The sequence below is a fragment of the Cantharellus anzutake genome (genome assembly GCF_015039405.1).
Source record: "Cantharellus anzutake strain C23 chromosome Unknown EI90scaffold_123, whole genome shotgun sequence".
Classification (NCBI taxonomy): Eukaryota; Fungi; Basidiomycota; class Agaricomycetes; order Cantharellales; family Hydnaceae; genus Cantharellus; species Cantharellus anzutake.
In genome coordinates, this window is record NW_024067073.1 from 11,552 (window position 1) to 77,121 (window position 65,570).

The 65,570-nt window shown below is 49.9% G+C and overlaps 4 protein-coding genes across 4 annotated transcripts; 2 read left to right on the plus strand and 2 right to left on the minus strand.

The window, feature by feature from the left end:
• Positions 1–28,394: 28,394 nt before the first annotated feature.
• On the plus strand, positions 28,395–30,160 carry EI90DRAFT_3147432 (Alpha/Beta hydrolase protein; the record flags this gene model as incomplete). The annotated part of the gene is made up of 8 exons (XM_039065531.1): positions 28,395–28,866; positions 28,918–29,120; positions 29,184–29,201; positions 29,334–29,463; positions 29,517–29,774; positions 29,834–29,880; positions 29,937–29,978; positions 30,041–30,160. The coding sequence occupies 8 exons, from the start codon at positions 28,395–28,397 to the stop codon at positions 30,158–30,160; spliced, it is 1,290 nt and encodes a 429-aa protein (XP_038909053.1).
• A 358-nt stretch (positions 30,161–30,518) lies between these two features.
• Positions 30,519–37,441, plus strand: EI90DRAFT_3158961 (SNF2 family N-terminal domain-containing protein). The gene is made up of 20 exons (XM_039066208.1): positions 30,519–30,761; positions 30,827–31,023; positions 31,080–31,128; positions 31,188–32,517; positions 32,580–33,154; positions 33,206–33,414; positions 33,466–33,540; positions 33,592–33,922; positions 33,974–34,245; positions 34,293–34,356; positions 34,414–34,519; positions 34,574–34,739; positions 34,795–34,860; positions 34,909–35,103; positions 35,160–35,192; positions 35,251–35,482; positions 35,559–35,836; positions 35,884–36,249; positions 36,298–36,889; positions 36,937–37,441. Exons 1-20 carry the CDS (start codon positions 30,635–30,637, stop codon positions 37,194–37,196), a joined length of 5,523 nt encoding a protein of 1,840 aa, XP_038909054.1. The 5' UTR covers positions 30,519–30,634; the 3' UTR covers positions 37,197–37,441.
• Positions 37,442–43,077: 5,636 nt separating this feature from the next.
• On the minus strand, positions 43,078–44,663 carry EI90DRAFT_3134674 (uncharacterized protein; the record flags this gene model as incomplete). Its single annotated transcript, XM_039064682.1, has 7 exons — positions 43,078–43,138; positions 43,201–43,626; positions 43,692–43,929; positions 43,996–44,154; positions 44,206–44,275; positions 44,342–44,350; positions 44,409–44,663. The coding sequence occupies 7 exons, from the start codon at positions 44,661–44,663 to the stop codon at positions 43,078–43,080; spliced, it is 1,218 nt and encodes a 405-aa protein (XP_038909055.1).
• Positions 44,664–45,297: 634 nt separating this feature from the next.
• EI90DRAFT_2945354 (uncharacterized protein) lies at positions 45,298–45,675 on the minus strand (the record flags this gene model as incomplete). The annotated part of the gene is made up of 1 exon (XM_039055323.1): positions 45,298–45,675. The coding sequence occupies one exon, from the start codon at positions 45,673–45,675 to the stop codon at positions 45,298–45,300; it is 378 nt and encodes a 125-aa protein (XP_038909056.1).
• Between the last annotated feature and the right edge of the window lie 19,895 nt (positions 45,676–65,570).

Genomic DNA, 65,570 nt, shown 5'->3' on the forward strand with positions numbered 1-65,570 from the left:
CGTCCTAGCACCTTAGAGAAATTGGGGGAGGGGAGAACTTCCTTTCCAAAATCCAGTATGTACAGGATATAAGGAACAATTATTTTTAGAAATAATTGATGGTGAATATTGGTACCATATGGCACCTGGGTACCTTATTAGGCGAAGTAATAAAAAAGGGTAACAGTAACAATAAAAGAAAATCAATCAATAACTGAAATGATGGCAAAATATGAAAATATAAGAAAATAAGCGATATCTCAATGGATTTACGGAATTAAGATCCGAAATTGGAAATGTGACTGAATAGAACTATTATGCAGCCAATGGGCATTTTTACCAATTTATTAGACGCTGTGGGAACGAGTGAGGCTGGAATTCTGGGTTGCTGCTTGAGATTCCCACGCCCGCACATACTCGTGACCTGCCATGCCTAACTTGCCCAACATGGAACTCCGTCAAATCTCGACCGATGTAACGGGTCTATCATCTAGACTCGAGACAGAGAGAAGGGGGAGGGTGGTAGTGTGCGCGGGTGTGGTTCGTTGGGCCGGGTTTTGGTCCGTGGGTGCTACTGAGTCTGCAAAAACCTCAAACAAACACTCACCTACGTCTCTCTTGGACGTCAAGGCTGAGTAGTATGATGAGAGGGGTCTTAGACGTTATCAACTAGCTCAATGGGGGCGTTAGGGTCGTGGATGGCGTCTTTGCCACTTGGATGCAACTTCTGCTTGTCCCTTCACGGGTCTATTCAATACTAACTTGTTATGTACAAGCTGTTATCTAGTTTTTATATGTTTGAAATGAAATGAATGGACTGGGGGAATGTAAACGGGCCGTTAGGCAACCGTAAATGATGAATATCCAATTGGGAACAAAGAAACAATAAAAGAAATATGAATGAATGGGGAATATATCATAACGGGTCCGAAATGGGAAATGTAAAAGTTAACTCCACAACGCTTCGCCACAGCGCCCGCCTATCCTCCCGTCAGCAACCTCCTCGTCTCCAGCTTTCCAACGAGCCCCTATTCGTCCCATTTGGTGCAGTACTTCTTGAGATGTGGCCATTGACAGGTGCTGTCAAGACCACGTGAGAGTATACTCCGTGCTGAACCATCCGGATATGGGATTACCATTCTGGGAAATGCTCCGGGGGTGAAGAAGGGTGGTAGAGCATCACTATCGGGTGGAAAGACGGCTGGGTTGTGAGGGTGGGTATGGAGGTCTAGAGAGGGGGTGAAATTGGCGGCGTGGTTGGGCGTGGGAATTTTGCTTGGGGTTGTCGGGAATGATGGGGAAAATAGGGAAAAATAAGGAATGAGTTTGTGGAGTGTTGGATAGTGTTAGAATGAACATCGAGAGCGTCAGAGGGTATGTGGTATATGTTGGTGGCCAAATTCCACAGAATCCGACTTTTTGCGGTACACGGAGTTGTCCCCACAACACCGATTGGGGCGTTCTTGGTATCGTCAGAATCATATGAATGAAAGTGGTTTTCTGAATGTGTGAACGGGTATCCAAGCCGGTTCTGCGCATGGGCTATTATCCCGCCTACACTGTCTCCAGAGTCGGGTGGTCCATCGAGAATGGATGTAGATCGAGAAGAGCCAGCTTTGCGAGACAAGGGGAAGCAGAGGGCAGACCCTCAGGTTGCATCAAACCCGAGAGTGGTTCCCAGCTCGAGTAAGACTAAGAAGTTGCCAGACAATGTTGAAGTGCAGGACCCAAAGCGGGCAAGTTTCAGACAGAAGCCGGGTCCAGCGTATCAATTTGCTTCAGAGTTGCAAGATTGGGTCAAGAACGACGACTTGTTTGAGCGTTTGATGGACCAGAATGTCACCATTCCATTGGGAATGATCTTTGGGACATCTTACAAGCTCAACAAACGATTGACTGCTGCAACGAAGATTCATAGAATTCCTATGAGACAGACTAATGTGGTAGAATACATGACGGACGACGAAGAAGATGAAGGAGAAATGGAAGTGAAAGCGATGAACACAGAGGTTTCATCGATTTCGAATGAGGTAGCCAACCTCGATGCGGAAGTTAAGGATGATGTCGATCGGGCCAAGTATACTTCGGCCCAGAGCGATCCAGTTAGTAAGATGGAACGGACGGACAGCTTCGCTATCTGTGTCAACGTAGATGCAGAGATCGCATCAGCAAATCGAGTAGTGCCGAGAGTGTTGGAACTAGGAAGTGATGAGAGACTTACAAAGACGATTGAGCGTGGTAGTGAAGTGAGGCCCCGAGTGCAAGAGCCCCAGCTTAAAGAGCTCAGGCCTCCAGGCCTTCGTCGTAGTTCATGTGCGATGAGCACCAAGTCGACGATTGACTCAGAGATTAGAGAAGACGTTGCTATTCCAAGTGTGGATTCGAGTTTTGATCACAGACGGACATCAATTGACGACCTAGATGGACACAAGAGTCAAGTTAGTAACGGTGAAAGAGGGCTAGCGGCTCTCTATGCCGACTAAGCTCGTGGGGCCAAACTCTCCTAAAACTTCACTTTCTCTCTAGACTTTACTCGACTCTCAATCCTTAACTCCGCGCTGGGTTCTCCGGGATTTCCACAAGGTCCGGGCTCAGTGTCCACTACTCACTCGTTGTGAGCTAGATCACTGCCCTTATTCCTACTGTTGGAATTCCACTCACTCACACCCACTCTAGCGCGTCCTAGCACCTTAGAGAATTTTGGGGGAGGGGAGAACTTCTTCTCAAAAATCCGGTATGTACAGGATTATAAGAAACAATTATTTTTAGAAATAGTAGATGGCAAATATTGGTGCCATATGGCACCTGGGCACCTTATTAGGCGAAATAATAAAAAAGGGTAACAGTAACAATAAAAGAAAATCAATCAATAACTGAAATGATGGCAAAATATGAAAATATAAGAAAATAAGCGATATCTCAATGGATTTACGGAATTAAGATCCGAAATTGGAAATATGACTGAATAAAACTATTATGCAGCCAATGGGCATTTTTACCAATTTATTGGATGCCGTGGGAACGAGTGAGGCTGGAATTCTGGGTTGCCGCTTGAGATTCCCACGCCCGCACATACTCGTGACCTGCCGTGCCTAACTTGTCCAACACGGAACTCCGTCAAATCTCCACCGATTGGGACGTTCTTGGTATCGTCAGAATCGTACGAATTAGGACTATTTTTAGATACCAATTTCGTACCGAGTCGTCGCATGAATGAAAGTGGTTTTCTGAATGTGTGAACGGGTATCCGAGCCGGTTCTGCACATGGGCGATTATCCTGCCTACAATGGGTCATTGGAACGGATGAGTAGAGACGATAAGATTGATTGCATATGAGAGCGATATGACGTGGAGTCAATGGTCAGCGGACATGGAGTTAGATTTGGAGAGAGCGCGATCGTCCCTGCGCCAGAGACCCCAGTTGATTCAATTGACAATATGACGGATCTAGATGAAGTTCACGGTAGTCAGATCAGACCGCACGAAGGAAGTTACGAAATACCATTTAAGTTTGACGACGACGAGTCAAGTACAATGAGCAGCGGCCACGTTGGCACCCCAGGACGAGTTCAGTTTGACACCACAGAGTTAAGGATCGAGTTGAGTAAAGTCTAGAGAGAAAGTAGAGGTTTAGGGAGAGTTTGGCCCCACGAGCTCAGTTGGCATAGAGAGCTGCTAGCCCTCTTGCAGTGTCTCAAATGATGTGGGCTCAGCCTCCGGGTTGCAGGCCTCCTGGGCCATCCACTGCGAGGGGGTCGTGGTGGCTCTCAGGTCATGGCCCCAGCTTGGGGGAATGATAGCAGCGTAGATCCCATCCCCAGGCTCCAGTACAGGGTCCTGATCATCTCGTATTCGTGGTTGTCTGCAGGGGGACAGGCAGCGGGACATGACGACTTTCTGTCGTACCCAGTCCACTTCTGGGTTGTGGTGCAGCAACCACGAGTGTCCTATGATGAGGGACTGTCGCCCGAGATTTGCAACCGCAAAGCATGCCCACTCTGTGTGTTGCCCGAAGGTCAGGAGGGCTTCTAGCTCCTCTGTTATAGCTCCATTTTCGTTCAGGGTTCCATCGACATTACGGACGGGAATGGGCTGGGGGAGGGGGGTTGTCTCTAGGTTGTGCTTCTGGACGAACTCGGGGCTTACAAAGTTCCCAGTGGCTCCTGAGTCCAGGAGGGCTGATACAGATACTGACGCGAGGGAGGTTAGGGTGGTCAGTTTCACTGTGAGGTTAAGGGATCTGGGGGACTGCTTGGAAAGGACATAAATGGCTGGGGGGGAGACTGCTACCTTGGGCATTACTGCCCTTGGGGTCTTCTCGTTTTCATGGGTGGAGGATGCGTTTCTCCTCTTTTTCTTCGTGATGACTTGGTGAAACTTTGGCATTGGTGTTGGCTTATGCGCGCTGCGGTATTTACATGAGCTATCTTCTACGGGCGGCTGGGATGCATCCCTTACCGGTCGCCTGCCTGAAAATCCCTCTGAGGTTCTACCTCTGGTTCCCCCTCCACCATCTCTGTTATAAAAATGGGGCCTAATTGGCCCATTTCTATAGCGTTCGGGTGCAGGAGAGGGCCGTGACATTGAGAAGATGTTACAATTAATGTAACAGATGTTGTAACAGTGGTGTTTACAATAACATGGACATCGGGTGTTTTGGGTGATAATTGTTGGTTGGATTGTTATCTTTACCTGTCACGTGATATTGTACTGCATAGAGCCCATAAGAGGCTAAAAATGGGAAAATCCCATTTCCATAACAGTCTCTGTCCCTTCGGTCAACTGTCTCTTCAGCCCTTCCATCAGTGTTCTCAGGTCTTCCAGGTGGAGACATCGTACTCGGCTGACCCTGGGGTGTGGGCATTCTTGCACGAGATTGTCAGAGGCCAGATTCGAGACGAAGGACTGTCTCCGTAACGGAGGGCTTTGGCCTCAGCGACTTCTGCCAAGAGCGCTGTGCCTAGTGACACGTCCGTGCCCTAACTTACTGACTGGCAATTAGAACCTAGGGGGGTAACTCTAGTTGATTTTTCTACTGGGGCGTAACCTATGTACAAGTGGGATATATATATAGTTACAGCGGAGACGGTTCCGCAATTGGCGGAGCCGAACGGAGCGGAGCTAACGGGGTTTAAACATTAGCTGACTGAATATTACCGATGAGTCGGTTCACAGGGTTAGCGGAAAGGCAGGCAATAACCCAGAAACGGAAAGGAGGGATAGGCCCGAAGGTGGGCTCTGCAGGGCAGGCGAGTGTATTGCCCAGCGGAGGCGGGGGTGTGCTAGCGGACGTCGGAGCTGTCCGGAAGTCTTCGGGGCTCCATACTTAGGGAGGCGTAGGTAATAAATTGAAATGAGGGGGTGGTGACCATCGAGGGGCGCCAAGAGGATTGCGGAATACCGGGGCTCCGAGGTTAGTGAGGGAGGAGCGGAGTTGGAACGGAGGGATCGGAGGGACCGGAAGTCGATGGCTGGGGATGGATATGACAGAGATGGCCCAGGGTGTTACAATTGTAGCACTGCCTCTGGTCAGTCCTCGACCTGTCAAGATCCATCGGCTGGGGGCCCGTCCCTGGTGTAGGATGGGCTGCTGGAGTGGGGGGCGGAGGTGCAGGAGCAGGTCGTGGGGGGGTCTGTGCAGGTCGCGCCTGGGATGGGGTCGCGGTCAGCAGAGGTCGAGCTGGCGGAAATGGGGGTCTGGGTGGGGGTGCATGTGGTTGGGTGGCTTGGAAACGTCGCCACTGGTTGTCCAGAAGCGTGGCTTCGCGCTTCCACTCAGTCCAAGTGGTGGGCATGGGGTGGAGGCAGTATATACTCTCCCTGAGCCGGGAGTTAATTGCTTGCTCGAACCGGTCGACCAGTCTGACATCGCCTAGCCTCGAGGCGGGTCCCAATATCTTGAACTCCTGGATGACCTTATCCACGGAGTCAGTCCCTTGGCAGATGACTGCCAACTTCTGCTGAGCTGTGGCCTCCCGGTTTGGGTCCTGAAACATGGCGTCAAGTTCTGTGTTGAACTCGTCCATGGTTATGGTGGGGGAGCCAGCTGTCAACAGGGTGATCATCCATTGTGTCACCCATGCCCCTGCAGGTCCTCCCTTCATGTAGGAGAGGATGAAGAGGATCTGGGATAGTTCGGTAGGGAACTCGGCTGCGTGGACATGGAAGTAGATCCCGCACTCGGCTTTGAAACGATTGAGGTCTTCACTGGCTCCCGAGAAGGGAGTGGGGGCAGCGACCTTCGGTGGTTTGGGTCTAGGCGCGAGTGTGGGTACGGGCGCGGGTGCAGGTGCAGGTGGGGGGTGGTTGCGGGTTTGGCTCTCCACAATGGCTTGGAGCTCCTGGAAGCGGGCCAGCAGGTCATCATACTGTTCTTCTGACACCATGGCTGGGGAGATGGGGGAGGCGGGGGAGATAAGGTTAAAACCTTCTTCTGCTGTCAGGGACGCGTCCGGGGTCAAGAGGGCCCGGGGGTAATGCCTGGCACTGAGGCTGTCGTGGGGTGTGGAGCGGGCATGCATACTGGCGGGCCCAATCCGGGACAATGGTCCCTGGCCACTCAGACTGAAGTGGGAACTGTGAGTTGTTATTAAAAGGGGAGGCTATGCTACTTACCTGAAGTGGGAACTGTGAGAAGAAGGTTACTTCTTCGGTTCCCACCCCAGGTACCTTTATGTACATGCGGCTTGGGTCACATGAGGTTTGCCACATCACCCCACATACAGCTGCAGTCATCCGGGTGTCCCCATGGGGGATCCCAAGGGCATGTGCAGCACACGCACGAGCTGGGTTGCACCGTGAGGCCATCTGGGTCGTCCGGGGCTGGGTGTGTCATGCGCATGTTGCGGGTGGGTCAATAATACATAGGTATGGGGAAAGGTCGTCCATGTAGATAAAGATAGGAGAAAGAACAAAGGAATAAAAGAACAAAAGGATAGAAAGAAGAACAGGAGTTGAGGAATCGTGATGAAGGGTGGGGAGTAGAGGTGAGCGGGGTACCGGGTCAGGGCGGGTGGAGCTGGGTCAGGCCGGTGTGCCCTGACACCTGGGGGAATCACGGCTGCGTACAGCCCATCCCCAGGTTCTACTGTGAGGTCAGGCTCCTTCAGAGCTATTGGTGCCACCCTGAGCCTTTGGCAGGCAGGTGGGCAGCAGGACATGATGACCTTTTGTCGGGCCCAGTCCACTTCCAGGTTGTGGTGTGTCAACCACGAGTGACCAATAATGACTGACTGGCACCCCAAGTTGGTCACTGCAAAGCGAGCTCGCTCTGTGTGTTGACCGAACGTGAGGAGTGCCTCCACCTCCTCCGTGATGGATCCATTCTCATTTGGGGTGCCATCCACATTGTGGACTGGGATTGGTTGGGGTAGGGGGGTGGTCTCCAGGCCATGCTTCCAGACAAATTCACGACTGACAAACATCCCTGTGGCCCCTGAGTCTAGGAGGGCGGAGGTGGTCACTGAGGCAAGAGAGGTGGTTGCAGTCAGCTTCACCAGAAGGTTGAGGGACTGGGGAGGGCATTTGGATAGTACGTAGATTGCAGGTGGGGGAACAGCAACCTCAGCTGAGGCGCATTGTGGGCTCTCTCTGTGGGGTTTTGTGGGTGTGGCTCTTTTTTTCTTAGCGATCACTCGGTGTAACTTAGGTTGCGCTGTAGTCCTGGAATTTCCATGGTATCTACATGCTGGTACAGTGATGCTGGGGGATGACCGGGGCACATCCCTCACCGGTCGTCCTCCCAAAAATCCTCAGTGGGTCTCTCCTCTCCCGCTTCCTCCTCTGCACGGTCTGGCTCCTGGGTGAGGGGGCGGTCCTTTAGCAGGTCTGCAGTCACCCAGAAGTCTTCCGGGGCCAGGCAGGTCATCTCCCTAGGGGCCTCCCCTTGTAATGTGGCCCGGGCCTGATAGGGTCTCGGCCTCAGGCAGTCTCGGGCTATGTGCCCTAGCCGATTGCAGTTATAGCAGGGTCCGATGCGCCTCTGCTTGGTCCTGGGGGGGTGGATGCGGTCCAGGTCCATGGGTTGGGGGCCAACTTTTGGGGCTGGGGCTGAGGGTATGGATGCAGCGGGAGGGGGAACGGGCCTGGGAGGAGGTTGGGAGTGGAATGGGGATGGCTTGACAGCCAGGGGGCGGGCTTGAGCTTGGGTGGCTTGGAATCGTCGCCACTGATTGTCGAGGAGGGAGGCTTCACACTTCCATTCTGCCCATGTTGTGGGCATGGGCCAGAGGCGATAGATGCTTTTGCGAAGGCGTGGGTGAAGGGCATGCTCAAATCGGTCCACCAGAGCAACATCTCCCATTTGTGACACTGGGCCATGCAGCTCAAACTGCTGGATCAGTTTGTCTACCGACTCATTCCCTTGTCAGAGTGAGGCAAGCTTTTGGTGGGCTGTGGCTTGTCAGTTTGGGTCTGCAAACATAGAATCGAGTTCCTCTGCAAAGTCATCAAAGGAAATGGTTGGGGCTCCTGGGGCAAGGAGGGTGTTGATGCGTTGGGTGGCCCATGGTCCGGCAGTCCCTCCTTTCATGTATGACAGGACAAACAGGACTTGGCTGTGTTTGTCCAGAAACTCGGTATGGCGCATGCTCATGTAGAGTCCGCACTCTGCCTTGAAGTGGTCTAGGTCATCTTGTGACCCAGAGAAGGGGGTAGGGGTGGCTACTTCGGGTGGCTTACAAGCCGGAGTGGGTGTAGGGACCGGGGCTGGGGCCGTGGGTCTGGTCTGGGTGGCCAGTTGGGCCTGGAGATCTTGGAGCTGGCGGGTCAGCTCCGCTATCTGATCTTCCAGCGACATTGGGGGGGATAGAAGTAGGTTGAACCCTTCTTCTGCTGTCAGGGCTCGGTCCTCGATCAGGGACAGCCTGACCTCAGGCCTAGGTGTGTGCGGTGTTCCGGGTGGCTGGGCGCTAGACCCTGTCCTCAGCTCCTCAAACTCACTGAAGGGACTAAGCGGGGATTGAGTTGTCATGTATTACAGAGGGTAACTACAACTTGCCTAAGCAGGGATTGAGTTGAGAAGGGTAAGTCTCCCTATTCCCCGCTTGGCTACTATAAGGGAAGTGTACTGTACAGTTCGTAACGTGACTCTGGGTAGAAGCCGAGGATGTTCCCATGACTCGGAAAAGGTGTCACATGGGTTAAGGCGAGTTGCTCACCTTGACCCACGTGATTTTTCTGCGGGCTCACATGTGGGCTGAAGTTGTGAGAGATATGTAGGGACGGGGAGGTCAGGGAAGTGGGGGAAGTCTGGGAGGGTGGTTCTGGGGTGTGGTTGGGTGCCCTGACAGCGGGGTCAGGGGCTGATCCCTGACAACTGCCCTCCCACTCAGGAGCTGGACCACACGGAGGAGGAAGTGGGAGAGGGGAGACCTGTTGAGGATTTTCGGGAAGACGACCGGTGAGGGATGTGCCCCAGTTGTCCCCCAGCATCACTGTACCTGCATGTAGATATCATGGAAATTCCAAGACTACAGTGCAACCTAAGCTACACCAAGTGATTGCTAAGAAAAGAGCCACACCCACAAACCCCTGTAGAGAGAACCCACAGTGTGCCTCAGCGAAGGTCACTGTCCCCCACCCGCAATTTACGTACTATCTAAACGCCCTCCTCGGTCCCTCAACCTCTCAGTGAGGCTGACCGCAACCACCTCCCTCACCTCAGTGACCACCTCCACCCTCCTAGACTCAGGGGCCACAGGGATGTTCGTCAGTCGTGAATTTGTCCGGAAGCACAACCTGGAGACTATCCCCCTACCCCAACCGATCCCAGTCCACAATGTGGATGGCACCCCAAATGAGAATGGGTCCATCATGGAAGAAGTAGAAGCGCTCCTCACCTTCGGGCAACACACAGAATGAGCTCGCTTTGCAGTGACCAATTTAGGGCGTCAGTCGGTCATTATCAGCCACTCGTGGTTGCTACACCACAACCCAGAAGTGGACTGGGCCCGACAGAAGGTCACCATGTCCCGTTGCCCACCTGCTTGCTGAAGCCCCAGGACAGCACCAGTAGCTCTGAAGGAGCCTAACCTCGTGATAGAACCCGGAGATGGACTGTATGCGGCCGTGATTCCCCCAGGGTGGGGGCATGACCTGAGGGCGACCACCACCCCATTGCAACGGATGGCCCAAGGGGCACAGGACCCCACCCCAGTGGAAAAGCCCTATGAGGAGATGGTGCCCAAGTGCTACCAAGACTTCAGAGATGTTTTTTCGAAAGAAGCGTTTGATCAGCTACCACTCTGGAAACCATGGGACCATGCCATCGACCTCGTTCCGGAGGCTAAACTACCACAGGGAAAGACCTTCCCACTGTCCCCTGCAGAGCAGGGAGAACTTGACGACTTCCTCAAGGAGAACTTGGCCAACAGGCGGATCCACCCATCCAAGTCCCCCATGGGGGCCCCAGTGTTCTTCGTGAAGAAGAAGGATGGTTCCCTGAGACTGGTCCAGGACTATCGGAAGCTGAATGAGATCACCGTCAAAAACTCCTACCCCCTCCCCTTAGTCTCCAACATCCTCACCCATCTCCAGGATGCCAAGTGGTTCTCGGCCCTCGACCTATGGTGGGGGTTCAACAACGTCTGCATCAAGGAGGGAGACGAGTGGAAAGTGGCCTTCGTGACCAACCGAGGATTGTTCAAACCGATGGTGATGTTCTTTGGACTGTGCAACTCCCCTGCCACCTTCCAGACTATGATGAACGACATCCTCAGGGACTTCATAGACCGAGGAGTCGTCATCTGCTACATGGACGACATCCTGGTGTTCACACCCACCCTGGAGGAGCACCAGAAGGTTGTCCAGGAGGTCCTATCCACACTGAGAAATTACCTGGGCCTCATCATCTCAGAGAACCATGTTGCCATGGACCCTGTGTAGGGAATGGATGTGTGGTGATGCGTGCTGTGCACGCTTTCTTTATTCATTGTTTATTACTCTTTATTTCTCGATGTAAACAATGTATATAAATTGCGGGGAAGGGTGAAACAGGTTTTCACTCTTCTCCTCCCCTCTCGAAATAAAGCTCTATACTGCCTAACTTCTGACAGCTTGAGGATAGCAGGAGTCAACACCAAGGTCGGAACCTCAACCGACCTTACACCCTGTCAGAGACCAGGTTGAGATGAAGGAGTGTCTCTGTGATGGAGGGCTTCAGCCTCAGCGACTTATGCCAGGAGCACTGTGCCAAGTAACATGTCTGTGCCCTAACTTACTAAACTGGCAACCAGAACTGAAGGGGGTAAACTCTAGTCGATTTTATTACTGAGGTGTAACCTATGTACAAGTATATAGTTACAACGAGAGCAGGCCCGCAAATGGCGGAGCCGAGTGGAGCAGAGCTAACAGGGTTAGACATTAGCCGATTGAATATTACTGACGAGTCGGGTTACAGGGTTAACGGAATGGTAGGCGATAACCCAGAAATGGAAAGGAGGGATAGGCCCGAAGGTGGGCTTGCAGGGCAAGCGAGTGTATTGCCCAGCAGAGGTGGGAGTGTGCTAGCGGATGTTGGAGCTGTCCGGAAGCCTTTGGGGCTCCGTACTTAGGGAGGCATAGGTAATAAATTGAAAAGAGGGGGTGGTGACCATCGAGAGGTACCGAGGCAATTGCGGAATACGGGAGCTCCAAGGTTAGTGAAGAAGGAGCAGAGGTAGACTGGAGGGATCGGAGGGAGTGGAAGTTGATGGCCGGTGTAGGAGAAATAACGGTCACACTATGGAAACCCATTATGGAAATATGCCAGATAAATCACAAAACCTCATACGACAAGTAGATATGAGAAAATAGAAGGACCTGAATTTTTACGAATTTTTACGAACTTTTACGAATTATTATGACTATACACGATAAATAGAAAGAAAGAAAAATAGCAAAAATACTTCAAGCTTACCATCAACGAGACGGAATTCTCGGGGGAATTTATAGCAAATATGAAATCAAGAATTAGGACAATCGACCAAGATTTGACTATAAAAACAATCAGAGAACCTCCACGGAAACTACTTTCCCACGTCCACACACGTAGCCAAGGATGGATGTTATGGAAATGGGAATTTCCATTTTAGACTCTTATGGGTTCTGTATCATGTGATTTATATAGTAATATAGTTTAAGAAATCAATAATTAACCAAAAACCCGCTGTGCTAACATCTGTTACACCACATGTCAAACCATCTGTGAAACCACCTGTAAACCATTATGTCCAGCCCCCTTCCCTATTCCTGCGCCAGAATGGACGAAAATGGGCGCTTCCGGCCCCATTTTTGTAACAATGGAAGTACCACGGAACAAGGATTCCTCAGGAACTAATGCAAAATTCAAAGTCGTGTCTATAATAGGAAATGTAGATGTCTCCCAAACGGACCCAATGAGAGTAATTACAGGGGAAACTACCCATAAACGACGGAGATATGACTAAAACTCCTGCAAAAACGAGGACAATGTCTAAAAGGCAAGCGCGAAGATTAACCAGTAACGACCGAGACAAGCTTGATAGCCCATTAGAAAGGAAGGGATCTAATCTTAATCCTCCCAAATTTTCATAATAAAAGGATCATGCGTTAATGAGATATCCAATAACGGGAATAGCGACATCAAAAGTCCGAGCTCAGGAAAAAGACGATGTTTGCGTAGGATCCATAATTAAAACATACAACGAAATTTACACGGAAATTATGAAAAATGGGGAACTATAGTTATGCAAATTTTCAGCCCAAACGGTCCAGCCGTTGTGAAGTTATACCCATGACAGGAATATAGAAATCCGCATCATGTGTAATGACACATGAGGGTGGCAATGCGCAGGGAACCGGCCATCGGAACCGAGATCCGCACTTCAGCAGATCGCGAAGACCAATTTCTGTCCAAATAAGGAAGAGCCTGGTCAAAACAAAGCACAGAAAGTGCAAAACAACCTTAGATCATGAGGGAAAAATCTGAAGTAAATCACAGAAGCCCATATGAAAGAAATAAACACCCGCGCATATCATAAATCCCGAACAATTAAACGGAAACGGCGCCCGCATACGAACGACTATGGGAACGACGCACGTGATTACCGAATGTGCGCACGAACTTTTGCCAACTCAACGAATACCAGGAAATAGGACACAACCTTAGTACCATTGGAAAGGTGGGAATAAATGGAAATTTATGATACCAAGAACGTGAGAAAACATCCAGAAATGAATGAGATACAGGGACATGAAGTTAGAAACCTGAAAATGCGCGGGAAAACAGCTTCAAGAGGTCCAGAGTCCTAAATAAAATACATAAAAATATGATATCTTCAAGGACGACCTACTATAACAACAAACAATACATATGGAGGATTAGGATGTGATAACACAAAGAGGAATCAGGGAATATGAACGAAATTCACGAAAACCACTAAACTACAACGGACCATGGTGGGAATTTTAGGGAACGATATTCTAATGAGGTGGAGAGCTATAACACATTCGTTTGAGTAATTCTTGACTACTAGCAACTTTTTCTTTCAGTTTTAAACCTGAATAATTCACTCATTTACCATTTCAGTCTCATTTTAACTAAATGTCACTAAATAAAAATGGAATAAATCAGCTGAAGGTCTCAGCACAGCCGTACGCATAGTAATGCGAAGTTTGAATTCAGAATCATCGAGTCATAGCAAATTTAATGGTATATATAGGGAATTTGAAATAGGTAACTGCGACAAATACAGCACAGCCAAGTTCTAATTAACCATTAAAATAGCTTAGGCGAGGGAGGACAATAAGGATTCTAGGCGCAGTCTGTCCACAGTAGAACCGCAGTTCAGCGCAGCAAAAGCGCAGTAGAACTATAGCGTGAAAATTTCATTTTTTATTCAGTTTGAGAAAAATACACTGTAAATAAATCCTGTAAATAGAAGGTAGAGTGTGAAAAAGGAAGGCTACCCAAGGAGTATAAAAGGGAGACCCTTTCTGCGACTTTTCGCCCCCCTTAGAGAAGTAAGAAAATAGAGTATTATTTTTCTCAAGCATTTCTGGTTTTCACTCCAGTGCGAAAAAGTGATATACAGTTGAGATTGCCACTGTAGTAAAAGGCAGCAATTAAGGAGAGAAATATTAAGTAGATATTTCAACAGGAGAACTGGTTAACACTCCAGATTTCAAAGTGTAAACACAAAACAGTTATCTTGCTACTGTTAAAACAAGCAATAAAATAAGACAAAAATAAAACAAACTCAAGGGACACTCCAGGCACAATCCAAATCCATTAACTGAATAGAATCTTTGAAACTTCACCAAGTAGAAGATTAAATTCAAGTTTAAATCCACATTAAACAACGCTACACAGAATTGCACCTAGACAAATTAAGAAATTTCAATAAAGAAACAGCTCCGCAGGGCTCGGTTTATCTGTAAGTCAATTCCCAGGAACTTTAAAACTAACCCATAAAAATAGAATTAGCCAAAACACTCGGATTGGTACTATATTTACAATAAATAATACTAGTACACTTCCCCATCCTAACTAAAGAACCAGGGAACAGCTTGGTGGTGGTCTCATTTGAACCTCCCAACTGACCTTCCTTCATTCTCTCCTTCACTGGGGATGGATATGACAGCTGGCAGACCTCCTAGGGATCAAGCTCACCCCTTTGACAGCCTACCACCCACAGACCAATGGCCAGATGGAGTGTGTCAACCAGGAAATAGATACCTACCTCCGGGTGTTTGTCAACCACAGGCAGGACGACTGGGCTGACTGGCTGCCGCTTGCTGAGTTCGCCTACAACAACTGCATCCACTCCTCCACCTGCCACACTCCTTTCGAACTCGACTCCGGGCAACACCCATGCATGGGGACTGAACCGACCCGCACATCTGAAGTTGAAGGGGCCAATGACTTTGCCTCTCAGATGATGAAAATGCAAGAGGAAGCAAAGGCGGCACTGGAGCATGCAGCAGAAGAGATGGCACAGTACTATGACAGGAACCGGAAGGCAGCACCAGTGTACCAAGTCGGAGACAAGGTCTGGCTCAACACTCAAAACTACACAACAGACCGACCAACCAAGAAGCTCGACCATAAATGGATCGGCCCGTTCCAGATCGTCAAAGTGGTATCCCCAGCAGCAGTAAAGCTACAGCTTACAACCCAACAGAGAGGAATCCACCCAGTGGTCTCGGTCTCAAACACCCACCCCTATACCCCAGATAGAATCTCCAAACACTGTACAGACCCACTCCCGGGCACGGACATTGTAAATGGGGAAGAGGAGTATGAGGTGGAGAAAATCTTGGACTCCAGGTACCGGTATGGATGGCTCTGGTACTTTGTCAAATTCTCTGGCTGGCCAAACTCGGAAAATGAATGGCTCCCCAGGGAAAACCTGGAGAACTCCCCAGACCTTGTAAAGGAGTTCCACCAAACTGTCAGGGCACACCCACCTGACCCGGCTCCACCTGGCCCAACCTGACCCAGTACCCCACTGTCCACCCTTCCATACCTCCTCCCCTTTCCCTTCCTCTCTCCTCATTCTTCCTTCCTCACTTTCTTCCTATCTTACTTCTTCTTTATTCTCTCTTTATTCTACACGGACGACCTTCTTTGTATCAATGTACCATTGACCCATCTGCAGCATGCCCACCATGTACCTGGCCTGGGCACCTTGGGCGACTTCCCGCTATGCCCAGCACGCTGCAAGAGGGCTAGCGGCTCTCTATGCCAACTAAGCTCGTGGGGCCAAACTCTCCTAAAACTTCACTTTCTCTCTAGACTTTGCTCGACTCTCGATCCTTAACTCTGCATGGTGAGTTCTCCAGGATTCCGCAAGGTCCAGGCTCAACTAATCCACTACCCACTCATTGTGGGCTAGACAGTTGCCCTTATTCCTACTGTTGGATTCCACACACTCACACCCACTATAGCGCATCCTAGCACCTTAGAGAAATTGGGGGAGGGGAGAACTTCTATTCCAAGATCCGGTATGTACAGGATATAAGGAACAATTATTTTTAGAATAATTGATGGGAAATATTGGTACCATATGGCACCTGCATACCTTATTAGGCGAAATAATAAAAAAGGGTAACAGTAACAATAAAAGAATATCAATCAATAACTGAAATGATGGCAAAATATGAAAATAAAAGAAAATAAGCGATATCTCAACGGATTTACGGAATTATGAACCGAAATTGGAAATGTAGCCGGAGATAACTCTCATGCAGCCGATAAGCATTTTTGCCAATTTATTAGACGCCGTGGGAACGAGTGAGGCTGGAATTCTGGGTTGCCGCTTGAGATTCCCACGCCCGCACATACTCGTGACCTGCCGTGCCTAACTTGCCCAACATAGAACTCCGTCAAATCTCCACCGATTGGGACGTTCTTAATATCTCCAGAATCGTACGAATTAGCCCTATTTTTAGATGTCAAATCCGTATCGAGTTGTCGCATGAATGGAAGGGGTTTTCTGAATGTTGGAAGCGGGTATCTGAGCCGGCTCTGCATGTGGGCGATTATCCCGCCTACAACGCGCACCTGCACCAGATGCCCTCGGGATCTCCCATGGAGACACCCGGGTGGTTATGGCTGTGTGTGAGGGTGACGTGGCACCTGTCATGTGATCTAAGCCACATGTATATAAACGAACCTGGAGTGGGAACTGAAGAAGTAGCCTTCTTCTCAACTTTCCACTTCAGTCTAAGTGGCCAGGACCACTGTCCCGCATCGGGCCTGTCAGTATGCATGCCTGATCCGCCCCCTGCCAGGCTCTCAGCCCTGGATGCTACACCTGGGCCCCCTCGACCCTGGACGAGTCCCTGACACAAACCCACCCAGAAGCCCCAGACCAATGAGGACAAGAGAACCCCTCAACCAAGGACCACAGCCACTTCGAGGCGAAGCGGCATAGAGGGGGGGTGATGTCAGGGCACAGCCCTCAACCCCACACACCCTCAGACACTGTCATATCCATCCCCGGCCATTGACTTCCACTCCCTCCAATCCCTCCGTCTACCTCCACTCCTTCACTAACCTCAGAGCTCCCATATTCCGCAATCACCTCGGTACCTCTCAATGGTCACCACCCCCTCTTTTCAATTTATTACCTATGCCTCCCTAAGTATGGAGCCTGTCACGACCCGACATATCCGTCACTCCCCTCTATGCGCCCTAGTGCCACTTGGTCCGTCCCTCCCGCTATCATCATCATCCGTCCACCCATCCGTCCACCCGTCACCCTCATCCACACTTCCTCCCTCGTGCGCGTACCTACCAACCTAGGTTGCCTGCTTCATTGTTGTCCGCCCCCAGCTGGACGGCTTGCTAGACGGCCAGATGGCCTTTTCTCTTTTGTCCGCTTACGGACTATTGTTCTTTCCTTTTGTTCCTTGCTTGCCTTTTGTTGATCAAGTTTGCCGATATTAACTATTTGTTCCTTTCTTCATTCATTAATATTGCGCTTGATCCGCCACTCCTTCCGGGCCGGTCTCATTTAGTTACTTGTGTTTATAACGCATGTAGGTTACACCGGATGTACCTCAGTTCGTATATCGACTTGGATTCCCCCTCTAAACTCTTATCCTCATCGTAAGGCTTCTGTCTGAAATTGGGACACCAACGTAAGAATGAAGTGCAGCGCTCCACCCGAGTCGCTGAAGCTAAAGTCCCGCCCCTCCGACCTTACAAGCCCGGACGACCTCGCGCACCTCGCGGGTCACCCAGATACGCTCCTGGCACGTTCCTGACAGTATATACGAACTCAAATTGCTCTTACGTTTTTTCCTTGCTCTATCATTGTTTCACTGAACTATGTCTAGAGCTTATCAAACCTGTTCACAGACGCGCACCGAACCTGGTTCCTCTAGGCTTCCAGGTCTCGGGACGCTTGAAGAACTTTTGCACAGACATGACCTGGACCCTTCTGAACGTCCGCCATTCCAAAGCTTTACGGCTGACCGTGACGACCCTACTTCCTCCTCCACTCCTGCACCCTCCCATCGATTCCGTCATTCCATATTCCAAGACCATGACGAGGCGGCTGCTGTTGAGAGAGATGTAGATCCGGACAGCCAAGCTGATGACTATGACCCCGAAGCTTCTCGTAACCCTACTCCACGTCCTGATCCCGCTAATCCTCTGGACCCGCCAGACGCCCCACCCAACCGTGGTAACGGTGGTGGTGACGGTGATGGTGGTGGTGGTGATGACGGTGGTGATGATCCGCCTGAGGATCAGCTGCCAGATGACCCGGGTAGCCATGTGTTGGCCCAGTTGACGGACGCTATTGCCGCCCTGGCCCGCTCAACCACTGCCGCTCGTCAACCTCCAGACCCCAGCCATAGGACGAAGCTTTGTGAGCCTGACCAGTTTGATGGTACTGACCCTCAGAAACTCCGCACTTTCCTTGTTCAGTGCGAACTCAACTTCCAGAACCGCCCCCAAGCATTTGTTAACGAGCGTACGAAAGTCATCTACGCTACATCCTTCCTCAAGGGGATCGCTCTGAGTTGGTTTGAGCCTGAACTTCTACATGGTAACCCGCGTCACCGTCCACGTTGGATGGACGACTACGAACTCTTCGTCCGAGAACTCAAAGAGAACTTCGGCCCGCACGACCCCTTTGGTGATGCTGAGCGTCGTCTGAGTACTCTGACTATGTCGGATAATCACAGGATCGCCAGGTACGTCATCGAGTTTAATCGCAATGCTTCACAGCTACCCGGATACGGTGAGGTTGCCTTGAGGCACCATTTCTATAATGGGTTGCCGGATAGGATCAAGGATGAGATCACTCGTTATGGTAAGCCACGCTCGTTGCATGACTGTCAGGGACAGCTCCGAAAGCGGCGAGGTCCCGGTGCAAGGGACTTGATGGGACAAGTGTCGGCTATGCATAGCGGCGGTCCCATCGCGGGGTGAGCGTCCCCGACCACTTAGGCTGAAGTGGGAAGTTGATTATCATTAAAAAGGGGGAAGCTACAGTACTTACCTGAAGTGGGAAGTTGAGAAGAAGGCTGCTTCTTCTGTTCCCACCCCAGGTGCTATTATATACATGTGGTCAGGGCCCCTGGGTATCTCCGTGGGAGATCCCGGAGGTGTGCCGCTCTGTGAGCAGGAATGCGCGCGGCAGGCATGGCGATCGGGGAGCGGGGTTAGGTGTGTTAGTGATACATAGAGAAAGGGAAGTCGACCATAGAAGGAAATAGAAAGAAAGAAGGAAGGGGGAGAGAGGAGACAAAGGGTGACAGTGGGGAAGCGGAGTAGGGCGGTACGGCGCGGGGTGCGGCGTAGGGTCAGGCGGGTGTGCCCTGACAATGACATGCGCTCTCTTGCCCAAGATATTGATGGACGATATTGGGAGCGCAAGGGCGAGTTGTCGCACCGTCCGAGAGATCGAGCTACCTCACCTGACTCCTCCAAGCAGAACGTGAAATCGGGCAAGAACCCGAAGTACTCTAAGTCCTCCAACCCTCCTGACTCCACGTCCGACCCCTCCACCTCCGCTGATCGCTCTACCAAGGACCCTAAAAAGTCCAAGGGAAAGCAACCCGACTCTGATCTGTCCTCGAAGCTTGACAAGAGTGGCAAGCTCACCAAAGAAGAACACCAGCATCGCTTCGAGAACAACCTCTGCCTCTTCTGTGGGCGCTCTGGGCATGTGGCCAAAGAGTGTCCTAAGTCCTCCTCCCGTGCGGCCAAAGCTAGGGCAGCCCAGGCTGAGGATGTCGCGGACTCTGTGGTGGATTCGGACGAGGAAAAAAACTAGATAGTGACCCTCCGGGCCCCGTACGACCGGTTGGTCACGCTGACCCTCCTCGTACGTCTAGAGTCCTGCGCTTGAACGCGTCTGGGCTATCCGCTCTCCATTCTCTTTCTGTTCCGATCTCTTTTTCTCCTTGTTCTGATGATGGTCGATTTCCAACTTCAAGGGAGTGTGCTCCCGGCTCTGATCTATTTTCCGCTTCAAGGGAGAATGCTCCCGGCTCTGCTCTGTCTTCTTCTTCCGGGGGGTCTGAACCCCGTAAAAATATGTCTTTTCCTTCTTCCCTTCCGTCTGGAAACTTTTCCGCTCTTATTGACTCAGGATCTTCTGACACATTTGTAGATACATCCTTCATCAATAAACATCACATCTCCACGTACCCTGTCACGCCTCTGCAACTCCGACTATTTGATGGCTCCATGAACTCCATGATCACCCAAGCCGTCAATCTGCCCATCCAATTCACCACTGGTGAGGTTACTCCGACGACATGCTATGTCACATCGTTGGATGGCTCTTGCGCTATCGTCCTAGGACATGACTGGCTCACCCGACACAATCCGTTGATTGACTGGGTCTCGAGCAGTATAACTTTCCGGACATCTGTGCAATCCAGTCCAACCACCCTGAGCTCTCCTCCCATAGTTGTGGACCCAGTCCCAACGCAAGGGAATCTGACCTCCGACCCACAGTGTGCATCCGTCCATCAGGCAATCACCATCGAGATCGTCAGTCCGGCTGTGTTTGCCCGGACTGCCCGACTCGATGGGTCCATCACTTTCTGCCTGGAAAATCTGTCCACTTTAGCAGAGTTGCGCTCGACATCCACCTCTTCTGACCCCGTCGACCTCTCAACTGTTCCTAAGGGGTATCACGAGTTTGCGGATGTTTTCAGTAAGAGTAAAGCCAATACTCTCGCGCCGCACCGTGAATATGACCTGAAGATCGAGTTGGAGGAAGGCTCCCATCCCCCCTTGGCACCCTATATTCCCTGTCCCAGTCTGAGCTTGAGGCTCTCCGTACATTCCTTGACGAGCATTTGGCGTCCGGTTTCATCCGTCCTTCGTCTTCAACCCACGCCGCGCCAGTGCTCTTCGTCCGCAAGAAAGACGGTTCTCTACGTCTTTGTGTGGACTTCAGGGGCCTCAACAAGATCACAAAGAAAGATAGGTATCCGCTGCCGCGTATCTCTGATCTCCTAGATGTTCCTAGCCATGCAAAGATCTACACCAAGCTCGACCTCCACCATGCGTACCATTTGGTGCGGATAGCAGCGGGCGATGAGTGGAAGACTTCCTTCCGCACGCGCTACGGATCCTACGAGTGGCTCGTCATGCCATTCGGTCTGACCAACGCACCCGCAGCCTTTCAGCGCTTCGTCAATACCATCTTTGCTGATCTTCTCGACACTCGTGTTGTAGTCTACTTGGACGACATCCTGGTCTATTCGGAAGATGAGACTCAGCATGAGGATCACGTCCGGGAAGTCCTGAGTAGGCTATGCAAGCATGGGTTATTTGCCAATCCGCAGAAGTGCGAATTCTCAACTGACACTACGGAGTATTTGGGCTACATCCTTTCGCCGACTGGTTTGTCCATGTTGCCCGAAAAGATTCAATCCATTCAGGATTGGCCCGAGCCCTGTAAGGTCAAGGACATCCAGTCCTTCTTGGGATTTGCAAACTTCTATCGCCGTTTCATCCATGATTATTCCAGTATAGTTCTTCCGCTGACCAGACTCACCCGTAAAAATGTGGCTTGGTCCTTCTCTGATGAGTGTCGTTCCGCCTTCCTTCGTCTCAAAGAAGCTTTCACATCCGCCCCCATCCTTACACACTGGGTACCCGATCGTCCGCTAATAGTTGAAACTGACGCGTCCGACTATGCAATCTCAGGTATTCTCTCCATCCGTTGTGAGGATGATGAGATTCGCCTGGTTGCTTTTCGCTCGAGAACGCTGACAGTGCCCGAACTCAACTACGATACCGATGATAAGGAGCTCCTGGCTATCTTTGAAGCTTTCCGCTCTTGGAGACACTATCTTGAAGGCTCTGGCACTCCTATTGACGTTGTCACGGATCATAAGAACTTGGAATATTTCACCACTACCAAACTCTTGACCCGCAGGCAGGCGCGCTGGTCAGAGTTTCTCTCGCAGTTTAACATGGTTGTCCGTTTTCGTCCGGGAAGACTTGGTGCGAAGCCTGATGCGTTGACTAGACGCTGGGACGTCTACCCCAAAGAAGGGGATAGGGACTACGCCCACGTCAATCCGCAGAATTTTCGCCCTGTCTTTACCACAGAACAGCTCTCGGCCTCCCTACGAGCCACTTGTCTAGCCACTCCAGTCCTCCGGGCCAGCTCTATGGTTGACGTCGAAGCTATCCACAAGGACATTCTCACCGCCCTGCCATCCGACCCCTCCATTGCCGAATATCTCTCTGATCCTATCCCTGCAGACTCTCGTTGGTCCCTAGACACGGACAGCCTGTTAAGGCTCGATAAGCGTATCTACGTACCGGATGCAAACGATCTTCGTCTCAGGATCTTGAGATACAAGCACGACCATCCACTCTCCGGACACTTTGGTCAGAACCGCACATTGGATCTGGTCCGTCGAGAGTACACTTGGCCGGGTATCCGTTCATTTGTTAAGGACTACGTCTCGTCCTGTACTGCCTGCGCCCGCGCCAAGGTCCCTTGTCACAAGCCCTATGGCTTGCTGAAACAACTCCCTGTCCCCGGTCGCCCATGGAACTCGATATCCATGGACTTCATTGAACAGCTTCCCCCGTCCTCTGGCTTCACGGCCATCCTGGTAGTCGTTGACCGCCTTTCTAACCAGTGTGTCTTTATTCCTACGCATGATACCATTGATGCGCCCGGTCTCGCCAAGCTGTTCCTCCTCCATGTATTCTCGAAACACGGCGTACCCTCTCACATCACTTCGGATCGAGGATCCGAGTTCGTATCCCATTTCTTCCACTCTCTAGGTAAGGCTCTTGACATCCGCCTTCACTTCACTTCGGGTTATCACCCAGAAGGGGATGGTCAGACCAAGCGGATGAACCAGACGTTAGAACAGTATCTTCGGGTGTATTGCAACTACCAGCAGGATAATTGGGCTGAGCTATTGCCCCTGGCTGAGTTTGCGTACAACAATGCCCCTAATGCTACTACTGGCGTCTCTCCGTTCTTTGCCAACAAGGGATACCATCCGACCCTCTCTGTCCATCCGGAACGAGATTTGACTTCAGTACGTGCCCAAGAGTACTCGGTTGATCTCGATTCCCTACATCAGTTCCTACGTGAGGAAATGTCCTCAGCGCAACGGCGTTATCAGGGCCCTGCAGACGCTAGACGTTCACCCGCACCCAACTTTGAGGTTGGTACTATGGTCTTTGTTAAGGCTAAGTATTTTAGATCCACCCGACCCTCGAAGAAACTCTCAGAAAAGAACCTCGGGCCCTTTGAGATCATCGCCGCGCCAGGAACCCACTCCCGCACCATCCGCCTTCCTGAGACTATGAGAGCCGTGCACCCGGTCTTTCATGTGTCCCAACTCGAACCGGCCGTCCCCAACACCATCCCCAACCGCGTACAACCTCCGCCTCCGCCCGTTGAGATTGACGGTGAACCTGAGTATGAGATTGCTGAAATACTAGATTCAAAGCTGGATCATAGGCGTCGTAACTGTAAGTTACTGTACCTGGTACGTTGGCTCGGGTATGATGGGACGGACGAGGAGACTTCTTGGTTGCCGGCCACGGAGCTTGGCCATGCCTCTGACTTGGTTTCTGACTTCCACGCGCTTTATCCTGACAAACTGGGCCCTCACTTTTCTTAGAGTGCTCACGCGTCAACTGGCCATGTTTTGACTAGGGTATGGCATGGTGGAGGTATATACAAAAATGAAAAAAAAGAGAACTTCAGGGCGACGCGCCCACACCATGGGAAGTATACGTGGGTGGGTGACCTGCTCCCCCACCCTCCGACTTCTCCTTCTTCTTCCTTGACCTCTCCTCCCGCGTAATCTTGGCAACCTCGCTGGGCAACTGCCTCACAGCATCAGTCAGCTCCTTGAGGGCGTCCACGATTGCCTCACCCCACTTCTCCACGTCACCCCCATCCTCGTCCTCCGTATCATCACCCCCATCCTCAGACGTGTGTACTGGCGCCTTGGGTGAGATCACCCGCAGTTTCTTTTGCTGTGAGGGCGTCGCGGTCCCCACTCGAATCGTGACCAGGTCGCATTTGGCCCTGGCGCGCGTGCAGTTTGTGCACACCTGGTACCTGCCCCACTCGCAGACCAGCTGGGACTTGATGCAACGACCACAAGGGGGCCTTTCCCTTGCAGCCTGTGGTGGGTCGACTGAGGCCTTGCGCTAAAAAACAAAACAAAAAAAAATACTTGTGTTAGACTCAGGGATCTCGTGGCAGTAAGTGATTAAAGAAGCTGGCTACTCACCTTGCCTTTGGACGACCCAGCCACCCGCGCCTGTTGGCGCTTTGCCTCTGCCTCCTGCTCCCTGGCTTCCTCTTCCTCACGCTTTTTCTTTTCTTCGGCCGCCCGCCTAGCTGCCTCGGCCGCTTTCTTGGCCGCCTTGCGCCTCACCCGTTCGTTGAGCTTAGCCTGCATCATGGCAGGCTCGTCATCCGTCACCTCTTGGATATCCTCTTCCTCCCAGGACGCGATGTTGAGGAGGTCAAGATGTTTGGACATGGAAGGTGGGGTATTGAGTAGAACTGTTGAGTAATGACTGGACTTAGTCAAATTGATGGAGCGAATGTTTGATTTCACACGCGGATTCAAATTTGGAATTGGCCGAACGATTCCCATGTGCACCAATTGGGCCTCCAGGGGCGTCGGCCCTAAGAAGGGGATACTGTCACGACCTGACATATCCGTCACTCCCCTCTATGCGCCCTAGTGCCACTTGGTCCGTCCCTCCCGCTATCATCATCATCCGTCCACCCATCCGTCCACCCATCACCCTCATCCGCACTTCCTCCCTCACGCACGTACCTACCAACCTAGGTTGCCTGCTTCATTGTTGTCCACCCCCAGCTGGATGGCCTTTTCTCTTTTGTCCGCTTACGGACTATTGTTCTTTCCTTTTGTTCCTTGCTTGCCTTTTGTTGATCAAGTTTGCCGATATTAACTATTTGTTCCTTTCTTCATTCATTAATATCGCGCTTGATCCGCCACTCCTTCCGGGCCGGTCTCATTTAGTTACTTGTGTTTATAACGCATGTAGGTTACACCGGATGTACCTCAGTTTGTATATCGACTTGGATTCCCCCTCTAAACTCTTATCCTCATCGTAAGGCTTCTGTCTGAAATTGGGACACCAACGTAAGAACGAAGCGCAGCGCTCCACCCGAGTCGCTGAAGCTAAAGTCCCGCCCCTCTGACCTTACGAGCCCGGACGACCTCGCGCGCCTCGCGGGTCACCTGGATACGCTCCTGGCACGTTCCTGACAGAGCCCCAAAGGCTTCCAGACAGCTCCGACATCCACTAGCACACTCCCACCTCCACTGGGCAATACACTCGCTTGCCCTGCAAGCCCACCTTCAGGCCTATCCCTCCTTTCCATTTCTGGGTTATTGCCTACCATTCCGTTAACCCTGTAACCCGACTTGTTGGTAATATTCAATCGGCTAATGTCTAACCCCATTAGCTCCGCTCCGCTTGGCTCCGCCATTTGCAGGCCTGCTCTCGTTGTAACTATATATATACTCAACTTGTACATAGGTTACACCTCAGTAATAAAATCGACTAGAGTTTACCCCCTTCAGTTCTGGTTGCCAGTTTAGTAAGTTAGGGCATGGACGTGTTACTTGGCACAGCGCTCCTGGCATAAGTCGCTGAGGCCGAAGCCCTCCACCACGGAGACACTCCTTCATCTCAACCTGGTCTCTGACAGACACCCCTTCCCCCCTCCTAACCACCCTCCCCCCATTTTTCCCCATTTTTCCTCCACTGTTCCGCAATAGTACAGGTATGTGAACCCATGGGAACGTTCTGGGTGAGCAGCTTGCCCAGAATCTTCCCATGGTACCTAATATGGAAACTTGGGAAAGACCCGACAACTGCACAGTTCTCAGGCTCCTTTTGTAGCGGCCTCACAGGGGGTTGATGTCATATCCATACAATCCCGACCTCCGCTCCGGGCTCCTGGAACTCCGAACTCCGACTTCCGGAGCCCTACTTCCCTTCCGTCACTTTCTCCTTGCCGACTCCCAAGAGGTTATCCCACCTCCGGCTCAGACACCACCTTCAGTCCGACTCCGGAACATTCCGGGTCCGACCCCAACCTCGACACCTTCCAGACGAGTACGCAAAACCTATGCTCCCGACTCCGGACCTCCGCTCTGGAATCCCGTTTGCGTCCCCGTCTCCGGAACCTCCGGTCTTAGCTCCGACCTCGGACTTTGACCCCACCTCTGCTTATACCCATTGTATTGGTTAGCTCATTCCATTCAATTACCTTTGCCAATATTCCGGAGTTTAACCTCCGAGTTCGGACTTTCCGGACTTACTCCGGACCTTGCAACTATTGCATTGTCCATTTCAATTCCGCTATTCTCCCTCATTCCTATTTGGGCTGCTGCTTCCTTTCTATTCAGTCAGCTAGCCATTCCCCACTCCCAACCTCCTTCCTTCCTCCTTGGGCCTTGGCCCTTCATTCCTCCTTTGGGAAACACCATTGAGTCAAACACTTGACCCTCGGTGTTGTTCCTCTTTCCATCTCCCTTTGTCTCCTTTCATCCTACCCTTGTTCCTTTTGATTCCGGACCCCTCCTTATATACAATGTACCTAGTAACTTGTAACCTCAGTCCGAAATCGACATGAATTCCCCCAAGAGACTTTCCCTCTGCTAGATCCGAAATTAGGGACCCCTAGGACAACCAGCAATGGCACAGCGCTCCGCCTGAGTCGCTGAGGCCAAGGTCCTTCCATGCTAAGTCTCTGATTCCATTCCGGAGTCGTCCGAATCCGCACAGTTCTAACAGTTGAGAAGGTTACCCTTCTTCTCAACTCATTCCCTGTGAAGCCCAGGGCAAGTCCCCTCAGCGACTTTGAGGAATTAGTGGCTGGAGAAGACTCTCCAGTGCCACTCCTGGGCCTCATCGCTACATCCCCTCTGGACGAGGGACAGACCCTGACAATATGTGTCTCATAATAAACATGTATAAACAATGTATATACAATAATGTGGGAATTTGGGAAAAGGAACAGAACTCCTTATCCTCCCCATCATTGATAATTAAAGCTCCATACAGCTCAACTTTATTGATGACCTGAGGATTGAGGAGAACTGGGGTTGGAACCTACACCAACCCCTTACACTGTGGGGCTGCAGATGCATTTTTGGTGGAACCTTTAAATCACTTCGGCAACTTCTGCAAGCATTCGATGCTCCCAAATTTTGAGCCCAAAATTCTCCTCCATTTCATAGTATTTTGCCCCTAGAACTGAATTATAATTTCCCTATCTAGGTATTAGTTGGTGTCGATTTTTAAGTTACAGCAGATTCCGAAATAATGGAGAAAAGTTGAATGAGAGAAGACCCTGTTCAACCCAAAGTAGTTAGTGCAGTAAATTATGTACCAATGATATCAAGTCTCTAAAGGGGAGGTGCTTGTGCTTCCCGTCAATATAGCTTTCGTGATGGGAGCGGAATAGTCCGAAATGAATGTAATAGGTGGCCGGGTATATTGACAGGCATATTGACAAGTATATTGATGGAGAACATCAACAGGAAACACAGCGCTCCCCTTTTGGTGACTCAACATCATTACTTCTTGCCAATTCGGGTTGAACAGGGTCTTCGCTTGTTCAACTTTTATTATTTCGGAATCCGCTGTAATGCTATCTTCAATGTTTTTTGCTATGACCTTGACCAATATCTCAACAATAAAGCAAATTTACGGAAAAGTAAACCAAAGGTGCACTAATATGGGCTTCCAAAAACAATACCCCATGTCTATTTGCATGCCATCTTTATTGTGCACAGAGGGAAACGTCCTGCCATAGCTGGCTTCATTTTGAACAGAAAGCTCAGCCACATAGAGGCGTGGTCGCAACCTTCGGTTGCCCCAGTACTTACATGCTCCGGGTAGAAATCTACCCGTGACTACCTTACACGGAACCCCTCCCATTTTTGGCACCAGCAACACAATATATATCCGAACATTTGTAAGTGATGGGGCTTATCTGTTATTTTTTTACTTTATTTGCACGTATTTTTCTCGAGACCCCTGCCCTCGGTGCTCGTGTGAGCAGCCTGAGGCTTTGCAGGTTAACTATCCAGAATAAAACAACAAACAAAACTCTGAACAAAGGGTAACTCAGAAAACAACGTGTATTCCGCATCCCTATCAGATAGTGCCATCAGTAGACTCGGACCTTCTGGGTGATCCTAATAACTCAAAAACGCCGGACCTACTGCGAGCCATGGGGCGCCATCGAAGATATTCCTTTTCGAGCAGGATGCACACTCAGCCTTTTAGATCACCACTGACCACCCCTTCTTCACCAACGCGTGGCACGCGGGGTTACGAGCTGGTAGAGGTGGACTCTCATGGCAACACAATTTCTCAACCTGATCGTCAGGTTCGGACCCTTCGCGAACGAACCGCCGCTGCATTGCAGGATGCAATGGAGGATGAAATGTTCGACTATACAAAAGATCGTTGTCCCAAAGATTCGCAGTCTTCGTTGCATAAGTGTTGGGTCTTTGGCACGGGACCGACTCTTCTGAAAGATTTATCACCACTGCGTCCTCCACTCCCGAGCCTTGCTCGGGAGACGGTCCTTCCGAGTCCCTCATTTACACCCTACAAGTTCAGTCTGCTTCCACCGCCGTCTGACCCTGCTTCCAACTTGGACTACAAGCCCAAGACGCCTGTACGGCCCACATCACTCCGTAAAGCATATCCCACAGTATCATCATTAGATGTTCTCCGGGAGATCCAAAGGAAGGGGTTCAGTACATCGGCGTCCAGCAATCAGAGGCCAAGTGGTTCCTCTGGTTGGTGGTTTCAACATCTAGAAGATGTAGAGCCATCATTGAAGGAGCAAGATCAAGGAGATAGCCAAGGAAGGTCTGAAGCCAAAATCCGGAAGCGATGTAAGCTTTTCATATGGCGTGCCAGACATATGACCTCAACACGAATTACAGATCGTGCTCCGAAGGAGCCTTTAGTGCTGGTGCACGGCCTTTTAGGATTCGACTTAATAAATGTGGCGACAGTAGCGATATCTTATTGGCGCGGAATCAAGGAAGCTTTGGAAGCTGCGGGGTGCGAAGTCCTGATTACTCGGGTGCCGGCAACAAGCAGCATTCAAGAAAGGGCGAGAGTCCTTGAGAGGACCGTATCCGAGGTATGATGATTGCTGGCTTGCTCTCCGGCCAAGGGCCATGAAACCTGGTCACATCCTTTCCAGAATTTCCCTGGAAGAAGGGTGCATTTGATAGGTATGGGCCTGTCACCATTCAAGATGATACGCATTTAGTTTCCTTTCCTGATATTCATAGGCCACTCGATGGTCAGTCCAGATCGTAATGTGATATTATTAGGCTAATGCTTTTCCCAGGGGGGATTGGATTGTCGATATCTAGTGACACACCTTCGCAGTGACAGATTCACTCCTATATCAGTAACCACCATTGCAACACCACACAGAGGATCCTCGTTTGCAGACTACTTCCTTCAGGTTCTTGGGAGTGAGCATGTTTCAGACTGCGTGATTTGGGAGCTGAGGGACTCTGGTCATTAGGAGAGCGGATGCCATCACTTCTCGCGCTTTTAGATAAATTACCCATTGGAGGGGGAGACGGTACCGCTTTTGAGACCTTGACTTTGGGAGCCATGATGGACTTTAACGATTCAACGCCGGATGCTGACGATGTCAAATACTTCTCTTATGGCGCCGCATTTACCCCAAGATTGTTGGATGCCTTCAAGTTCCCTCATTCTGTCATTCTAGAGAAGGAAGGGCCAAATGATGGTCTTGTCTCTGTGACCTCCTCTCAGTGTAAGTTCGTTGTGAGTACACTTCTTTCACTTATTTCTGACTCGGACCATCAATTCCAGGGGGAAAGTATATGGGGACATTGGAAGACGTCAACCATATTGACCTAGTGAGCTATAAATTACGGCTTCCAATTCACCAGTCAGCCATATTTGCCCTACATAGATCGGTTGGATCAGCGCCGCACGATATGCTTGGGCGGGCTTGGTGCGTGGTTCCTAGTAAGGAAGTAAGGAAGTGTTCAGGTCTCTGAAAGCGCATCCGAATAGACCGGGAAATCTATCAAGTTCAAGCCTTCCACGTTCTATCTTAGCATTGCAGACATGCTCGCAGACGAAGTGGAGGGCAAAAAAGCCCCAGGTGCTGGTTCAAATATGATAGACTCTTGAAGCACAGAGACTCACGCAGTAATTCCCAGCGTGTTAGTGTAATGATGATAAGTATTAGTCATGTCTGTAGATGTTCAAATAGAACACCTGCCGCCGCCGCCCCCCCCCTTTGCCACATGTTGCCTACCTAGCCACATAGCTTGTTCTCCACCGTTAGACAATGCTCCCGTAAGGCCCATTTCTATGTCGGAAGGGGAACTGGGGTGGTTAAAGGAACTTAGTCTGGGCGATTTTCCAAAAAAATTCATACACAATCCTCGATTCTTCAGGATTGCTTCATGCATCCCATTGTTAATATCCAAAAAGGCTCATCTTGAATGATATTGTCAATCTAAAAATGTGACCGGATAATTCCGTAGTAGATCCCAACTTGCCTTGCGCGGTTCGTTCGAGACCTGTTTTACGCTCTGCCAACGCGCACCTCTTCGCAATCGTGCCCGCGTCTTTCCGCACATCCTACTGGTGCACGCGAAAATGGACGCGTCTATTGAGGGAGGCGAACCGCCTTCTCAAATGATCAGCAGCCGTGACCTCCGTTTAACCCCTGGGAGGACATTCTGGGTTGAAATCCCGTACACAAATATCGATGACGGCTCGGAAGGTCAGTACTGTGGGTTACAATGGGTTTTTTTGAAAACTTTCTGATGAATGGCAATGATGAACCAGTGATTGACTTGACCGGAATTAGTCCAGCACCTTCCCAAGCACCATCGGATGTCGGGGCGGGAAGAATGGAAAACAATCCATCCGAATCGTCTTTTGGTGACAAGATCGACCTCGAACTGCAGGAAGTGGTAGGCGAGTATAAATTTGGCGGTGTTACATGGTACTATGCTCGTTTAAGAAGTGAAGTCATTCAGAAGGTTGGGACTTGCGACGATCAATTGTCTCGGCTTCTCTGACGCACACATAAAATCAGTTTACCCGTGAACAGTTAGAAGAATACCCTGGTCTCTTGGAAGAGTACTGTAAGCATGGGTTTAATTTGCAGTCCATCGCGCCTCTTACATTGCATCAATCGACGAAGTCGAGCTTAAGTCCGAAAATCGTTTGGAACCCTTTGATCCTTGGGATAGCTTCGTCCGACCAAGAGATCGCCCATCATCACAAGCTCCCTCCGCGAGCAGGGTTCAACCGAGGCGACGAGCGCGGAAGGACCCAGAAACGTTTCAGTCCGAGACGTTTACCCAACCTAGTGACAGTGACAGCTTGTTATCTTACGAGGGAAGCACTTCAGAAGATGGCAAACCTCAGCGACGCTCAACTCGAACCAATGCCCAGAAGCTCAACTTCAGCCCAAGAAAGCTTCGTGGCTCCACCACAAACTATTCCGCTACATCACCTTCCATTTCTGTCATTCCCAGCGATCCAAAGGAGGAAATTGGTGGGAAAATTCCTCCGTTGGTTATCCGTATTCCTGGGGCACCTAAATTCGAAACGATCAATCCTGAGGTTGGGGTGGTTAGAGATACCCCATCCGTGATGATGAGCATGGGATTTGCACCTCTTTGTCAACATAGGAATGTCTGTCTTAAGTGCTTAGGTGAACCGACCCACATCGAACGCAGGCGTCTCGAAAAGAGGAGGGGAAGGAAAAGGGAAGACGTGCTAGATGAAGAACAACTACTTGAGAAACAGGCCGGATGGGTTGCCTGCACATCCTGCACCATGACATATCATTTCGGATGCCTTCCCGACGTCCAGCGGGCCGAAATAGTTCACGGGGTGCGTAATCGTGAAGCAAAAAACTACACAGCGGCAATCGAGGCCATGAGTGACGATGAAGAGCTGCCCCTTTCCCCGCCGAAGCGCCATCGGATTGGGGAGAGGGAGATGACATACTTCGTCTGTGCGGATTGTAACATCTCGAAGCTATGTTTTGTTTGTTGCAAGGATGATCTACCGACAGCCGCACCAGCCAAGCCTGAACCCGATCATCTCACAACGCTTCGATCGTCTTCCCCTGCCCCAGCCTCTGAAGGTACATTGGAACATGCTACTAGTCCACCGGCCAGTCTTACGTCTGACTCGCCACAACGTTCCAACGCTAAGATTCCAATCCGCTCATTATTGTTCCGTTGCGCCTCGTGTCGTCGTGCAGCACATTATCAACATCTCCCCCCTTTACAAGCCGATGAAAGCGTAATGTTATCTGCTAGGGATATCGCGCGAGAGTATCACAAATTTGGATGGAAATGCAAGGATTGCCACTCTTGGGGAGTTGTTGATAAGATATTGGCTTGGAGGCCTTATCCACCAAACGTGGTTGCGCCAAATCTCGCCAAAGGCCAAGTGCCTCCAATTAAGAGTGCCTTACCGCGAGAATACCTGGTCAAGTGGGTAGGTAAAAGTTACAGGTTAGCTCTTACTCCACCCAATATTTCAAGCGCATGATGCGAAGCGTTTGCATCATTTCTAGGCATGTGGAATGGGTGCCTCACCTCTTCCTGCTTTCCCGTGCACATCACAAACTGTCGGGTTTCCTCAGGAAAGGTGCCAGGATCAAACTGCTAGATGATAACCGTGACCATACCAAAGTCGCTCTGGAGATCCATACCAAGCCTGACGACCTTTCATCACCGCAACGTGCCCGAAATCGCCAAGTGATTGAGCCTGAGGGTGAAAGTGATGAGGAGCGCATTGTGGATGGTCCACCAGGACCGGTACCTAATGCCGTTGCTCTCATTCCTCCTGCGTGGCTCTTGGTGGATCGAATTCTGGATGTGAGATTCTGGAAACCACCCCAGCCAAGTAAAGCGAAGAGACGACCCGCTCGTTCCATCGTCACCTCAGATAGTGAGGTATACGACGACGGGACAATGCTTGATGCGAATATTATCGCTCGAAATACATTAGTCGATGGCGAAGAGCCCAATCTTTCGTTGACAGAGACTTATACACAGAGGAAACGCCGTACGGGGAAGATTGCCCAAGACGACTCCAAGGATGTTGTCTGGGCGTACATCAAATGGCAAGATTTGGCGTACTCTGATGGTAAGCCTTGCATGTCAATGACATTTGCCCAACTCAGTACTCTCATTAAAGCCACCTGGGATTCGCCACCAAGAGAGGCAGATGGTTGTGGGCTTTTCGAGAAGGCTTTCGCGAGATATATTACTGCCAAAGAAACTGTCGTTCCAATCCTGACACCGGCAGAGGCGGAGAAAAGAGACGCAAGAGCTCCCAAGCAATTCAAAATCCTCTCGCAACCCGACTGGGTTGAAGTCCCTCACCTCAAACTCAAGCCATTTCAGGTATCAGACTCTGTTCAAAATGATGATTTGCATTCTTAACGTCGGGTGTAGCTTGAAGGCTTTACTTGGTTATGGCAAAACTGGTGGAACAAACAGCCTTGCATTCTTGCGGATGAAATGGGGTTGGTGAGTGCTTGACATAGTGAACTTCCTGTTCGTTTCAAACATTCGTTTAAGGGGAAAACGATACAAATTATATCTTTGATCGGAAAATTAGTCAAGGATCGACAGATATTTCCGAATCTTATTGTTGTCCCCAACTCGACTATTGCCAACTGGGTTCGCGAGTTTGAAACATGGGCACCTCATGTGAGGGTCGTCATGTTTTCGGGCTCCGCAGAGTCACGCGATATCATCCAAAACTACGAGCTCTATCATGAAAATGGAAGTCTTGCGTATCACGTCCTCATCGGCACCTACGAAGCCATCACGAATCCTCGTGACTTCAATTCGGTTTTCAAATCTGTTCCGCGTTGGGAGGTTGTGGTAATCGACGAAGGACAACGTGGTGCGTGCGGTCGGTTCTAGGAATTTATACATTGACTTACATGTAGCGTAGTCAAGTCGGATTCAAGTTTGCTTTTCAGGCGGCTGAAGGAACTTAACTCAATCCAGCGCATACTTATGACTGGGACTCCCATCAATAACAACGTCCGAGAGGTTTTCAACCTTATGAATCTCCTGGACCCTTCCAAGTGGAATAACTTGAACGCTCTCGAGAGAAGATTTGAGGTTCTAACTGAACAACTCGTTAGCGAGCTGCACGAATTACTTCGCCCTTACTTCCTTCGACGAATCAAGGCTGAAGTCATGAAGGATTTGCCGCGGAAGGTCAGTCAATCAACCTCCAGTATGCACTTGTCCTAACGCACCTCAAGCATGAAGTCATTGTGCCAATTACCATGACAAAACTACAAAAAGAAGTGTACAAATCTATAATGTGTATGTGTGGAACACTGCTTAGTTCCTCTTACCTAAAACCAATAACCCCTTGTGTAGCACAGAACCCCCAGGTTCTTGCCATCCTGGCACAATCAGTCTCTAAAGCTAATTCTACAGTCAAGACTAACACGAACATGAACAACGCATTGATGAACATTAGAAAGTGCGTCGTTTCTTTGCATGACTCTGCCCATTTCTGAGCTTGGTGGCCCCTAAGATGCATGCAACATCCTTACTTGGTTAATAGCGATATTGAACCTCCTAATCTATCAAACAAGGAAGCCCATCGTCAGCTAGTAGAAGCCAGCGCAAAACTACGGTTTCTGCAAATGATGTTACCCAAACTCAAAGCAAAGGGCCATCGAGTCCTTCTCTTTAGCCAGGTACGAGTGTCTGAACATTGAGATCAACTACGACACTCAGAACCTATGTTTTAAGTTTGTAATCCACCTCAACATCGTAGAGGATTTTCTCGGTGGGGAAGGAATCAAGTACCTTAGACTAGTAAGCGCGAATGCACTAACAACGCTTCAAGTCCTCACGCTTTCTCAGGATGGGAACACACCACAGGCGCAGAGGCAGAAAGACATGGACGCCTTCAATGCACCTGATTCCGACTACTTTATTTATCTACTGACGACACGAGCAGGAGGTGCGTTTCGTGATTTCCTCGGGTTCTTATCTCTTAGCGTGTCCATCGCAGGAGTGGGCATCAACTTATGGTCAGCTGATGTTGTCATCATTAATGTATGGAGACTAAAAGACGTCACTTTATTGTCGCATACTCACTATTCGCTTGTTAGGATGTCGATTTCAACCCTCAGCAAGATTTGCAAGTGCGTTTCCCCACTGCTGGAATTCGAGCACCACTTACGCACTCTGCCGTTCTTAAAGGCTATCGCTCGAGCGCATCGGATGGGCCAGAAGAAGCCAGTTCTTGTCTTTACTTTAGTGATCCAGAACTCCGCGGAGGAAAAGATCATCAATAACGGAAAGAAAAAATTAGTGCTCGATCACGTCATTGTACGGAAGATGGAGGACAAGGATAACATCGAGGATGTTAAATCTATTCTTAGTCATGGCGCGAAAGCCCTGTTCGACGAAACGAGTAGCACGGAGTTGAATTGTAAGTGTATAAATCATAGTCATCTCAAGTCAAATGGCTGGTGCTGGGTTTGAGCAGCTTCTTCGCTTCCTCACAGATACCAGCAAAGACATTGATGCGCTGATTGAACGAGCGGAACTGGAGGCTCATCGGCCTGTGGCCGAAGAAGCCAAAGCAGCAGGATCCTTTGGATTCGCCAAAGTTTGGGAGCGGGATGACGCCATGCCGTTGGAAAGTGGAGATGCAGCTGCATTACGGGATCAGGCTGGAGACGCAGATTTTTGGGCAAGCGTTCTCGAGAGGTCCCGACTAGAGGAGGATGCACGACTAGCTGCTGTGAAAACAGGGCGAGGTGTTCGTCGAAAGGCAACAAAAGTAAGATGACAGCCAAATATGTGACCATATAGCTCAATGCTCCGCAGACCCACTACTTTGGCAAACAAGGCAAAAAAGGCGATGAAAGCGACGTTTCAGAATTTGCCGTTTCAGCTAGCGGTTCCATTCCAGACAGCGATGACAATTCCGGATCGAAATTGATGGATCTTGACGATATGCAACTGCTCCTTGGGTCGCAAGAAACCTTAGAACCGCGCCACAGTGTTCAGACTGACCCATCATCAACCATTTTACATCAGCCTCAAATGGTCCAGAGACCCGGAGGGGGCGAACCATGTCGTCTATGTCGGGGCTCGCACCCATCTCGTCAGTGTAGCATATTAAGAGATCCTAGAGTTCTTGTGGACCTTCGTGACATGATACCCGATTCAACCGAATCGGCGGAAGCAAAGGTGGGTCTGCCACACCAACGCACTCTATCCTGCATTGACGACTTCTAGGCCGCTGCTGTTAGAGCTTTGGATGAGCACCTGGCTCTACTGGGTCGCAAAAGAGAGAAAGGTCAACCACCACCGACAGCGGAAGGCCATTCTTCCAACCCGCACAGCAATGCTCCAGCGATGAAATTCTCGCAAACCGTTGCAGTCCCTAGACATGCGGTGGCCGCTAGTCGTAGTGCCCCGGTTCGTGTTAGTAAAGTCTCAGTCCCGTCAATTATTTGGACGGATCCAGTTCCAAGCGCGAGCAGCATCTCGAAGAAACAAACTGCCTCCCGACCATCTGCCGGGAATCCCGTGCTCACTAGCACAACGCAGCTGCTTGAGGAAGACCCAATGGCGATATTTCTTGGCAACTCAAAGTCCAGCACTTCAACTCTTCCAAGCTCAAGGAGTGATTCAGCCTCAAGTTCCAACATTAAACGTGCGCCGAGCCCCGGGACGCCTCCCAATCCTAAACGTCAAAAACAACTTGGTGCTCCATCATACTTCCATTCGAACGCCACCTCAGGGACGTCATCGGCGAATGGGAGCAGCGACAAGTCCCGTCCAATCGCTGGAAGTGCAGGGAGCGTTCCTGCTGGCCCCGCCTTATGTAAGCTACCTGTTTTGTAGCGCGATCCCAATTTCATTTATTTTCAGCGGGAACATGTCAAATCTGCCAACGCACGCCCTTCCACGAGTTCAAGCGATGCCCAGTGCTGATAGACCCCTTTCAGATTTGGGAAGCCATCATGCGTTTACAGACGACATCAGGAGGAAGCATGTTGACCGTGCACAACCTTAAGAACCATTTGATTGAGCATTATCCTAATCACGCAAAAACGTTCGGACTCGCAATTCCTGACCCTGCAACGAGGGCTGCCCAACTGACTTTAGACATCAGCGATGAAGATGATTGAGGCTCAACCTTGGTCGGCTGGTTCCATTTCAGGCAGATAATGTAGTGATAGTATCCCTGGACTTATTGTCCACACAACGATCCGCACGACTAACGGATAACAACGATGCCATCAACCCTGCTTATTTGTGGCCCCGCCCCGGGCTTGTTTGCCATTTATATGCAGTCCCACTCTTGGTAGATAACTATCGATTTACTGCTTAACACTATCTATCAATGACGTATCACCATCCTCAACCAACTCGCAAAACCCGAGCTCGTCGCTGTCTGATTTTCTAACACCGATGTCGTGATGGAGGCACCTAAAACAGGGCCCATCTTGAGAGCACTCCCCAGCGTATTGTTTCTTTGTCTCGTCCCATATTTTGGAAGCCTTTTTTCCAGGCAGTGGTTCGCAAAATCGCTCAAATAGATAGGGCTTTTCTGATGCACAATCATCCTGAGATTGTTTGGGGGATTCCTGGTCTGGTTTACCCCGTGGAATGACTATGGGATGAGAAAGTCAGCTTTGGGAAAAATGATGAATCAAAACTTGCACATATACGATCTCTCCAGCGTCACATATACCCTTATCATTTTCCTGCGATTTGAGGGCTGTAATGAGCAAGGGGTCATCAAGATGGAAATTCTATACCCGATGTGCCTGTTGGAGGAACCGTGGGCTATGGGAGGCCGGACGAGTTTCCGTACAGCCACATTCCTACATCCGAGCGAGGAACTCGCCCAGACAGCCACATTCCCGCGGTAGCGTGACTACTTGGTCACAACACCTTTTCTTCTTACTTATTTTGGTTACTTCGGACTTATCCGCGAAGTCCACAAACTATATTCAATCTTTTGAATTAGTTTCCCTTTTCCTCAGTTCTCGCGCATATAGTGAGACTGAGCTTTACTACTAGAGCAAGCGGTTATTCCGTTAGTGCCTTTTCAGGATTTAGTGACTATGTAATTACTAAGTAATAAGAACGGGGGATTAGATAGGCTATGTCACAAACATTCTTGTCCCTTACTTTTATGCTGAGAAGCAATGTCTATCACTTGATCTGCTGCAGGAGTGCATCTGGCAGCTGGATGTTTGGTCTGTTCACACCTCGAGTTCCAAACCTGGATGTTCGATAACTACCTGTTAAACATATGCAAGGTGTATTAGACCTGACCCTGGAATGAGGATGGAGGGAGAGGATGAGTGGAGGGGCCTTGGCCTCAACAACTCAGAGCAGAGTTCTGTGCCTATGTTCCATACACTGAGAAGGAGGGGTGAAAACTCTGAGGGGGATTATCAGTCATTGATTTTGTGCTAAGGTGCCATCAACTATGGTAGCCATAAACCGGGCCATTGAGGACATGTCCTTATTAGGGGTGTGTGGAGTGGGTACATGAAGGGGGTATTAATGACAGGAAATAATGGGATGGAAAACCCTTTGCGGGACAGTGGAGGTCCTCAAAGGTCCATAGTAATTGAGGGGTGATAGGAATATTATTATTGGTCTAAGCTGGGTGGAGGGGGTACTGGAGATGGTACTGGAGATAGGAGGTGGAGGTGGACCAGAAGGGTAAGGTGGAGATGAGGAGTCAAACCAGAGAGAGACCAGAATGGTGGTGGAGTAGGTCAGAGGTCAGGCAGAGTTGATATGGATACATACATATGACAGTACCAATGGATTATCCTAGATTAAATACCTGGAGGTTGCACTGGTCTCTGGCAAGTATGTGATGTTGGTATTCAATGCATGCTCAAGCTTGCAATCAAGCACTCACAGCAAACAATGATTGTAAGCAAGGTTTATTCTTAATTGCAGCAAGGTGCAAGCCTGTCCAATATTACACTTGACATGACAGTTGGAACACCCAGAGATCATGTTCCAGCTACTCTAGTCAATGCCTACCACACAATTAATAACTCTCAGCAAATTCAGAAGGTGTTACAGTTTCCAATAATACCTAATGCAAGCCATGACCATGGCTAATATCTTGTAGGCATTTGAGTTGTGCCATTCTGGCAATTTGTCAGGGGATGACTCCCAGGTCCCCATGATGCTCTCCTATGGCCCACAGCCTCTCTATGCAAACAGCCCTGTCCAGGGCACAACCAAAGTCCATTGCATTGGTGACATCATTTCATGTACAGCTGATTCCAAAAAAAATTGCTGTTTGGATCTCATCAAGAGAGATCAAGGGAACCCCTTCTTTGCCAAATCTGGCAGCATTTTGAGCTTTTTTAAGGAAGTCAGCAGACCCAATGGTACCGTGAAACTCCTGAAAATAGAATAAAATAAAATAAATAAATGTGGCACTTGTCATATCCATGTATACCCGACTTCCGGACCTCCACCCTCTTCACCTCCGGAGTCATAACCTACCACTGCTGTTCTGATACTCACCTTCGGTCCTGGCAACACACCTCCTCCTTACCTCTCGCCACCCTCCTACTACTCCGCTCCCCCTTCACAACACCTCCACCCTCCCGTCATCCCCCTACGCTTCCCCCGTCCGCTCCGATACTCACCTTCGGACCTGACTACTCTCCTTTCCGCCACTCCTTCTCCCCTTACCTGTCCCCTCTCTCCTCCCTCCGTTATTCCTCCGCCACCCTTCCGCCAAGTTACGACCTTCCACCGCTGTTCCGTACTTTGCACTCGGACACCGCTCGTACCTTACACCGAGCCTCCGTCATAGTCCCTACCTCGGACTTTGACTCCACCTCGGTCTTAGTCCATTGCATTGGTGACCTTATACTACGTAAACACCATTGCCAATATTCCTCGGACTTCCAACCCCGCCTCCGTAACCTCCGTAAGCTCCGCAACCCCCGAGCTTCGCGGACCGCCTTCGGCACTCTCGCCGCCTGTAATGTATTTCTCACGTTTTCCCTTCATCCCTATTTGGACTACTGCTTCTTTCTATTCTAGCCAGTTGGTCATCATCCCCACTTCCCCTCATCCTCCTGCCCCTCTGGGCCTCGCCCTCCCTACCTCCTTTCGGACGTATCACAGGTCTTGCCCTATGACCTTCGGTACCGCTCCGCTCCCTCTACCCTTTGTTCCCGTTCGGACGTCTTCGTTCCGATTCGGTCACCCTTTGTTCTCTTTGTGCTTTTGCCCCTTCCATTATATATATATCGGCGCTTGTACATACTCGTCTTGGTTTCAGTCCGAAATCGACCTGAAATGCCCCCTAGAGACTTCCTGCTCACCTACTGTGAAATTAAGGACCAAATGGACAAACAGCAATGGCACAGCGCTCCGCTTGAGTCGCTGAGGCCAAGGTCCCTCCATGCTAAGTCTCCGATTCCACTCCGGAGTCGTCCATTTCCGCCCCGTTCTAACAGCACTCCCAGTTGAGCCACCTTCACATAGACCTGCAGATAATACAGATAGATTGCCCCAAGCACAGACGCGAACTGAACACATGGATTAAATATACATCAATCTGTGTCTTCATTGCCATACATGACAGCTGAAGAATTGGGGGACACAGGGGACATTAGCAACAGGAGCAAGGCAAATTTGGTGTCTGAACCATCATGGATTGAGAGGAAATGCATGTCAGTGAATGACAGAATTGGAGACCTTGTACTCCTCTCATGTAATAAGTACTCACAGTGAATACCAGCCAGCGAGCCAAATTGAAGCTGCCCCACATGTAAAGCAATTCAGAGGTTCAAATTAGCTCAATTGTGATAACTGGTTGACAGTTAGCATCAGAAGGCAGGAATAGGGTACAGACCGACAGGCAGATGTGGATATGAGGCTTACCACTTTCCTCATGTTCTATGAACGATACAAATCCAGCATTCCTGTTGACGTTCTAAACCAACATCAGCAGTTGTTTGTCAACAACTTTTATATGAACTGTCTTTACTCACTTCTAATTCACATGAACATGAACTCATGTCCTCAGCCTCAGTCCATGCTTGCCACAATATAACCTGCATTCACACCATGCTGCCAAAATATGCCCTGCCATTGCCCCATGTGTCCTACATGCTGTGTCAGATGTTGGTCAGATGTGTTCCATGAGTTGGTGTGAATATTTGCACTGGTGCAGGTTGTCAGTGGGGGAAGCAGTGGCCTATGTCATGTGAACAGAGACCCTGGTGCTAAGCAGATTTAATGTCATGGCCGTGCATTCCAGCCCATTCCTGGCCCGTCCTGATGCCACCCGAGCCCATCCCACTGTGCGAGCATGAGCGTGAGCCCTGACCCTCACCTCTATTCTCCTTGAGGCCTCCCCACTCACTCCCTGCTTGCCCATGGTTCCCCAATGCTAGACTGACTCCCCCACTGCCACACCAACCTCCCCGCCCTGAGTCCGGCCCAACTCCGAGTCCAGCGCCGATACCATTGCCATCACCGCTATTGCGGCCCTACGCTCCTTCCTTTATTTATCTGTTATTGTTTGTTTTGACCCTTGGTCATTGCCAGCCGCTATGTGGCCAACCCCACTCCTTATTCATGTTTGCTTCCGGACCCTCCGGCCTTCGGCCCGGGTCCGCTCCCATTCATTCTTCCTCCCTATATATATCCTGTGTGATACTTTATTGTACCTTAGCTCTAATATCGATTTGACCATGACCTCCTAAGTCCTGACCCCAGCAAGGCAACCTCAGTAAGTCTGAAATGAGGGCCAAGAGACAGCTAGGGGGCACAGCGCTCCTTTAGAGTCGCTGAGGCCGAATGCCCTACCTGTCATATCCATACAATCCCAACCTCCACTCCGGGCTCCCGGAACTCTGAAACTGACTCTGGAGCCCTACTCCCCTTCCATCACCTTCTCCTTGCTGACTTCCAAGAGGCTATCCCACCTCCGGCTCTGACACCACCTTCGGTCCGACTCCGGAACATTCCGGGTCCGACCTCAACCTTGACACCTAGACAAGCACGCAACACCTATGCTCCCGACTCCGGACCTCCACTCTGGAATCCTGTTCACGTCTCTGTCTCCGGAACCTCCGGTCTTAGCTCCGACCTCGGACTTTGACCCCACCTCCGCTTATACCCAATGTATAACTGGTGGGGGCTGCCTGACGCGGCAGAACCTGCCACTCTCTCCTCGCTGATAACCTACAATCGGAGTGGCCAATGTATATAACCGATATGTTATTCGCGTGGAGCACTATACCAGGCACAGTTTGACATAGTAAGGAGCCACAAAACCCTATTTTTCCCCTTCAACTGGAAACCTTAATGGTCAGCAGACATCTAGTCATTGCAGTCAGAGTTACAGTACAGCCAAAGAAGAACAACCCCTATCACCTGCGAGGGGAACACCAAGACATGATAGTGAGTAGATCTGCGACCTTGACTCTCCTCAAAAAAGAGCTCTCCCCAATTAATCGAAAATGTTTCACTAACAATCATCAGCGACAGCTACAGTCGAGCTCGTAAAATGAGTCTGAGGTCTGACTCACCTGGGCACAGGAGACAGGGGAGAAAACCGGATATATAGTTGATACCCGAAGTTGTTATATCTGCAGCATGGAATAATGGCCCCCATGTTGAAACCGTGATAATGAGAATGTCCGTGTCGTTGAGTCTCCTCAAGCATGTGGAACATCTTTGGTAAAAGTGGGACCTCTGGTAAAGGAGGGTGAAGCACTGACCTCTGAAGGCGGTCTTAAATAGCTAAGATCCACAAACTTGTGAATCCATAACTTGCGTGGGCAGAGACACCAAGGTTATAGGCCCTCTGCCATCAGGGCTGTACCTTGCGGAACCCCCCCCCCCCCCCCTTACGTTTTCGAGGTAACTCAGATGCCAATGTATTCAGACGATTGAAATATCAAGTGAGCTGTGCCGTTGCATGAACACGAATCATAATGTACAATCAGCCCATTGCAGTAAAGCTTTGAAATGCAGACTACGAAATGAAACATATAACGATCACACATCACCCCAATCCTCAACATCATTCTTGGTCACGGAGGCAGTCGTGAACGAGTCCCTGTATGAGATCATGGTATGGCAGTCAGAGATGAAATGAGATGAACACTGATGGGAACTCACATCATTTCATCCTCGATACCCAATGGTTTTTTGACAATGTGGAGCGAAGAAATCCCCTTCCCCCCAAACTCATTCTGTGTTCCGCACTCAATGCTTGATCCATTGTTACGCTCCCGACCTTTCCCTTTTTCGAGGTTCTTGGTCATGACCGGGCTTTCGACTGGAGGCAAAAGAGAAAGCCCATCCGTGTTGCACTCAAGCACCAAGTTTTCCTTCTCTGGTTTTTTGTCATCCACACCCCGAGTGAAAAAGGGTCCTCGCTTTGGCGGACCTGGTAACATTTCTTCAGCCACGCGTTTTTTGCTGCTGGAGGCTGCGACTGTGGCCTCATCCTGCAACATCTTAGTCTGTCCAACAATTTGGATTCCAGTCCAATGTAACTGGAACGATCGGATTTCGCCTCTGGTCGTGTTTCGAGCCCGGGTGCTAGCAGGATAACAACTTAGTTATGCAAGAAATCCGCAGCGTGAAAAATTCGAGTGGACACTTACAAATGGAGAGAAACCGTGCCAATGACCGCCATCCCATCCTTAAATATCATTTCGAGACCATCACATGGCACATCTGCTCCCTCATCATCGAATGCATGAAGGTCGATATGGAATCTGAAGTCCCTTTGTACACTGGGAGCAGGGAGTGCATGGCGAAAGTGTCCTTCAGGATCCCATTGTGGCTCTGAAAATACAGAATGAGTAGCCTCGTTGGATGTGCTGGCGGCTGCATTGACATCTGCAATTGCAGAATCAGCCACATATTCAAGATTGCAATTTCTGCTACAGCAACCATAGTACGAACCAGATTTGAAAGCCAAGGACACATTCACTTTCTTACCCTCCTTCAGCACGGAGGTGCAGTTTTCTAGAAACATTGGGTGAAGGATACGGATGTATGGAGAATTTTGTTCATCCAAGTAAGCCCATCCAAACTCATTGTCCCGAATTTCAATCACATCCTCTGCATCACGTCAATTGAAGTTGATCAGTGTACAGGCAATCCATCACTCACCCTCACAGTGTACTCCCAAACCAGAAGCATTCTTAATTCGGTTCAATGCCCGGATTTGGTCAGCAAACAACTTTTTCACAGTTCAGGGTGCTGACGAAGGCATCCCTAAATGTATTTGGTATTTGGTTGCATTCACCTTCGATCGCTGACAAAAACTGTGAGTCAAAAGTGGGGAGAAGTTTGAAGCAGTGGAAAACACAGACCCCTTGTTCACACCACGTGTTAAAGGGTGCCGAACATTGATTTCCATAAGGACCGAGCTCAGCGGTGCTGATGACACCGAAAACCGCAAATTCTCCCAAGACATTGCACTTCTCTTGCAACACCCACGAGCCACGAATACTTTGACCATTTGAAGCTGCCCCACTTCGATAAGTTAAGGACGATGTATCCACAGAACCTAGGAAGCTTTCGGCTCGAGTGTGAGCAAGGAGTCGAGAAATAATCGCAGATTCCATCGTGAGACCACACACAGAAGGGAGTAGAGATGATGGGACGTGGAACAGGGCATGGAGCGTAGCTTTTATCCATTCCCCCATTGAGCGCGTGAAAGAAGTGGGAAAACTCAAGGGCAGAATGAAGGACACTGAGGTTCTGCAAGGGGGAGCTTTAGAGAACCTCCAACCTCCAACTCTGGTTTTCTGGTGGGCCTTGTGTCACCCCACTCAGGAACCACATCCGACAGGAACCGCATCTGGAAGGATTTCATTCATTCAATCCTCCACCTCTTGAGCCGCTCTGTGCCTTGTGTGTGGTTGGCCCGACTGGTGCCTACTTGACTGGTGCCTGTTTTATGGGCAGTGCAGAATCAGTGGGCACTGCTTTGAACTTGTACAGTCAGCTCGTACCTGGCACAGCGGAATTGGAAGAGGCCATCAAATTGGCTCTCAATGCAGCAGTCTCTGGATGACAGAAACTCTGACTTTCAGTGTGCAAAATAGTCTCACATTCTACACACTGGAGGCGAATCAACTCCTTCTGCAGGTCTCCATTGAGGTGTGACATGATGCGTCTCGGATTGAATGGGTGCAAGATCAACAAATTCTGGGGCCCAGTTGCTCGTGAAAGCATTATGTATGCAGATTGAACCGATCAAGCACTTTCCAGATCAACAATCACTTTTGGCAGCGTTCGGCCTTGCGACTTGTAATCAGTTATGCAGAAAGCTGGCAACAGTGGGAGTTGTGTGCATTTCACAGAGATTGTTTGCCCTGTAAAGCGGTGTTTGATTTTGATTGGAATGGATTTGGGAAGGATGACACTTTGATGTGGAGGTAAATTTGTGAAAGGAACATCGCTGGAGTCTGGAATAGTAACTACACAGCTGGTTGCAGAGCGTCTTCCCATATCATCAGTAATGTAACGGAGGGATTCCACCACACCATCACTTCCATTTACAATGCCATTTGAGACATCAAAGTTTTTGCATACCATCACTGGCATATTCGGGAGCAAGGGCAAACAGCCCATCGTATAGCCAGTTGAAGACTCTGATGTGAGATTTAATAGTTGTTTGTTCAGAGTTTCATCATTAATCTGTTGATTTTTATAGTAGTGGGCAGCATCATATGTAAACAGGGAGAGACCCTCCCAAGCAGCCAAAGTCTTCACAGCAGCCCAATTTGATGCATCTTTGACTGCATTTGATGCTGTGATAATTGGAGCAGTGTCAGGGACGCGTCCGGAGTAGAGGGGGTCCGGATGTATCGCCTGGCAGAAGGGCCCTCGCAGGGTGCAAACCGGGTGTGCGTGCTGGCAGGTCCGGGAAGGGATGGCAGTCCCTGGCCACTTAGACTGAAGTGGAGAATGTGTTATTGTTATTAAAAGGGAAAACTATACTACTTACCTGAAGTGGAGAATGTGAGAAGAAGGTTACTTCTTCGGTTCCCACTTCAGGTACATTTATGTACATGCGGCTTGAGTCACATGACGAGTGCCACGTCACCCTCGGAGGCAGCCGCAGGCATCCGGGTATCCCCGTGGGGGATCCCGAGAGCGTCCACTGCATGCGCGCGTGCTGGGCACAGCGGGGAGCCGTCCGGGGTGTGTGGGCCGGACGGGTCAATAGTACATTGATACAAAGGAGGGTGGTCCATGTAGATAGAAGGAAATAAACAAGAAAAGGAAGATGAGAGGAATGAGATAAAGAAAGGGGAAGAAAGAGAGAAAGGAAAGAGGAGGAGAGACAGAGGAAGGAAGAGGGAGAGGGTTGGACAGCGGGGAGCGGGTGTGGTGTGGCCGGGTGGGTCCGGGTGGACCCGGGTCAGGCGGGTGTGCCCTGACAAGCAGACCCCCAGCCATCTGAGCTGCAGAGTGTCTCTGTGTTGGACTCCAGTAGCTGAGTATCCAGTAAAGCTTTGTCCCCAGCAGTACAGTTGCCAAACCTCAATCTTCCTAGGAGGTCACGAAAAGCAGAGTTGGCACTGCCCTCCTGACGCATCTGCTGTTTCAAAAAGACCACTGTGTCAACCAATGACCATAGCTGAGCTCCTTTCAATTTTTTTCTGGCCGTGCTCTGATAAGGAGTCCACCACATTATTTGTCATCTTGATAGCAGGAGTGTACAATCGCGTGTAACCCACAGGTGGCAGTTGGCAGAAATCACCAGCAAAAATAATGCTCACACCCCCGAAAGCATCAGAGTTATCTTTTGCAAGGGATAAAGCGGAGCTGATGTCTGCCAATAGTTCACATCCTATCATTGAAACTTCATCAATGAACAAGTATTCAACTCCGCACCAAAATTGAACCAGCTGGGCACAACTTTGAGAACCATTAGATTTTATCATCTGTGTTAGCTGACCCAAATTGAGAGCTGAATGCAGAGTACATCCTGTGATGTTTCGTGCAGCAGCTCCTGTAAAGGCACACAAACGCAATTGACATGACTGAGTCAGGGAGTGAAAAAAAACAGTTAAAGCTTTGATTACTTGAGATTTGCCAGTTCCTCCTGCTCCACCCATATACATGAGTAAAGGTTGGCGTTCAGCACAAGGCAGAGCTGCATGTTCAGCAACTAAATTGAATGCGTGTTGCTGCTCCAAATTCAAAGAGAAATGAGAAGCCACTGTCACCATGATGTCATGAGTGGCTAAAGTTGCAGTTGGTGAAGGTCCTGAATCGATGTAAGCTGCCACACCAAAAACCTCATGTTGCTGATAAGCCTCATTGTCCATAATCATTGCTTGCCTGTTCACAGTACACAGAGATCGCAGGGACTCAGGATTGGCCCCATCGTTCAAAGACAGTTTCAGAGCTTCTCTTGCAGCATTTTTGCGATCTTTGTAGTCTGCTGTCCATTGCAACTCCAAAGCACCATCATCAAGGATGTGATGGGCAAAGGAAGGTTGTGCAGCCAAAGAATCCAATTGCCCTGTAGAAGTGATGGCATCAGAGAGCACTTCTTCAGCTGTGGTGTCAATGAAGAGACCTGCATTCATAGCATGCTGAAGTGCATTATGGATGTGGACATCTTCCCCCTCAGGTTTTTGAGAGCAACGTTCCTCCACATCAAGCAAATGAAGCAGCATAGAGTGCTCATCTTCTGGGCCTAAGTCAGGTACGTTGTCCATGTTTGAATCTGCCACTGAGTTGGCTTGAAATTGTGTCCCACGAACCTGTGTCCGGCGCTTTGCAAAGTCTTCATCACGGCTATCCTTGCATTCATGTAACACCTGGATATTGTTGATCACTTGGGCAATGTGGGGGGGAGCACTAAGCAGAAAATGGTCGAAGGCATCTGACCAGGTTGGCCAGTGGTCTCGAACATCATGTGGTGATTGCCAAGGCTTGAAAAGAGTGAGCATCACACAGCAATAAAACTCAAACCTAGGTACATTGTCTCTCCATGGTAAAGCAGGGCCAATAGGGACAGGTATTGAGCGACGTCGAAGCTTTCTGAGAATATGAGTGGAATGTTGTGGGTGGCTGTCATTCAGAGCTGATGAAAGTGAATGAAAGGTGTGTCCTTGGGCACCCCTGTCACCATCAACATCGCAATCAACAGAGGAAGAAATTGAGTGAATGCGCACTTTATCTACCCATGACACAAAGTCCCAAACACACAATTGGTCGAAAAAAGAGGAGTGGTCCCGAGCCATGTAATCTGTTAGCTGTGATGGTGGGCGCTCAACTTGGCCAGAAACTGGGTCTGCATTCAAAATGCATGAGTCCTCCATTTCCACCTCTGCTGGCTCAAAGGCCTGTGTAGCAACATCAGTAGAAATGGGATCCTCAGCTTGAACAAAAGAAACAAACATGTGCCAAAACAAAGATCGGAAGTGGTGACTTGTGAAAAAATCATCAAATCCAAGTAAGTAAGATGCCACTTGTGGTGCTGCCAGCTCCTGTTTTTCAATCAAGGAATTTGCACACTTCACTAGAGTGCTTTGGGCTCGATCTATCACACCTAGACCTGAGTTGGTGTTTTGACATAATTTGGATACAGCTGCTTGCAGTGCAGCAAATGCAACATGAGTTTTGAGTGGTGTTTTGGTGATGTAGTCTGTAATGTAGTACAAAATAGCCTTTGCTGACACTCCAGAGCCAATAAACTTGATGTCCATATTACATCTGACAGCTCTGATTATTGTTTCGCAGTAGTTGTTCACCATTCCATCTGATACCCATAAATTAAGTTCACCAGATTCCATGTCCATAGAACTTGAATTGCTGACATTTTCTGGGGATAGCCCAAAGCGACAGGTTGAATCACCATGTTTGTAGCAAGTGGCAGTGTGCTTATGCACTTGGCATTTTTTCACGATGTTATACAAGTCTTTTTGACAAACCTCATCTGGATTCATATCAGGGTGACAACGAACACTGCAAGGATGGTGATGGTCAGACATGCAATCTGCAGTGGGGCCAGGATCTGGAATTGAGTTTCTGATTGTGTCATCCAGAAAATCAAGGAGCCTATCATGCCATGCATAATCATGGTCATTCAGGACATGGTCTTTAATTTGCTGTAGATTCAAGGCCCCTTCAATCCAAATCACCATATGACAATGTAAGGTACCTCGACCTTGTGTTTCTACAGTGCCATAGTAGGCTGAGCAAGGCCCCAAAATACCATCAGCACATATGCCATCTGTAACTGAGTGACCCAAAATTGCAGATATGAATGCATCAATGACATGTTTGAAGAAATGGGCAGCCACAAAGGGGTTTTGAGATACACAGGTAGCTTGGTCCCAATAAGATGGCACCTGTTCTGGCAACATGTTGTCAAGGTCAAAGTCAGGGCCAGAGAGAAATTTCACAATTGGATTATAAACATCAGCAGGGTTGATAGTGACAAAAAAACTGGGAGGACCTTGATCAAATATCAAGCCACAAATCTCATTTCGCATTTGTGTACGTGCAGCATGAGAACCAGGGACCTTGGATGTAATGAGAGAGACATCCTTCATCAGTTTAAACATAGCCTGTTCATCAGGATCATGGGGGGAAGAGTAATCACCAGAGGAAAGTCGAGACAGTGTGGTCTCAAAGGCTTGAGGGGAAATGCAGGCAATAGTATTTGCTACATGATTAAAATTGGAATTGGATGTTTTAAGTTTGGAGTGAAATGAAGTGGTTTGCTGTTGAATGATATTGAAGATGAGGAAAAAAAAAGAGTAGTGTTCTTGAAATCTCAGGTCTGATAGTGAGAACAGATGTTTGGCCATTCTGGGCAAACTCAGGGGGGATGCACAACTGGGGTGATATCCTCCAATGCCATAGGGGTATAAAGTGGGATATAAAAGAGGCAGTAAATGGGGATCAGAGTAATGATTGACAGGTTCAGCAGCATGACCCACTTGAATGTGACCACCTATTTCACCACTGGCATGCTTAAGGTGATGAAGTGCTGCTGCAGTCATTTCAGCAGATGTGGCATCACGCATGTCTAAGTCAGTGACCAGCACACTGGGCAAAAGGTTGCTGAAGTGAGAGGGAATGGAATCATCGGAAGCCACATTAACCAAAGGATCATCATAACAGGAGCCAGGGGCATCGCTTGCAACTGTGGCATGGTGCACCTCAATTGGCACTGGGGCTATGTCATGGTGTGGAATGTGTGCCAGATTTCCTTCATGTAAAACAACATCACTATACAGTGGATTATTGGCAATGAGCCATTGTAATGCAGCTTGCACTTTCTCTTGTCAAACTAACCAAGGTCGAGCATTGGACAAAAGCCACTCTTTAGAAGGGGTGTGGGAACCAACAAACACGACACACATTGGGGTCACCACATCTTCCAATGGTGGTGGCAAAAAGGGTGCAAGTGCTTCAGGTGTAGCAGGAAATACAATGATGTGTCCTTTCAGCGCACGTTGAGAGACTGGGCTCACAGATGAGAAGGCAGCTCCAGTGGTATGGGAAGAAGAAGAGTCATCATGCAAGTGAATTATCCAGCTTTTTGCACGACACCTGGCTATCAGAGCTTCCTCGATCAAAGTGAGATTGGCAAGTTGGGATGGAATTGGCCCGAAAAATAAATCATTGGCTATCGCAGTGTTAGGCAGTCACTTTCGCTGTAAACTTTGATGACAATCTTTGCAAATGTGAATCATTACCGAAGAGTCCGATATGAGGACTACACCTTCTGGGGATAGCATAATGTCATGCAGAAATGGAATGTTGGGAAAAGGGTGAGGTGCAGTGGGTGGATATTCACGTCAAAGGGGAGAGATATCATATGAGTGCAAATCCACAGGGTGTTAGAACTGGGCGGATTCGGACAACTCCGGAGTGGAATCGGAGACTTAGCGTGGAAGGACCTTGGCCTCAGCGACTCAAGCAGAGCGCTGTGCCATTGCTGGTTGTCCTAGGGGTCCCTAATTTCGGATCTAGCAGAGGGAAAGTCTCTTGGGGGAATTCAGGTCGATTTCGGACTGAGGTTACAAGTTACTATGTACATTGTATATAAGGAGGGGTCCGGAATCAAAAGGAGCGAGGGTACTCCAAAGGGAGCTGAAAGGAGGGACAACACCGAGGGTCAAGGGTTTGACTCAATGGTGTTTCCCAAAGGAGGAATGAAGGGCCAAGGCCCAAGGAGGAAGGAAGGAGGATGGGAGTGGGGAATGGCCAGCTGACTGAATAGAAAGGAAGCAGCAGCCCAAATAGGAATGAGGGAGAATAGCGGAATTGAATAGGACAATGCAATAGTTGCAAGGTCCTGTTAGACACTGGTCCGGGGTCGGCACCGAGGGTCGCCGTTGCGGGCCACTATAGGCCGCGAACAAGGCCCGGGGGTAGGGCATTTGGCCTCAGCAACTCTAAAGGGAGTGCTGTGCCCCCTAGCTGTCTCTTGGCCCTCATTTCGGACTCACTGGGGTTGCCTTGTTGGGGTCAGGACTTAGGGGTCGTGGTCACATTGATATTAGAGCTAAAGTACTATAATGTAGTATACAGGATATATATATGAAGGCAGAATGAATTGAAGCGGACCCGGGCCGAAGGCCGGAGGGTCCGGAAGCAAAAGGGAACAAGGAGTGGGGTTGGCTGCACAGCGGCCAGCAATGACCGAGGGTCAAAACAAACAATAACAGATAAATAAAGGAAAGAGTGTAGGGCCATGATAGCGGCGATGGTATCGTAGCAGCACTGGACTCGGAGTTGGGCCGGAGTCGGGCGCGGGAATGGTAGCGGCCCTGTAGGGGCCAAGTGGGCGGGGTAGAGGAGTCGCGCTGGGCATGGTGCCGGAGGTGGACTTGGGGTAGGAAGGTTGGTGTGGCAGCAGGGGAGTTGGCCAGGGGCAGGGGAGCCTAGGGGCAAGCAGGGGAGTGAGCAGGGAGTCCTCATGGAGGATAGAGCTGGGGTCGGGGCTCGCGCTCACGCTCGCATAGCGGGAATGGGCTTGGGCGGCATCGGGACGGGTGGGGAACGGGCCGGAATGCACGGCCGTGACAGGTCCGACATAAGTCCGGAAAGTCCGAACTCAGAAGTTAAACTCCGGAATATTGGCAAATGTAATTAAATGGAATGAGCTAACCAATACAATGGGTATAAGCGGAGGTGGGGTCAAAGTCCGAGGTCGGAGCTAAGACCGGAGGTTCCGGAGACGGAGATGCAAACGGGATTCCAGAGCAGAGGTCCGGAGTCGGGAGCATAGGTGTTGCATGCTCGTCTGGAAGGTGTCGAGGTTGGGGTCAGACCCGGAATGTTCCGGAGTCGGACCAAAGGTGGTGTCGGAGCTGGAGGTGGGATAACCTCTTGGGAGTCGGCAAGGAGGAGGTGACAGAAGGGGTGATGTTCGGTCCGAGATGAGTATCGGAGCGGATGGAGATAGGGTAGGAGAAGGATGGGAGGGTGGCATGAGGGGTGAGGGGTGGTGTGGTGTCAGGTCCGAAGGTGAATATCGGAACGGACAGCGGTAGGGTAGGACTCTGGAAGTCAGGTTCGGAGTTCCGGGAGCCCGGAGCGGGGGTCGGGATTGTATGGATATGACACAGGGTCCATAAGCATAGCCACTTTAAGCTTTGCTGCACTACATATGGCACACACCAAGGAGGAAAGGTGGTTGGGGCCCAGTGTAGAATAAAAATCCATCAACAAGTGCTTCTTTGCAATGGGTGACAGCTTTTCAGGCCATTGTGTAGCACATGAATGTTTCCACTCAGCATACCGAGCCTCAGCTGTCATAGTTGAAGGGGCCACACAGTTGGCTGCATGTTGGAGTAACAATCTGCGCATGGAGGACATGTTTGCAGATGAATTGAAAGGCAACTTCCAATGGTTCAGGAGTCGGCGGAGAATACGATCCCGGACATCAACACTCGTGATCCAGCGAATTAGGGCTGCACGATTAACCAGTTGTTCATCAGTGCTGGCAGGTTCTGAATAGCAAAGGTAGCGAAATTCAGCTGTAGAAGCATTGATTACTCCAAAGTTGCAAGTAATGTCACAGACTAAATGAGCAAACAAACCGGTTTGCAACTGTTCTCGAGTCAATGATTGATCATACGTTACATGATGGAAGCGACACAGGGCAAGTAGATCAACACGGGACAATCGTTCAAATGAGTGCAGTACACTCAATCAATCAGGGAATTGAGACTGTATGGAAATGAAATGTTGTATAATTTGTAGGCAGTCCACTTGAGCCACACGATATCGATTGCCAGGTAGAATGCCCAAAGCGCTACATACAAGCTTCAAAACATCGTATGACACAGAGTTGGAATGCAAAAAATCAAACACGCGCCCTAAATAAACATCGCAGTCAGCCCATTGGGATGACACATTGACGCAAGTGGAGACGGGACTGTGGTAGCATTCCCCATTGACAATGTGATGTAGAAGTTGTAAAATAGCGTCGTTGATCAGTAAAGAGTCATCATATATCCCATGTTCGATAGCATCGATCACAACAGTGGACTCAGAAAATGGAGGATCAGTAGATAAGAAGGAAAAGGGCCAACAAACAGAAGACGCAGTCATTGGGGATTTGGGGATTTGAAGATTTGGGGGCGAAAGTCAGAGGCAATGGAATTGAGGGGGATATGAACCAAGAAAGGAAAAGTTGAACGTGATAGTACTCTAGGTTTGGGAGGCAGGACACGAGAGTGGAGGCTGCGAATGAGGACCCTGGTAACCTAGGGAAAATGAATTGGAAACCTGAGGTATTGGCAATGATAAAGGACCTCTTGCACAGCTATAGGCTTTTCGCATCGCAAAGATTCATAGGACCCGCTACAGAGTAGTGGGAATTGGTTAGCTCATTTCATTTAATTACCTTTGCCAATATTCCGGAGTTTAACTTCCGAGTTTGGACTTTCCGGACTTACTTTGGCCCTTGCAACTATTGCATTGTCCCATTCAATTCTGCTATACTCCCTCATTCCTATTTGGGCTGCTGCTTCCTTTCTATTCAGTCAGCTGGCCATTCCCCACTCCCATCCTCCTTCCTTCCTCCTTGGGCCTTGGTCCTTCACTCCTCCTTTGGGAAACACCATTGAGTCAAACCCTTGACCCTCGGTGTTGTTCCTCCTTCCAGTTTCCTTTGTCTGCTTTCGGAGTACCCTTGCTCCTTTTGATTCCAGACCCCTCCTTATATACAATGTACATAGTAACTTGTAACCTCAGTCCGAAATCGACTTGATTTCCCCCCAAGAGACTTCCCCTCTGCTAGATCCGAAATTAGGGACCCCTAGGACAACCAGCAATGGCACAGCACTCCACCTGAGTCGCTGAGGCCAAGGTCCTTCATGCTAAGTCTCCGATTCCACTCCAGAGTCATCCGAATCCGCCCGATCTAACACTACCCTCAGGCCTTGTTCATGGCATCACGGCCATCGTGGCCTATAGCGGCCTGCAATGGCGACCCTCAGTGGCGACCCCGGACCAGTGTCTAACATTTAACCAAATAAGGAAAGACTTTTGTGAGGCATGACTCTGACCAACCTTTTTAGGAAGAGAGATTCCCCCTGATCTCTTTCGATGAGATCCAAATGGCTATTTTTTTTGGAATCAGCTGTAAATGCCATTGCCAATATTCCTCAGACTTTCAACTCTGCCTCCATAAGCTCCACTACCTCCAAGCTTCACAGACCTACCTTGTCCCTTTCACTGTTTTACTGTATGATTTGCACTTCTCCCTCACCCTTATTTGGACAACTGCTTCTTCCCATTTAGCCAGTTAGTCACCTGTCATATCCATCCCTGGCCATCGACTTCCGATCCCTCTGATCCCTCCGGTCTACTTCCACTCCTTCTTCACTAACCTCGGAGCTCCCATATTCTGCAATCCCCTCGGTACCCCTTGATGGTCACCACCTCCTCCTTTCAATTTATTACCTATGCCTCCCTAAGTACGGAGCCCCGAAGGCTTCCAGACAGCTCTGACGTCCGCTAGTGCACTCCCGCCTCTGCTGGACAATACACTTGCTTGCCCTGCAAAGCCCACCTTTGGGCCTATCCCTCCTTTCCATTTCTGGGTTATTGCCTGCCTTTCTGTTAACCCCGTAACCCGACTCGTCAGTAATATTCAATCAGCTAATGTCTAACCCCGTTAGATCCGCTCTGCCCGGCTCTGCCATTTGCGGACCCGCCCTCGCTGTAACTATATATACTCAACTTGTACATAGGTTACACTTCAGTAATAAAATCAACTAGAGTTTACCCCCTTCAGTTCTGGTTGCCAGTTTAGTAAGTTAGGGCACGGACATGTTACTTGGCACAGTGCTCCTGGCACAAGTCGCTGAGGCCGAAGCCCTCCGCCACAGAGACACTCCTTCGTCTCAACCAGGTCTCTGACATCACCCACCCCACTTCCTCCCATCCTCCTGCCCCTCTGGGCCCTTGCCCTCTCTAAGCTTGGAGGTAGCAGAGCTTATGGAGGTGGGGTTGGAAGTCTGAGGAATATTGGCAATGGTGTTTACATGAAATGAGGTCACCAATGCAATGGACTTAAGCTGGGGTGGAGTCAAAGTCTGAGGTTGGGACCATGATGGGATCTTGGAGCAGAGGTATGAACAGTGTCCAAGTTTGGGGTATGGGATGGGAGTGGGAGGTTGTACCTTGGTGGCGATTGGTCAGGAGAAGGTTGGGAGAGGGTCAGAGGAGAGGAAGGTGGGGTCAGGTCCAAAGGTAGAGATCGGAGTGGACAGGAATAGGGTATGACTCTGGAGGTGGTGGAGAGGAGTCTGGGAGTTGAATTGGGATTGGGTATTATGGATATGACACTTAGGTGAGGTAGAACAATAAGAATTCTAGGCACAGTTGAACTGCAGCAGGACTGCAGCTGAGTGCAGTAGGACTACAGTGTGAAAAATTCACTTTTATTCAGTTTGAGGAAAATCTACTGTATATAAATCTTGTAAATACAAAGTGTCATGGCCATGCATTCCAGCCTGTTCCCACTGCATGAGCATGAGCCCCGACTCTCATTTGAGAACCCCTTGCTCACCCCCCCCCCCGCTTTCCCCTAGGCTCCCCTGCTCTTGGCTGACTTCCCCACAGCCACACCAGCCTTCCCACCCTGAGTCCGCTTCCAGCACTGTGCCCAGCGCAACTCCCCCTACTCCACCTGTTGGCCCTCACCAGGCTGCTATCATTCCCATACCTGACTCCGGCCCAACTCCGAGTCCAGTGCTGCCACAATACTGTCACTGCTATTGCAGCCCTATGCTCCTTCCTTTATTTATCTATTATTGTTTGTTTTGACCCCCAGCCATTGCCAGTCAATATGCAGCCAACCCCACTCTTTGATTCCATTTGCTTCTGGACCCTTCAGCCTTCAGCTCAGGTCCACTTCCATTCATTCATTCTCTCTATATATATCCTGTATTGTACTTCAGCTCTAATATTGACTTGATCATGACTCCCTAAGTTCTGACCCCAAGTGCCGCTTTTTGGATTCACGACAGAGCACAAGCATGAGAGGGAATGGATGCTGCTGGTGTGCTGCTGGTGAGGGTGCCCAGGATCCCTGCTATGGCCACTTAGGCATGCAGCATAGAGGGAGGGTTGTGTATCCCAGCCACATCACGGACCCGCTATGGCTCATGGCCCCGACTCCCTGAGGTGCCGGGCACCCAGGAGAGAGTTTGACATTAAGATTTTGATGGAGGATGGACATGAGAGGGGAAGGATAGGAGCTGACAAAGGAGCCCGAGGTCCCCTGCTGTGACTGCTTGGGAATGCGGCACAGAGGGAGGGTGGTGCTCAGCCCACATCAAGTAACCCCACCATCCATGCACCTGGACTCCCCAGTGTGCAAGATGCACTCGGAGGAGAGTTGTTTCTCACCTGTGAACCCCACACCACCCGGTCTCGGGCCTGACTAACTCTACTGCATACCCACCACCCACCCCGGAAAATTTTTTCCCCTCCATATTCTCCCCATCCACCCCTGAAGAGGAGCCCAGCGTCCTAGGCAATGGACCACCATGTGCAGAGGAGGGGGAGGGGGGTTTTTGAGGTTTACGGGGTGAAGTGGCATTAGAGGGAGGGTGGGGAGCAGGGTGTGGCACCCTGGCAGATCCCCTGGGACTCTTCCACTATCGCCACTACCTGGCACTACCACACCCCCCAACCCCGCATACCTGGAGGAGTGCAGCCCAGAGGTCAGAGTGCAGACACACAGACGATGGCCCAGAGGTCAAATGCTGCATGACCACCCTCCATACCTGAAGCGGGTGCAGCCCTGAGGCCGGATGTGATCATGGAGACAACATGACTGCAGCCAGGGGGCATCGTGGGATGACAAGGGATGCAGGCCTGGAGGTCGCCGAGTCATGAGCAAACAATGGAGGGTGCTGAGGGACCCAATTTTTTCGGGCAAGTCTTAGAGGGAGCGCTGCATGGATGGCAATGGACAACTACTTTAATTTTTTTAACTTAACTCTTATTTTTTCACCGCTTTTTTAACTTAGAATAGTTTTACATTTCCACCATCACATTATTCCCCGCTCCCACTCCTGCCTCTGCTTTATTTTTTGTTTTTGTTCTTGTTCTAACCACCTGAGGGATGGGTTACCTGGGGACTAGGGCCACTTTGGGGTGAAGTGGCTTAGAGGGAGTGATGTCAGGGCACACACCCTGACTAGCCCGGACCCGGACCCGGATGTGTGCTCCGCCCCACATGCTCCATGCACCACATGCTCTGGGCCCGGTTCCCATTCCTCATGTGACTTCCAGGTATCCCTGGAAGTTTTCGCCATATTGGGGCCACTGTGGGAAAGTAAGAAGTTAACCTTCTTCTCACTTTCTTACCCATGTAGCATTGTGCCCTGAGATGCCTCGAGGGTGTGCACTATTGCAAGCATCTCCTTATCATACACCTCATAGTTATGCTCTACGTCCATGAAACTCTTGGACATGAAGGCTATGGGGTGGAACTCTCCATCCATCTGGAGCTGGGATAGTACCACACCGGTTGCAAAGTTAGAGGCATTGCAAGTGGGAATCTGCTACTCTCTCCAGAAAATGGAAGGTAGCACTCCAACTCACTCCCCAAAGGCTAGGGAAGAAAGAGAAAGGGGGCTGAAAGGGGTGTTGCAGTTTGAACAGGTCTGTATATCAATGGAGGGAGGGGGGGGAATTGTCAGGGTTCAGCACCCTGCCCTAGGGTGCCCCAGACTCCCCAACCAATCCCTTCCTTCCATTCCTTCATTGTTGCCTTGTTGTTGCCATGTATCTGCATGCACAGGATAGCATGGGAACTTTCTGAGCGAGCAGCTTGCCCAGAATGTTCCCATGGGTCACAGCCACAGTTCTGGGTGAGCAACTTGCCCAGAACATTCCCACGCTTACTGGGCACTGCCACCTGGATGCTCCCTCCGGGTCACACTACACAACTCTAGGAGCTGTATGGTTGTGGGCATGTGACCCATTCCTTTATATAGCAACCATGCGGGGAGATGAGACCTTTACCCTTCTTCTGTCAGGGGACAGACCCTGGGACCCCATGACCCCTCTCTCTATAGCCCACAGCCCTGTGTGTAAACAGCCTATCCTAAGGCATAACCTACTGTGGGTAAGAAAGTGAGAAGAAGGTTAACTTCTCACTTTCCCACAGTGGCCCCAATATGGCGAAAACTTCCGGGGATACCCGGAAGTCACATGAGGTGGGATCCGGGGTCAGATCATGCAGCACACGGAGCGTGCGGCGTGGGAAGTGCGCGGGAAGTGGAGCGGGTCCGGATGCGGGTCCGGGTCCGGGCTAAGTCAGGGTATGTGCCCTGACATCTTCTCATCTCATGCCCTGCATAGGCAAGTGTATATATTTCACTCTCTTTTACTATACATCTCATGCCCCACATAGTGTGAGGACAGGATAGATGGGGGTTGAGGTCAGGGAGCTCCGAGTCCGAGGCCGGGCCCTGACAGGAATTTTGGGAATAATATAACTCTGGTAACTCCTGTTTATCTTCTTTCCGTGTTGGATTTCCCTAAAGGTCACAATAGCCCTTTACCAATCGTGTGGCCACTCACAGCACTCAAGTACATGGACTTCAAAAGTAGCGGGAGGGGGGGGAATCTCTGGTCCGTTTTAATCGCTATGTACATATACCCATACAGCAAACATACAATCTGTGAAAAGAGTCTGAAATATATGGGTTTGGCTGAGCTAAGCCTCCACCAATCAACAGCGGTAAGGTTTGGCTGCTGTTGGCTTAGAATAAAATTCCAAACAACAAAGGAAATTGAAAAGAAAAACACAAACTTCCTCATACCACTCCAAACACTGCGTCAAACCTCCGTCCCTTTATCCCACTCGACTCTCCTCATCCATAGCTTTCTAACGATACCGATTTTGTGAAATTCAGTGGGGATTTGACTGAGAATGGGAATTCTCAGAAGCGGAATATATATCTTGATTATCTGTGCACAGGGAAACTTGGGCCAAATAATATGCTGTAATTCCAAGACTCCTCCAATGTCTTCTTTTGCATTTTGTATCATTTAACTAGCCCATATTCTTCTGGAATTTCACTGAGACTAGCTTGCATGTGAGCATCCACATAGTCCATATTGTCCCGTGACTCCCATCATGCCTGATAATCAGAATATCTCCACAACCACTGAACCGATTAGGGTGAAATTTAACGCTGAGTATTTGGGCATTTTTCTCGATTTAATGACCCTAAGATCGTCCTCTTCCGTCAGCTTTTGACCTTGTTCTCATGGTCACAGTCAAGTGCACGGACTTTGTTCATGAGGACATCTCAGGTTGAATTTCTCCACCAAATCTCAACCAATTCCTTCGCGGAAAGGCTCTTTCGGTTCGTACGAAAACCCTCTTTCTTCTTTCTTATTACTCCCTTCTATCATTCTTTCTTATTCCTAATAATGTACAAGGGCGGGAGCCCAATTTTGACATATTTGCTGTGTAAGGTTCCATGAATTTGAGCACACCCATTATGCACTCCTACAGCATTGCACTCGAGTTTGAAGCGACCTGCATCGGTGGGGAAGGTGAGGACCAGGGTGGAGGTGATGGCATCTTTGAGGGTGTGGAAAGCACAGTCTTCGTCTGGTCCCCAGGCCCATGCCTTGGCGAGTCAGTGCATGGAGGGGGCAGGCGGTCTTGGAAAAGTCCTTGATAAACTGGCGGTAGAAGTTGACAAACCCCAAGAAGGACTGTACTTCTTTGACCTTGGTTGGGGTTGGCCAGTCAAGAACTCTGCAGACTTTCATGGGATCCATCGCAACGCTTCCCTTGGAGATGATGAGGCCGAGGTACTCAATCTGCTTCTGCTCAAACTTGCATTTCTCCGGCTTCAGGAAGAGTCTCCGTTTTCACAGCGTCTCCAGGACCTCTCGGACAACCCTCCGGTGCTCCTCCAGGGTGGCAGTGAAGATCAAAATGTCGTCCATGTAGCAGATGACAACCTCCCGGTCAATGAAGTCTCAGAGGATGTCGTTCATCATTGTTTGGAAAGTCGCTGGGGAGTTACACAGGCCAAAAAACATAACAGTGGGCTCGAATAGCCTGCGGTTGGTTGAAAACGCCGCCTTCCACTCATCGCCATCTTTGATGTGGACGTTGTTAAATCCCCAGCGCAGGTCTAGCACCGAGAAGCACTTGGCATTTCGGAGGCGTGTGAGGACGTCCGAAATGAGTGGGAGGGGTACGAGTTTTTAACTGTGATCTCCTTCCGGTAATCTTGGACTAGGTGCAATGATCCATCCTTCTTCTTGATGAAGAAGACCGGGGCTCCCATCGGGGACTTGGACACCTGTATGCATCCGTTCCACAGGTTCTCGTGCAGGAACTTGTCTAGTTCCTTCTGCTCTGGTTGAGACAGAGGAAAGGTCCTCCCTCTCAGGAGTTTGGCATCTGGCACCAGGTCTATTGCATGGTCCCAGGGCTTCCATGGGGGCAGCTGGTTGAAGGCCTCCTTCAAGAATATGTCTCAGAAGTCCTGGTAGTGTTCTGGGACTACCACCTCAAACGGTGCAGGCTCTGCTTCTAGTTTGCGGGCTTCCTGGGCCATCCGCTGAGATGGCATCGTGGTCGCTCTCAGTTTGTGTCCCCACCCCAGAGGGATGATGGCAGCATAAATCCTGTCCCCTGGTTCCACTACAGGGTCTTGGTCAGTGTGTCCTCGCGTTGACTGACAGGAGGATGGGCAGCGAGACATGTTGACCTTTTGCTGCATCCAGTCTACCTCTGGGTTGTGGTGCAGCAACCACGAGTGTCCTATGATGAGGGACTGCCATCCAAGGTTCGTGACAGCGAAGCGGGCCTGCTCCATGTGCCATCTGAATGTCAGGAGGGCCTCTAGTTCCTCAGTTATGGCCCCATTCTCGTTTGGGGTCCCATTGACGTTGCAGACAGGAATGGGTTGGGGGAGTGGGGTTGTCTCAAACCTGTGCTTTCTGATAAACTTGGGGCTTACAAAGTTCCCAGTGGCTCCTGAGTCTAGGAGGGCTGATACAGAGACAGTAGCAAGGGAGGTCAAGGTAGTCAGCTTTACAGCTAGGTTGAGGGATCTGGGGGGTTGCTTCAACAGCACATAGATGGCAGGTGGCGGGACCGCTACCTCCGGCACCGCACTTGGTATTTCTCTGCTCAAGGATGTGGTTTTCCTCTTTTTCTTGGTGATGACTCGGTGGAATTTAGACATCGGCACTGACTTAGGTGCCTCACAGTATCTACACAAGTTGGTACTATCACCTGCAGGCAGCCAGGACGTGTCCCTCACCGGTCACCTTCCTGAAAATCCTCTTGGGCTTCTACCTCTTGCCCTTCCCCTCTATCCATCTCTGGCTCATCCACTAGTTGCCTTCTCAGCCCCTCCATGAGTGCCCTGAGGTCCTCTGGGTGCATCCATCTAGCTTGGCGGATTTTCGGTTGCAGGCAGTCTCATGCGATGTGCCCTGGTGCATTGCAATTGTAGCAAAGCCCGTTTCATCTTTGGTCTGTCCTTGAGTGATCGAGGTCCATGGGTTGCGGCCCTCCCACTGCCGTAGGGTGGGCTGCAGGGGGCGGCGGTGCAGCAGCAGGTGGGGGGCGTTGTAGGCGGGATAATCGCCCACGCACAGACTCGGCTCGGATACCCACTTCCACGATCAGAAAACAACTTTCATTCACGCGACGACTCGGTACAAATCTGGTATCCAAAAATAGTCCTAATTCGTACGATTCTGACGATACCAAGAACGTCCCAATTGGTGGAGATTTGACGGAGTTCCGTGTTGGAGAAGTTAGGCACAGCAGGTCACGGGCATGTGCGGGCGTGGGAATCTCAGGCGGCAACCCAGAATTCCAGCCTCACTCGTTCCCACGGCGTCTAATAAATTGGTAAAAATGCTCATTGGCTGCGTGAGAGTTATCTCCGGCTACATTTCCAATTTAGGCTCATAATTCCGTAAATCCATTGAGATATCGCTTATTTTCTTATATTTTCATATTTTGCCATCATTTCAGATATTGATTGATATTCTTTTATTGTTACTGTTACCCTTTTTTATTATTTCGCCTAATAAGGTATCCAGGTGCCATATGGTACCAATATTCCCCATCTATTATTTCTAAAAATAATTATTTCTTATAATCCTGTACATACCGGATTTTGGAAAAGAAGTTCTCCCCTCCCCCAAAATTCTCTAAGGTGCTAGGACACGCTAGAGTTGGAGTGAGTGAGTGGAATTCCAACAGTAGGAATAAGGGCAGTGATCTAGCTCACAACGAGTGAGTAGTGGACACTGAGCCCGGACCTTGCGGAATCCCGGAGAACCCACACAGAGTTAAGGATCGAGAACGTAGCGAGTTTAGTGGAGAAAGTAGAGTTTAGGGAGAGTTGTCCCCCACGAGCTGTGTCGGCATAGAGAGCCACGAGCCCTCTTTCAGCGTGGCAGTGCAGGGGCTGGGTGAGCTTGCGGGAAGGTGGTAGGGAGTGGGGGTCTCGCAGGTGGGGGTTGGGGCCTGGCTGGGGGCAAGCGGGGCTGCATTGCTTGGAAGCGTTGCCACTGGTTGTCCAGGAGGGTGGCCTCGTGCTTCCACTCGGCCCAGGTCGTCAGCATGGGGCAGAGGCGGTAGATGCTTTCCCAGAGCCAGGAGTTGATCGCCTGTTCGAAGTGGTCTACTAGTCCTTGTCAGGGACAGCTCCGAAAGCGGCGAGGTCCCAGCACAAGGGACCCAATGGGACAGGTGTCAGCTATGTGTAGCAGCGGTCCCATTGCGGGGTGAGCATCCCTGACCACTTAGTCTGAAGTGGGAAGTTGAGAAGAAGGCTGCTTCTTCTGTTCCCACCCCAGGCGCTATTATATGCATGCGGTTAGGGTCACGTGGAGGGAGCCACATCATCTCCACACACAGCCACACCTCCCTGGGTGTCTCTGCAGGAGATCCCGGAGGTGGCCGCCCAGTAGGCGGGAATGCGTGTGGCACGTGTGGCAATCAGGGGAGCGGGGTCAGTGTTAGAACTGGGTGAGGGTGGACGATTCCGGAGGGGAACCAGAGACTTAGCAAGGAGGGACCTTGGCCTCAGCGACTCAAGCAGAGTGCTGTGCCATTGCTGTTTGTCCATTTGGTCCTTAATTTCATAGGTGGCGAGCAGGAAGTCTCTAGGGGGCATTTCAGGTCGATTTTAGACTAAAGGCCTAAAACGAGTATGTACAAGCGCCGATATATATAATGGAGAGGGCAAAAGCACAAGGAAACAAAGGGGGTCCGAATCAGAATGAAGGTGTCCGAACGGGAACAAAGGGATGACAGAAGCAGAGCGGTACCAAAGGTCATAGGGCAGAACCTGTGGTACATCCGAGAGGAGGTAAGGAGGGCAAAGCCCAGAGGGGCAGGAGGATGATGACTAACTGGCTAGAATGGGAAGAAGCAGCAGTCCAAATAGGGATGAGGGGAAAACGTGAAAGATACATTACAAGCGGCGAAAGTGCCGAAGATGATCCATGGAGCTCAGAGGTTGCAGAGCTTACAGAGCTTACAGAGGCAGGGTTGAAAGTCTGAGGAATATTGGCAATGGTGTTTACGTAGTATGAGGTCACCAATGCAATGGACTAAAGCCAAGGTGGAGTCAAAGTCCAAGGTAGGAACTATGACGGAGTCTCGGAGCGAAGGTACGAACAGTGTCTGAGTATGGGGTACAGGACAGTGGCAAAAGGTTGTAACTTGGTGGAGGGTCAGCAGAAGAGGGTCAGAGGGAAGAGAGAGGAGAGAGGAAGGGGTGAGGAGTGGAGGAGAGGAAAGGTGTCAGGTCCGAAGGTGAGTGTCGGAGCGGACGGGAGAAGGGTAGGAGAGTGATGGAAGGGTGGAGGTGTTGTGAGGAGGAGTAGGAGGAGAGGAAAGGTGTCAGGTCCGAAGGTGAGTGTCAGAGTGGATGGGAGAAGGGTAGGAGAGTGACGGAAGGGTGGAGGTGGCATGAGGGGTGAGGGGTGGTGTGGTGTCAGGTGTGGTGTCAGGTCCGAAGGTGAATATCGGAACGGACAGCGGTAGGGTAGGACTCCAGAGGTGGTGAAGATGGAGGTCCGGGAGTCGGTTCAGGATCGAGTATGTATGGATATGACAGGTCAGGTATGTAGTGGTACATGGAGAAAAGGGAAAAGGGGAGAGAAGGGATGGGGTGTGATAGGGGTGTAGGAGAAATAACAGTCACACTATGGAAACCCATTATAGAAATATGCCAGATAAATCACAAAACTCCATATGACAAGTAGATATGAGAAAATAGAAGAACCTGAATTTTAATGAATTTTTACAAATTATTACGACTACATATGATAAATTGGAAGAAAGAAAATTAGCAAAAATACTTCAAGCTTAGCATCAACAAGACGGAATTCTCGGGGGAATTTATAGCAAATATTAAACAAAGAATTAGGACAATCGACCAAGATTTGACTATAAAAACAACCAGAGAACCTCCATGGAAACTACTTTCCCATGTCCACACACATAGCTGAGGATGGAAGTACCACGGAACAAGGATTCCTTAGGAACTAATGCAAAATTCAAAGTCGTGTTTATAATAGAAAATGTAGATGTCCCCCAAACGGACCCAATGAAAGTAATTACGGGGAAAACTACCCATAAACGACGGAGATATGACTAAAACTCCTGGAAAACAAGGACAACATTAAAAGGCAAGCGGGAAGAACAACCAGTAACGACCGAGACGAGCTTGATGGCCCATTAGAAAGGAAGGGATCTAATCTTAATCCACCCAAATTTTCATAATAAAAGGATCACTCATTAATGAGATATCCAATAATGGGAATAGCGACATCAAAAGTCCGGGCTCAGGGAAAAGACGATGTTTACGTAGGATCCATAATTAAAACATACAACGAAATTTACACGGAAATTATGAAAAACAGGGAACTATAGTTATGCAAATTTTCAGCCCAAACGGTCCAGCCATTGTGAAGTTATACCAACGATGGGAATATAGAAAATCCGCATCATG

Bases quoted from the DNA above. Each gene is read 5' to 3' on its own strand.
- EI90DRAFT_3158961 (XM_039066208.1), top strand. From the start codon at position 30,635: ATGGACGCGTCTATTGAGGGAGGCGAACCGCCTTCTCAAATGATCAGC. The intron at 33,155-33,205 runs GTAAGCCTTGCA...CTCTCATTAAAG, and splicing joins AGATTTGGCGTACTCTGATG to CCACCTGGGATTCGCCACCA. The intron at 36,250-36,297 runs GTGGGTCTGCCA...GACGACTTCTAG, and splicing joins CCGAATCGGCGGAAGCAAAG to GCCGCTGCTGTTAGAGCTTT.